The sequence below is a fragment of the Spinacia oleracea genome, chromosome 4, assembly GCF_020520425.1.
Source record: "Spinacia oleracea cultivar Varoflay chromosome 4, BTI_SOV_V1, whole genome shotgun sequence".
NCBI classification, from domain to species: Eukaryota; Viridiplantae; Streptophyta; class Magnoliopsida; order Caryophyllales; family Amaranthaceae; genus Spinacia; species Spinacia oleracea.
The window spans coordinates 14,011,663-14,079,058 of NC_079490.1; the positions used below are offsets into that span (position 1 = coordinate 14,011,663).

Consider the following 67,396-nt stretch of genomic DNA (forward strand, 5'->3'; position numbering starts at 1 on the left):
ATGGTTTTTCCGTATGATTTATGAATTGTCATATGTATCATAACCTAACAATGGGATCATCTGGATGGCTTAGAACCATTGCATGTATGTGTATGCACTGGCTGTAGTTGCACACTCACACAGCAGTTACTCAAAACTCAGCAGATCGAACCAAAGGCTAATTCAATTTCTTATGAAATTAAATCAGAAATATGAACATCCTAAAAGTACTATACACATGATGAATCCATTGCCTACCATCTCAAAAGCCTATGGCCTACTACTTCAAGAAGAACAACAGAAAGAAGTGAATAATCATAGAGTTCAGATACACTCAGAATCTAGTGCATTCAGTGCTAGAAGATTTGACAACAGACCTTATAGGAGTCAGTTTAATTCTGGTTCAAGTTCTCAATATGCAGGAACTGGAAATCAATTCAGAAATTCTAGTGATCACAACACCAGAAACAATCTATTTTGTGAGCACTTCAAAATGAGATATCATACTATTGATAAGTGCTGGAAACTTCATGGTTATCCAAAGGATTTTAAAGGAAAAGGAAAGAGAGTTGCAGCAGCAGCCAAGTTGGATGGCTATGTTTCTCAAGACACTCAAGAAGGTTCAGAATCTGGTATAGTCCATGCCTCTTTCACTGAAGAACAATACAGTCAATTAATGAAGTGTCTGCATAGCCAACAAACTGCTAGTCAAGTTGAGCATTCAAGTACTCACTCACTTAGATTGGCAACCAGTTATCAACCTCAAGGTACATTCTGTCTCCTATCTAATATCAGATTAAAGTGGATATTAGATAGTGGTGCTAGTGACCACATGTGTTCAGACTTGTCTCTTTTTACATCATTTGAACCTATGCATGATGGACAACATACAATCACTATAGCTAATGGAACTGAATTGCAAGTAAAGAACAAGGGTTCAGTACACTTAGGTGGAGGAATCATTCTCAGAAATGTTTTGCATGTTCCAGGGTTCCAGTTTAATCTTATATCTATTTCTAAACTGTGTTATGATGTTAATTGCTCAGTTTCATTTACAAATGGTGAATGCTATATTTAGGACCTTTCCAAGAACAAGCATATTCTGCTTGGTAAGTTGGAGAAGGGTCTGTACAGCTTGAGTGAAGATTTGTTGACACTAGAGAATAAAATAGTTTCAAAACCTTTTGCTTTGTCTACTACCAAGTCTGCTGCAGTGCAGGAAGCCAAGTTATAGCACCTTAGATTAGGACATATGTCTTTTGGTAAAATAAAGGGACTGACAGGAGTTGATGTACATGGTTGCTTAGCTGAAACCTTTTGCCAGATATGTCATATGGCAAAACAAACTAGATTGCCTTTTCCAAGTAGTTATATCAAGACCACTAAGCCTTTTGAATTGTTGCATATTGATGTATGGGGGCCTTATTCTTTTCTTGATTCATCTAAGTGTAATCAGTTTCTCACTATTGTTGATGACTATACTAGAATGACTTGGACACACCTCATGAGAAATAAAACAGATTCAGATCAGATCATGTCTCAGTTTTTGTTATATGTTGAGAATCATTTTGGGACTACAGTCAAATATGTGAGATCAGATAATGCACCTGGTCTAACTGAGGGTGGCATGAAAGATTTATTCCTCAGAAAAGGCATTTTGGGACAAACAAGTTGTAGTCACACACCTTAACAAAATGGTGTTGTTGAAAGAAAACATAAGCACTTACTTGAAACAGCTAGAGCATTGTCTTTTCAATCTAAATTACCTAACAAATACTGGAGTAGTTGTGTCCTTGCTGCAACCTATTTAATCAACAGAATGCCACTGAAAAGCATCAATTTCTCCACTCCCTATGAACAGTTGTTCAAGACCAAACCTAATCTGTCTCATTTGAGGGTATTTGGTTGCTTGTGCTACATTACAACTTCTAAAGTTCACAAATCCAAATTTGATCCAAAAGCTGACCCTTGTGTTTTCATTGGCTATCCTTCCACTCAAAAGGCCTATAAAGTTTTAAATCTCTCAACTAATAAAATTCTTACTTCCAGAGATGTTACATTCTATGAACATCATTTTCCTTTTCATTATTCTTCCACTCCTAAATCAACCTATGATAATAAATTCTTTCTTCCTATTGTCACATCCTTTTCAGAACATACTGATCTTAATTCAGATAACCTCTATTTGATACTCCTAACACATATTCAAATACTTGTTCTACAACTCCTATCACTTCTCCAGCACCAATATCATCTCATCTATCTTCTCCTTGTTAGGTTATGATACATATGATATTACATAAATCATGCGGAAACAACCATTAACCCAGGAATACATATTATTTACACATAATCATATAGCATAATTTAGATGCATACTCTTTGTTGCGTGCCCTCCCTAGCTGCGCCCGAACCGAGCAAGAACAAGTCTTTAGGACTCCAAGTGTCGTCCCTCCGTAGATAGTCCACAGCACGTCCGGATCCGCCTTAAGATTGACCAACTAGAATCGCCCTTAAGGTACTAGAATTTTCGGCACTTTTGAGCAAGATGTGTGGCTGAATTTTTCTCTCAAAAACTCACTTTGAATACTTTTAAACTCATTATAAATTGTGAACCCAGGCCACATATTTATAGGGTTATGGAAAGGGAATTGGAATCCTATTCAGATACAAATTAATTAAACCTAGAATCCTACAAGAACTCTAATTTAATTAATTTATCAAATAGAATTAGGAATTTAATCATTAACCGAACTCTGCACGTTTTAGGAAACGTGCACGAACACAAACACTTACGCACACACACACGGCAGCCACGATGGGCCGCCCATGCGTACGTGCGAGCAGCAGCCCACGCAGCGAGGCCTGCGCGAGCCACAAGCCCACGCAAGCACCCGCGCGCGCTGTGCGCGCTGTGCGCGCTGCCACGGCCTGCTGGGCCTGGCCTTGCGCTGGGCCTGGCGTGGCTGTTTGTGTGGCGCGCTTGGCTTGCTGGGCGATGGCCTGGCTTCGTGCTGGGCCCTCGTCCGGCAGGCCTCGTCCGATGCTTTTTCGTACGATACGCTTCCGATTAAATTTCCGATTCCGGAATTCATTTCCGATACGAACAATATTTAATATTTCCGATTCCGGAATTAATTTCCGTTTCGAACAAATATTTAATATTTCCGTTTCCGGAATTATTTTCCGATTCCGATAATATTTCCGATTCTGACAATATTTCCGTTTCCGGCAATATTTCCGATTCTGGCAATATTTCCATTTCCGATAATATTTTCCGATACGTACCATGTTTCCGTTTCCGGCAACATCTACGACTTGGATAATATTTATATTTCCGATACGATCCATATTTCCGTTTCCGGCAATATTATCGTTTCCGGAGCATTCATTTCTTGCCTGTGACGATCTCAGCTCCCACTGAAACCAAGATCCGTCGATTCCGAATATCCATAGATAGAGTATTTAATGCCATTAAATACTTGATCCGTTTACGTACTATTTGTGTGACCCTACGGGTTCAGTCAAGAGTAAGCTGTGGATTAATATCATTAATTCCACTTGAACTGAAGCGGCCTCTAGCTAGGCATTCAGCTCACTTGATCTCACTGAATTATTAACTTGTTAATTAATACTGAACCGCATTTATTAGACTTATCATAGAATGCATACTTGGACCAAGGGCATTATTTCCTTCAGTCTCCCACTTGTCCTTAGGGACAAGTGTGCATTTCCTAATTCCTTTGTCGCTTGATGCTTGCTCTTGAACATAAGGTAAGAGTTGTCATCCTTATTATGTCCAGAGGTGTTCCTCGGTTTCAGAGTTCAACTGATCAAATAAACAGATAATCATAGCCTATGATTCATCCGAGCACGGCCATGCATTTCACAGTTTCTAGCTCTCCGAGTGGCCTTGTACAACTTTTAAGCATCTCATCCCGATTTATGGGAGGACAATCCCAATCTTGCGATCTTGAGATTAGACTTCGTTTGATAGGTGATTACCTGAGCGTTGCCTTTATAGCCTCCTTTTACGGTGCGACGGTTGGTCAACGTCAAAGCAACCAGTTCTCAAACAAGTAATCTCAAATCACTCAGGTATTGAGGATTTAGTGTCTAATAATTTAATGAAATTTACTTATGACAGACTTTCATCTCTTACAGTAAAGTTTCATAGGTCTTGTCCGATACTAGTCTTCCCAAAGTAAGTATCTATGCAAATGATTATGACATTGCCATGTCCACATAGTTCAAGAAACATAACTACTAGTCATCTTGCATTCTAATCGTCTAACGTTTTCTATGCGTCCAATTTTATAGAAAACTCCGATTAGGGACCATTTTCAACCTTTGACATTCAAGTTCACTTGATAGACATTTCTTAGTCACAGGACTGGTCCTGACAGTCTATCTTGAATATATCGTCAAGTTGAAGGGACTCATCATTTAATAAACCACAAATTAAATGGAAAAATGAATTCTTTTCATTTATTTTGAATGATTAACCAATAATGTTTTACAAAGATTTAAACTCTAAAACTTCAAAACATTAAACAGAGACATCAAAGCCATTCTCCAATATGCTTGATTCCCATAGCTGCAGTGTGCGAGTTGTGCTTCGCTAGCGGCAGAGGTTTAGTTAATGGATCTGATATGTTGTCATCAGTTCCAATTTTGCTTATCTCGACTTCTTTTCTTTCAACGAACTCTCGTAGAAGGTGAAATCTACGAAGTACATGCTTGACTCTCTGGTGGTGTCTAGGCTCTTTTGCCTGTGCAATAGCTCCGTTATTATCACAATACAGGGCTATTGGTCCTTTAATGGAGGGGACTACACCAAGTTCACCTATGAACTTCCTTAGCCATATAGCTTCCTTTGCTGCTTCATGTGCAGCAATGTACTCCGCTTCAGTTGTAGAATCCGCAATGGTGCTTTGCTTAGCACTTTTCCAGCTTACTGCTCCTCCGTTGAGGCAGAAGACAAACCCAGACTGTGATCTGAAATCATCTTTGTCGGTTTGGAAACTTGCGTCCGTATAGCCTTTAACAATTAATTCATCATCTCCACCATAGACCAGGAAGTCATCTTTGTGCCTTTTCAGGTACTTCAGAATGTTCTTGGCAGCAGTCCAATGCGCCTCTCCTGGGTCTGACTGGTATCTGCTCTTAGCACTGAGTGCGTACGCAACATCCGGGCGTGTACATATCATAGCATACATTATTGAACCAATTAATGATGCATATGGAATCCCATTCATTCGTCTACGCTCATCAAGTGTTTTTGGGCACTGAGTCTTGCTTAGAGTCATTCCATGAGACATGGGTAGGTAGCCTCGCTTGGAGTCCGCCATCTTGAACCTATCAAGCACCTTATTGATATAAGTGCTTTGACTAAGTCCAATCATCTTTTTAGATCTATCTCTGTAAATCTTGATGCCCAATATGTATTGTGCTTCTCCTAGATCCTTCATCGAAAAACATTTCCCAAGCCAAATCTTGACAGAGTTCAACATAGGAATGTCATTTCCGATAAGCAATATGTCGTCGACATATAATACTAGGAAAGCAATTTTGCTCCCACTGACCTTCTTGTATACACAAGATTCGTCTGCGTTCTTGATAAAACCAAAGTCACTGACTGCTTCATCAAAACGTATATTCCAGCTCCTGGATGCCTGCTTCAATCCGTAGATTGATTTCTTTAGCTTGCATACCTTCTTAGCATTCTTTGGATCCTCAAAACCTTCAGGCTGTGTCATAAACACAGTTTCTGTTAAAATGCCGTTTAAGAAAGCAGTTTTGACATCCATCTGCCATATTTCGTAATCGTAATATGCAGCGATTGCTAACATTATCCGAATAGACTTTAGCATTGCAACTGGTGAAAAGGTTTCATCGTAATCCACACCGTGGACTTGCCTGTAACCTTTTGCAACCAATCTAGCTTTGAAAACTTCAAGTTTCCCATCCTTGTCCTTTTTTAGTTTGAAAACCCATTTGCTTCCAATGGCTTGATAGCCATCTGGCAAATCGACCAAATCCCATACTTGGTTTTCAGACATGGAGTCTAATTCAGATTGCATGGCTTCTTGCCATTGCTTGGAGCTAGGGCTCGTCATAGCTTGTTTGTAAGTCGCAGGTTCATCACTTTCAAGTAATAGAACGTCATAGCTCTCGTTCGTCAAAATACCTAAGTACCTTTCCGGTTGAGATCTATATCTTTGCGATCTACGCGGGGTAACATTTCTAGATTGACCATGATTCTCACCAGATTCTTCTAAAGATCTCTGAGTTTCATCCTGAATGTCATCTTGAGCATTCTCTAGAGTTTGTTGTTCGACTCGAATTTCTTCGAGGTCTACTTTTCTCCCACTTGTCATTTTGGAAATGTGATCTTTCTCCAAAAAGACACCATCTCGAGCAACAAACACTTTGTTCTCAGATGTATTGTAGAAGTAATACCCCTTTGTTTCCTTTGGATAGCCCACAAGGATACATTTGTCAGATTTTGGATGAAGTTTGTCTGAAATTAATCGTTTGACGTATACTTCACATCCCCAAATCTTAAGAAAAGACACATTTGGAGGCTTTCCAAACCATAATTCGTATGGAGTCTTTTCGACATCTTTAGACGGAGCTCTATTTATAGTGAGTGCAGCTGTATTTAGTGCATGTCCCCAAAATTCTAATGGAAGTTCGGCCTGACCCATCATTGACCTGACCATGTCTAGCAAGGTTCTGTTCCTCCGTTCCGACACACCATTCCATTGTGGTGTTCCAGGAGGAGTCAATTCTGATAGAATTCCACATTCTTTCAGATGGTCATCAAATTCATAGCTCAGATATTCACCGCCTCTATCAGACCGCAGTGCCTTAATCTTCTTGCCTAATTGATTCTCTACTTCACTCTGAAATTCCTTGAATTTGTCAAAGGATTCAGACTTATGCTTCATTAGGTAGACATAACCATACCTACTGAAGTCATCAGTGAAAGTGATAAAGTAGCTGAAACCACCTCTAGCATTTGTACTCATTGGTCCACATACATCTGTATGGATTAAACCCAATAGTTCATTTGCTCTTTCTCCAACTTTAGAGAAAGGTTGCTTTGTCATTTTGCCAAGTAAACATGATTCGCATTTACCATAATCCTCTAAGTCAAATGGCTCTAGAATTCCTTCCTTTTGAAGTCTTTCTAAGCGTTTCAAGTTTACATGGCCTAATCGACAATGCCACAGATAGGTGAGATCTGAATCATCCTTTTTGGCCTTTTTGGTATTTATGTTATATACTTGTTTGTCGTGATCTAATAAATAAAGTCCATTGACTAATCTAGCAGATCCATAAAACATCTCTTTAAAATAAAACGAACAACTATTGTCTTTTATTAAAAAGGAAAATCCCTTAGCATCTAATCAAGAAACTGAAATGATGTTTTTAGTAAGACTAGGAACATGGAAACATTCTTCCAGTTCCAAAACTAGCCCGGAGGGCAACGACAAATAGTAAGTTCCTACAGCTAATGCAGCAATCCGTGCTCCATTTCCCACTCGTAGGTCGACTTCACCCTTGCTTAACTTTCTACTTCTTCTTAGTCCCTGTGGATTAGAACATAAGTGTGAGCCACAACCTGTATCTAATACCCAAGAAGTTGAATTAGCAAGTATACAGTCTATAACGAAAATACCTGAAGATGGAACGACTGTTCCGTTCTTCTGATCTTCCTTTAGCTTCAAGCAATCTCTCTTCCAATGCCCCTTCTTCTTGCAGTAGAAGCATTCGGATTCAGAAGTGGGTTGACTGACCTTCCTCTTTGCAGATTTGGCGCCAGTTTGCTTAGTTGGGCTGGCCTTGTTGCCACCTTTCTTAGCATTCCTCTTCTTTCCAGATTTCTTGAACTTGCCCCCACGCACCATAAGCACATCCTGCTTATCACTTTTGAGCGTCTTTTCAGCGGTCTTCAGCATACCGTGAAGCTCAGTGAGCGTTTTGTCCAGACTATTCATACTGTAGTTCAGTTTGAACTGATCATACCCGCTATGAAGAAAATGGAGGATGGTGTCTATAGCCATTTCCTGAGAAAATTGCTGATCCAGCCGACTCATATTCTCAATGAGTCCAATCATTTTGAGAACATGTGGACTTACGGGCTCGCCTTTCTTAAGCTTGGTCTCAAGAATTTGCCTATGAGTCTCGAATCTTTCGACTCGAGCCAGATCTTGGAACATGTTCTTCAACTCACTGATGATTGTGAAAGCATCTGAGTTGATGAACGTTTTCTGCAGATCCGCACTCATGGTGGCGAGCATTAGACATTTCACATCCTTGTTGGCATCAATCCAACGATTGAGGGCTGCCTGAGTGACCCCGTCGCCTGCAGCTTCGGGCATCGCCTCATCTAGGACATACTCCTTTTCTTCCTGCATAAGAACTATTTGCAAGTTCCTTTGCCAGTCAAGGAAGTTTTTCCCGTTCAACTTCTCCTTTTCGAGAATTGATCGAATGTTGAATGAATTGTTGTTTGCCATATTAAAAACTACAATTGAAAAGAATAAACAAATAAATAACCATTCACAGTTTCTCTTAATAAACTTAAATTCTAGCATACATGCATAATTCAATGTTTATTAAGCATTTTATTCAAGTTATGTGTTCCGGCAGGTGTGAATAAAATGATTCCAAGATCCTAAAATCATTGAAGAACTAAGCACAGTTTGTCGACTTAATCCTAAAACATTTTAGGTAAGCAAAAGCCTTTTGCTAATAGTCTAGAAACTATTCTTGGTTGATAGGTACGTCTAAGGACTTATTAGGTAAACCTATCGATTTTGCTACGACATAAAAGGACTCCTTACTTATATCATTGAGTTTTACCAAAACTAACATGTACTCACAATTGTTTGTGTACCTTGCCCCTTTAGGACCAATAAGTAACACCTCGCTGAGCGAAAACTATTACTAGATTGATGTAAAGGATATCCAAGCAAGTGTATATTTTGGCATGGCACCTTTTAACTCAATTTTTAAGTTTGGAACTTAAGGCTCTTACTATGTTGGTTAGATTTTAAGTGAACTAAAATCCTTAATCATGCAACATAATCAAGCTTTTGATCTCATGCATTTTAAGACATATTTAAAAGCAATAAATAACTTAAAACATGCATAAGATATTTGTGATCTAGTATGGCCCGACTTCATCTTGAAGCTTTAACTTCAAAGTCCGTCTTGAAAATCTCCGTGGGAGGCACCATTTTCTTCAAATAGGATAAGCTATAACTAATTACAACTATTTGATGGTACGCAGACCATATTTGAATTGAAAAATAACTTTGGTACTTCAGACCAATTACATTCAAATTAATGGTACGCAGACCATATTTTCTATCCTATTTGGGCCATACTAGTCACTTCATAACCTGCAAAACAGTACATATACAATATATACCATTCACCCATTCATTATCATGAATGGCCCACATAGCTGGTTAGTAAAACACATTATGCATCACGTAAACATTTGCAGCAATTAATCAAGGGCACCAATAATCTACCAATTATTCAGTCCTTATTAATTCTAATCAAGTTGTTTTAACCTTAAGGATTTGTAGACCTAATCAAGAGTTTATGACTAAAAAGCGCTCCCACTTAAACCAATAAATTCATATGCTTTACTAATTTTAAACATAAAAATGTATTTCTAGTCTAACTGGAAACATACAAATTTAATTAAAATTTAAAGCTCATATAAATTTATAATTGAATCCAAAAAGTTTAATTTAATTTCAGTCGTTATTTAAATTAATTCATGATTTTAATTTTAGTAAAATAATTAGAATAAATAACATTTATTATAATTACAATATTCAAAATTAAAATCCAAGAAAATAATTTAAATTATTAATTTTAAAATTAATTAAAATTACGTAAACTGAAAATTTTCAAATTAAACATTCAAAACGATCTAATCGCAACGCAAACACCCTACGCATTGCACGCCCATGGGCCGCACGCACACAGCCATCGCTGGCCATGTGCGCGCAGCCCATGCGCTCGTCGCATAGCTGCTGCATCACCATCGCAAGCCTCCGCACGCTGTGGTGCTCGCTGCGCGCGCGCCAGCGCTCGTCGCACGCGAGCCATCGCTCGCAGTGCGCGCTCGCCAGCGCTTGCTGTGCGCGCAAGCCATCGCTCGCTGGGCGCGCGACATCGCTCGCTGGGCGCGCGACATCGCTCGCTGTGCGCGCGAGCCATCGCTCGCTGTGCGCGCGAGAAACGCTGGGCGCAGCGCTCGTGGCACGCGAGCTTGCGCTCGCTGCGCGCGAGGCTGCGCGCTCTTGCGCGAGGCAGCGCGCGTTGTGGCGCAGCTCGCTTGCTGCCCACACGCGACTGCCTTGGCTTGCCTTTCGCCCATGCCCATTCGTCCATTGCTCGTGGCCCACGACACAAGGCAGGGCTGCTGCCTTGTGCTCGTGCACTACGCCCTTGCTCATTGCATTCGTGCCGCACGGGCGACGAGCTCCCTTGCTCGTCGTCGCATGCCCGCATTATACAACACCCCTTAAGGGTAACACGAAGCGTCCATTGCTTTGTGCGTGCAAGTTATATGAACGAATCGCATAAAAAATTTAAAATTTATAAAATTAATGACAAATTAATAAATATTATTAATTTCATAATTTTAGGGCGAAAAATCGAAAATTTATTATTCAATTGATTTCCGATTGTTATGGATTCAAGTCTAGGTCATAAAAATTTAAAATTTATCATAAATTTACAATTTTTATGGTGGTTTTTAATCATAGGTTTCTAATTAAATTATAATTAATTATGAAAATCAAATTAATTCTAAATTATTCTAATTTTCAACAAATTAATCATAATTACAAATTAGATTGCATAATTAACAAGACTAGGCATTCAAACTTGTTAAACATATGCAGTAGGTCAATCAAAAATTCAAGATTTATCAACAAGAATCGCAAATATTTAATTTAACATCTTAAATTTACGAAATTTTGCATTCGAAAAACTAAAACCTCCGAAAAGTCATAGTTAGGCTTCGAATTTGAGAATTCTGGGTTCGGCGAAATTGACACAAAAATCACTCGATTTGGATGAGTAACGAAGAAACTGCCGAAAAACTGCGTACGTATAATTAAATAAACGCAATTTGCAATTAATTAACAATTACGAAAATTAATCACCCCTTTTAATTCTTGCAAATTTGTAATATTTAACCATGTTCATGCAATTTAGATTATGAAAATAATAAGGGGCTCGTGATACCATTGTTAGGTTATGATACATATGATATTACATAAATCATGCGGAAACAACCATTAACCCAGGATTACATATTATTTACACATAATCATATAGCATAATTTAGATGCATACTCTTTGTTGCGTGCCCTCCCTAGCTGCGCCCGAACCGAGCAAGAACAAGTCTTTAGAACTCCAAGTGTCGTCCCTCCGTAGATTGTCCACAGCACGTCCGGATCCGCCTTAAGATTGACCAACTAGAATCGCCCTTAAGGTACTAGAATTTTCGGCACTTTTGAGCAAGATGTGTGGCTGAATTTTTCTCTCAAAAACTCACTTTGAATACTTTTAAACTCGTTATAAATTGTGAACCCAGGCCACATATTTATAGGGTTATGGAAAGGGAATTGGAATCCTATTCAGATACAAATTAATTAAACCTAGAATCCTACAAGAACTCTAATTTAATTAATTTATCAAATAGAATTAGGAATTTAATCATTAACCGAACTCTGCACGTTTTAGGAAACGTGCACGAACACAAACACTTACGCACACACACACGGCAGCCACGATGGGCCGCCCATGCGTGCGTGCGAGCAGCAGCCCACGCAGCGAGGCCTGCGCGAGCCACAAGCCCACGCAAGCACCCGCGCGCGCTGTGCGCGCTGTGCGCGCTGCCACGGCCTGCTGGGCCTGGCCTTGCGCTGGGCCTGGCGTGGCTGTTTGTGTGGCGCGCTTGGCTTGCTGGGCGATGGCCTGGCTTCGTGCTGGGCCCTCGTCCGGCAGGCCTCGTCCGATGCTTTTTCGTACGATACGCTTCCGATTAAATTTCCGATTCCGGAATTCATTTCCGATACGAACAATATTTAATATTTCCGATTCCGGAATTAATTTCCGTTTCGAACAAATATTTAATATTTCCGTTTCCGGAATTATTTTCCGATTCCGATAATATTTCCGATTCTGACAATATTTCCGTTTCCGGCAATATTTCCGATTCTGGCAATATTTCCATTTCCGATAATATTTTCCGATACGTACCATGTTTCCGTTTCCGGCAACATCTACGACTTGGATAATATTTATATTTCCGATACGATCCATATTTCCGTTTCCGGCAATATTATCGTTTCCGGAGCATTCATTTCTTGCCTGTGACGATCTCAGCTCCCACTGAAACCAAGATCCGTCGATTCCGAATATCCATAGATAGAGTATTTAATGTCATTAAATACTTGATCCGTTTACGTACTATTTGTGTGACCCTACGGGTTCAGTCAAGAGTAAGCTGTGGATTAATATCATTAATTCCACTTGAACTGAAGCGACCTCTAGCTAGGCATTCAGCTCACTTGATCTCACTGAATTATTAACTTGTTAATTAATACTGAACCGCATTTATTAGACTTATCATAGAATGCATACTTGGACCAAGGGCATTATTTCCTTCACTCCTATGTCTTCACCCACAGTATCTAACACTTCTTCTTCACCCCTCCTTAATCAACCTGAACCTACTGGTCAACCTCGCAGAAGATCAACAAGAACTTCTAAACCTCCAGCTCATTTACAAGATTTTGTTTGCTTTAAACCTGTCAAACACTGGTGCAATCTTATTGCTTATGACAGTCTCCCTGATAAGCAAAAAGTTCTAATTGATGCTTCTTTGCATCATGTTGAGCCAACCTCTTACAAGGAAGCTGCTTCAGATACTAACTGGATAGATGCAATGGAAAAGGAAATCACTACTTTAAGTAAAAATCATTTTGTTCTACTTCCCAAAGGCAAGAAGGCCATTGGATGTAAGTGGGTGTACAGAATTAAAAAGCATGCAGATGGCACTATAGAAAGATATAAGGCCAGATTGGTTGCTAAGGGCTTCACTTAGAAATATGGTATTGATTACCATGAAACATTCTCTCTAGTTGTGAAGATGTCTACTGTAAGATGTCTGATTTCACTTGCAGCTAGCAGAAACTGAAAATTGTTCCAATTAGATATAAATAATGTCTTTCTTCATGGCAAGTTGGATGAAGAGGTTTACATGAAGGTTCCTGAGGGAGTCACTGCTCCTCCTGGTCATGTTTGCAAACTTTCCAAGTTACTCTATGGCTTGAAACAAGCCTCCAAACAATGGTTTGCTCGTCTTCTTGATGAACTCAAGTCTCAAGGTTACAAGCAATCAAAAAATGATTACTCTCTTTTCATCAAACATCAGTCATCACACATTACAATTGTTGCTGTGTATGTGGATGATATCATCATCATAGGATCTGATGAGGCAGAAATTTCTTCTCTCAAAGCTCATCTTCACAACACCTTCAGCATTAAGGATCTAGGTTTACTAAACTACTTCCTTGGCATTGAAGTTACTCACACACCAGATGGTTACATTCTCACTCAAAGAAAGTATACTAAAGAATTGCTATCTGAGTGTGAACTTGACATTTCTAAACCTGCATTCGCTCCCTTTCCTCTGCATCTTAAACTCTCTACATAAGGTGAACCTTATCCCAATGCTGAATTATACAGATGTTATGTTGGGAAGCTCAATTTTCTAACCCATACCAGACCAGACCTTGCATTTGCTGTACAATCTCTAAGTCAGTTTATGTACTCTCCTAAACTTTCTCACATTGATGCCCTCACTCACACTTTAAGATATGTTAACCATACAGCAGGCCAGGGTATTCTCCTCAAAGCTGCAAATCATCTCACCCTTCAAGCTTTTTCTGATTCTGATTGGGCAGCTTGTTCTTCTACCAGAAGATCAGTCACATGTTACATACTCCTTCTAGGTAACTCTCCTATCAGCTGGAAGTCTAAAAAGCAATCTACTGTGTCTAGGAGTTCTTCTGAAGCAGAATATAGAGCCATGTCACAGGATGCCAGTGAGGTTTCTTGGATGGTTAGACTATTGGATGAATTAGGTATACATGATCTACAACCTGTTCAACTCCATTGTGACAATCAATCTGCTCTTCATATAGCCAAAAATTCCATCTTTCATGAAAGGACAAAACACATTGAGGTGGATTTTCATTTCACCAGGGATAAGGTCCTTGAGGGTCTTCTACAACGGAGATATCTTCCTACTACACACCAACTTGCTGACATTTTCACCAAGATCCTTCCTGGTTGTCAACACAGAACTTTGTCTTCCAAACTTGGCATGGTCAATATCTTATCCATACCAAGTTTGAGGGGGGGGGGGGTGTTGGTGTGCATTATCCTCAGTCCACAACACACTTCATCACATAAAGGGAAGCAAGTCATTGAAGCTGCACGAGCCTTCTAGAAGCACATGACATCAGGCAGATGACATCAGCTCTAACAACCATCCCTAGAATTTAGGGAGTTAGTTAGAAGTCAGTTTGTTAGCTGACATGTAATAGATACTACTGATCTTTGTAAGAGAAAGTTGTAGATGTTGAGCTGTACTTTTACTTCTCTCTGATTGGTTGAGACACCTCACCAATCAGCATGTATTTATAGTTCCAATTGTTGTTGTAATCATTCTAATTCATTCATTCAATAAGAAACACTTTCTCTCTTTTCTCTCTAGTTTCAATTCTCTCTTATTCTTACTGTTATTCCAACAATGAGTTCATGCTAGATCATGAACTTTAACACAATATGTTCTTTGTATTTGAACTATATGTTCTTTGTAAAACAGGTGCACATTAAGCATTGTGCACCAAAATCATATTTTGACGTGTTATTTGAATTTAAACTATATGCTCATTAAAAACAAGGGGCACAATATACTACTACATCAAAATCCATTAATGCTAGCATTATGCACTTGGAGTTGGATAACTAAATCATACGAGTATTTTGATTGTGAACAATGCGTTAACCGCAAATTTTTTGCTATACCCGGGTATAGCCAAAGCTGGCTGTACCCCCATCCAAAACGATGTCGTTTTGTGTTGTTTAAAATGAACATTAATATACTGGTACAAAAATGAACATTTACTATTTCGAAAATGAACATTTATTTATTTATTTGGAATGAACATTTACTATTTTGGAAATGAACATTTATTTATTTATTTGGAAATAAACTACAAAAATGAACATTTACTATTTCGGAAATGAACATTTATTTGTTTATTTGGAATGAACATTTACTATTTTGAAAATGAACATTTATTTACTTATTTCGAAATAAACAATATAGGCGCTTGTAAAAACACAAAAAACCAATGAAGTGAACAATTTCATTATGAACATTAACCATATATTTATTGTGAACAAACAAATAAACAAGAAAGAACAAATAATTCAACAAAAAAGAACAAACAATATAAAAAAGAACATAAAATTCCATTAAAAAGAACAACCAATACAACAATTATGAAGAATTTTAAGATGAATTTTAAAGCCAACATGAAATAACAAACAATACAACAAGAAAGAACAAATACTGGTACAAAAATGAACATTTACTATTTCGGAAATGAACATATATTTATTTATTTGGAATGAACATTTACTATTTTGGAAATGAACATTTATTTATTTATTTGGAAATAAACTACAAAAATGAACATTTATTTATTTATTTGGAATGAACATTTACTATTTTGGAAATGAACATTTATTTATTTATTTGGAAATAAACAATATAGGCGCTTGTAAAAACATAAAAGACCAATGAAGTGAACAATTTCATTATGAACATTAACCATATATTTATTGTGAACAAACAAATAAACAAGAAAGAACAAATAATTCAACAAAAAAGAACAAACAATATAAATAAGAACATAAAATTCCAGAAAAAAGAACAAACAATACAACAATTGTGAACAATTTTATGATGAATTTTAAAGCCAACATGAAAGAACAAACAATACAACAAGAATGAACAAACAATAAAGCAGATAATTATTATGAACAAACAAATAAACAAGAAAGAAAAAACAATTCACCAAAAAAGAACATACAATATAAAAAAAAAACATAAAATTCCAGAAAAAAGAACAAACAATACAACAATTATGAACAATTTCATGATGAATTTTAAAGCCAACATGAAAGAACAAACAATACAACAATAAGTTTGATGAATGAATTTAAAAAACAACAAGAAAGAACAAATAGTACAACAAGAAAGAACAAACAATAAAAAAAGAAAGAATAAAAGATTAATGAAGAGTTTAATTATGAACATTTACCATATGATTATTATAAACAAACAAATAAACAAGAAAGAACAAACAATATAAAAAAGAACCTAAAATTCCAGAAGAAAGAATAAAAAATACAACAATTATGAAAATTTGATGATGAATTTAAAAAACAACATGAAAGAACAAACAGTACAACAAGAAAGAACAAACAGTACAATAAAAAAGAACAAACAGTCGTCAAGAATGAACAAACAATATGAGCGCGTCGTTTTTGGGGAGTACAACCAGAGCTGGCTGTAATAATTAATGGCTGCATAGCTATGCATCTATCTCTAGATGCATATGAGCCAAGACACACTACATTATACATACCCACTTTTCTCTCTCCTCTAACCTTTTCCCATTTTCTCTCTCATCAAACCCCATTTTATTTTTCTCTCACCATTTTCTCTTTCATCAAAACCTCCACATTCTCTCTCATCAAACTACATATTTATCTCTCTTTACACCTCCAATTTGACTCCGATGGATTCCACAGTGACGGTTACTCATGCGATTCCGGCGAATTTCTAGTCGGATTCGTCGAATCTATGGTCAGATCTATCGAATTTTTGGTCGGATATGTCAAATTTTGGTCAGATCTGTCAATTTTCTGGTCGAATATATCGAATTTCTGATCGATTTCGGTGAATTTTTGATCAGATCCGTCGCATATCTCTCTCCTCTCTTTACGCCAATCCATATTTGTGTGAAATTCGTGAGTTTTCTTTGTAAATTGATCTTTAATTTGCATTTATTCAAGGTTTTTGCTGCGAATTCGTGTTTAATAATTTGGTAGTTTCGCCACCAAATTTGATTGTGATTTTAATTTACATATTGTCGTTAATTGATTTCGTGGTTGGAGATGTTCAAATTAATATATGGAGATGTTCAAAATAATATATGTAGGTGTTCATTTTTTTTAAACAACAATTTTATGCTGCGATTTTAGATCTATCACCGTTCATGTTTGATTTATAAAGTTCGATGTTCGGAATTGTAGAATGAACTACATTTGGTAACTTCATATTGTGTTGTTGTTGTTGTTGTTGGGATTGTTGTTCGTGGTGCTTGTGGTAGTTATTGCTGAATATTAATTCTGAATTTGTTATGTTCAGTTTATAATTTATCATGTTCAACTTATAAAAGATGATGTTCACAAATAATAACACTTTTGTGTGATGTTCAGTTTTTCAACTCTCGTGTTAAACTTATAAAGAATCATGTTCAACTAAATTCAACTTATAAAACTGATATGTTCAACACTTTGGTGTGATGTTGTTCAACGAAATTTAACTTATAAAACTAATATATGTTCAATACTTTTGTGTGATGTTCACTTTCTCAAATCTCATGTTCAACTTATTAAGAATTATGTACAACTAAATTTAACCTATAAAACTATGACATCTTCAACACTTTGTATGATGTCCAGTTTCTCTAGTCTTAGGTTCAACTTATACAGAATCATGTTCAACTAAAAGGCAAGCATCGACATTAATAAAATAAAAAATAAAAAAATTAGTATACCTTCAAACAACGAGCCAAAAGCATTCTTTAAAACTAATGTTCATTATTCTTTACTAAAAGATCATGTTCAGATTTTATAAGTAGGTGTTCATTATTCTTTACTAAAATATCAAAATTGGCACCTTCTAAATATTGTCATGTTCAGTTTATAACTCATTATGTTCAACTTATAAAAGATGATGTTTAATTTATAAAAGATGATGTTCACAAATAAGAACACTTTTGGGTGATGTTCAATTTTTCAAATCTTATGTTCAACTTATACAAAATCATGTTCAACTACATTCAACTTATAAAACTAATATATGTTCAATATTTTTGTGTGATGTTCAATTTCTCAGTCTCATGTTCAACTTATAAAGAATTATGTACAGAATCATGTTCAACTAAAAAGGCAAGTAGCAACAGTAATAAGCAGTTGTTCATTATTCTTTACTAAAATATCAAAATTGGCACTTTCTAAATATTGTCATGTTCATTTTATAACTCATCATGTTCAACTTATAAAAGATGATGTTCAATTTATAAAAGATGAAAATAAGAACAATTTTGTGTGATGTTCAGTTTCTCAAGTCTCGTGTTCAACTTATAACGAATCATATTCAACTAAATTCAACTTATAAACTATCATATGTTCATGAATAAGAACACTTTGTGGGATGTTCAGTTTCTTAAGTCTTATGTTCAATTTATACAGAACAATGTTCAACTAACAACATTATGATTTTCATGCAGGAAGGAAAAGGTTAATATGAATGCGCCAACAAAAGAAAAAAAAGAAACCGATTCAGAAATGAAAGATGTGGTATTAAGAGAGGCTGCAAAAATTGAACGCAAAAACAACAAGAAAAGAATCTGCAAATAAGGAAGCAGATTGAAAGAGAAAAACGACCGGTCTAACGAAAAAGTGGAAGCCGAAAGGAAAGAAGCAGAAAATTTAGAACTAAAATAGAAGAAGCATATAAAAAAATAGATGATATGTTCATTTTTTGAACATGAATGTTCATTAAGTTACTTTAAATATCCATTTGTTTGTTCCTTATTGTGCTTGCAGCTTACTCAAATAATGAGATTTTTTTGGGGGAAAAAAGCGTTATACAATCTTTAGAAGAAAAAAAATTAAAATTAAAAATTTGAAAAAAAGAAGAAGAAAAAGACACAGAATAATACACTAAAAAAGGAAGGCTGAAACTGCTAAAACGAAGCAGTTGAAGCTCATATGCATGCAATTTTGCATGCATAGCTATGCAGCCAAAAATTTGGGGAGCTGGCTGTACCCGGGTACAGCAGTTAGCGATTGATGCATTAACGTGTAAGCCCAATTCAGAACGTGTAAGCCCAATTCAGAATATAGCTAACTGCTGTACCCGGGTACAGCCAGCTCTGGCTGTACCCAAAACAACGCGCTTATATTGTTTGTTCATTCTTGTCGACTGTTTGTTCTTTTTTATTGTACTGTTTGTTCATTCTTATTGTATTGTTTGTTCTTTCTTGTTGTACTGTTTGTTCTTTCATGTTGTACTGTTTGTTCTTTCATGTTGTTTTTTAAATTCATCATCAAATTTTCATAATTGTTGTATTTTTTGTTCTTTCTTCTGGAATTTTATGATCTTTTTTATATTGTTTGTTCTTTCTTGTTTACTTGTTTATTTGTTTGTTGATAATAATCATATGGTTAATGTTCATAATTAAACTCTTCATTAATCTTTATTCTTTCTTTTTGTATTGTTTGTTCTTTCTTGTTGTACTGTTTGTTCTTTCTTGTTGTTTTTTAAATTCATTCATCAAACTTATTGTTGTATTGTTTGTTCTTTCATGTTGGCTTTAAAATTCATCATAAAATTGTTCATAATTGTTGTATTGTTTGTTCTTTTTTCTGGGATTTTATGTTCTTTTTTATATTGTTTGTTCTTTTTTGTTGAATTATTTGTTCTTTCTTGTTTATTTGTTTGTTCACAATAAATATATGGTTAATGTTCATAATGAAATTGTTCACTTCATTGATCTCTTATGTTTTTACAAGCGCCTATATTGTTTATTTCCAAATAAATAAATAAATGTTCATTTCCAAAATAGTAAATGTTTATTCCAAATAAATAAATAAATATTCATTTCCGAAATAGTAAATGTTCATTTTTGTAGTTTATTTCCAAATAAATAAATAAATGTTCATTTCTAAAATAGTAAATGTTCATTCCAAATAAATAAATAAATGTTCATTTCCGAAATAGTAAATATTCATTTTTGTACCAGTATATTAATGTTCATTTTAAACAACACAAAACGACATCGTTTTGGATGGGGTACAGCCAGCTTTGGCTGTACCCGAGTATAGCCAAAAATTTGCGCCATTCAGATTTGGGTACCCAAATCGAATGTCCTTCTCAAATTCATAATTGACATTGGAAAATAGAAAAAAAAGAGAAAAGGCAAAAAAAAAAGTTTCTTGGAGAAGAGAAAAAACATCAAACTGAAAATTTTCAAAGCTAAAAATCGCACATCAAACCAAAAACGATTGAAGGAGAAGGAAGATGGCATTGACGAATTTCATAGTGACAGTAGCTGCAGTAGGTGCTGTAGTTCTTCTTGCCAAAGGCGACGTCAGACAATCTGCTGCTGTTTTCCGTCGCAATGTTCGTCACATTCGCAATTGGCTCGAAGAAGAATCTTCTGCTGCTTCTAAGTATATTCTCTCTCACTCTTTCATTCTTTCTCTTTGTTTTTTTTCTTCTTCAGATTATGGGTGTTTTTATTTGCTAATATTTGTTGAATAGTTATTGTCATTTCAAGATTCTGTTGTTTGATGTGTTTTGCTGCAACTGCTGTTGATGAAATTGGGTTTTGGGTTATAGTTTTGATTATGGGGACAGAAAGGAAATTGCTGTGATAATAGTAATTTTTTGATGCTTTTTGTGCAAAACCCAGATGTTAAATAGCTAGTTTTAGAGTTGCCGAGGGCCTGAGGGATTATATTGTAGCCATTTGTAGGTGGCTATGTTACTCGGACTTTTCCTGTTACCTCAAGCACCCGTATTGACATTTCGACGCTTCAATTTGGACCAAAATCATAATTTTTAATGAAACAGCGTGGTAAAGCCTAAAAGGAAAATACGAATTGTAGTGATTAGAGATTAGGATATTAGAAGCGATCCTGGGAGGAAAGGTTTGAGGCAATTCTATGCACTGCAGTTGAGGAGGCTAAATGAAGATGGTTTTTTGTACTTTAGCAAGGTTTGCTACTTAAATCGTTGCATTTTAGGTACGGAATTAATGAAATCGATCTGATTTGAGTGGGGTGTTAATCTCATGTGTTGAGATAGTATGTCAGATCATTTACAGTTATATTAAGATGTGGTGGATGCTGCTGCAAACATTGAGTGAATTATGACAATGTGTGAAACTAAGCCTTGTGGATTTCAGAGGGAAGCAAGGCTGAGAATGACCATTAAGGATGAATGATTTCAAAAAGGTCATAGGCTATTATTACAGAAAATGGGGACTCATGGAAATTGTTGCAGGAAAACCTTTGTAGAATATTTTAAACATAGAGGTGGGGAAAATGAAACCACTCTAAAGAGAACTGTTGAATCAGAGCTTTGTTAGAAGTGTAGAAATCTAAAATTGAGTCAAAACTTTCCCTTAAGATCAGAATGCTTAAGGTGGGGATTGTGAATCATGGAGGCAATCTTATTGCTGTTTGTGGCAATTATAATTCCTCCACATTGGCAGCGGATAGGAGGGGTGTTAAACTGTTAATGATTAAATAAGGTGAAACAGCAGCAAATGGAAATTTCGTTCTTGCTACTTTCCCTATCTATTTATACCTGCCATAATTCTTTATAGAAATCCCATCTTTTTTTGCAAATTTTCCAAACATGAAATTTGAGACTACACTTTAAAATCCCACTTTTATTTCTCTTTCAATGGGTGAATTTGTAATATTTTGCATTAAATGCTCTCTTACCATGACAGAGTTTGAATTATAAGGTGAACCAAGAGTAAACATTCAGATTATCATTTGGGGTGAATTGGTTAACTTGATGATAAGCCGTTCAGGAATGCAATAGTCTGATAGTTGAGTTGTCCACTTTTGTAGCTCATAAATCTTTCCGGAAGAGTTGCTCTGCGAACCTTTGTGATGTGTTTAACTTAGAACTACCTGCACTTTTATAGAAGGATATAGTAGTAGTTTGTGTCTTTCACTCTTTCCTGATGTATATCATGATGAAATGTTCAAAATGCCCCCAGTTGGAGAGATTGATTTTAGTTTTGATCTCATACCAGGTACTGCTTTCTAGATCCCCTTATAGAATAATAGAATTGGTCCTGAACTATAAGAATTAAGAATACAATCAGATGAATTTCTTTGAGCTTGGATATATTTGACTTACGGTACCGCTATCACCTGCTAGCTGCTACTATGTTGCTCAGACTTGGCTAGAAGTGTCAGACACAGGTGACTTGTCTAAGTGTCCCCTACTTCAACTTGAGTCTGTGTAGATTTTTGATGATCAAACAAAACAACTATATGTAAAAAAAAATTACTAGTGTTAAAGACATAAATAGTTGCATCCTTGCAAATAATAGTTGGTTCACCTCACCTGTCCTTGCAATCTGATACGATATACCACCAGCGGTGAGTTCCCACGCCATGATTGGCCCCTGTCCGAAGTAAAAGAATCACGAACTCTGTGACGTTCACAGCGGATTCATTGTCTCACACACTAATCCCTACAGGCTACAGGTACTCGTAGTAGGCCGACCGGCGTACCTAAACCAATCATCATATCGGTCAATACCATCCCAGCAAAGAAGCTGATGTTTTGTGGCTGTTACAATTTCAAGAATATATTAATATGTTTTTTGTATGAAACGTTGGAAAGGATCAATGAAGTGGCATACCTACTCGCATTGCTTACTGACTGGGATAAAATACATGATAATTTTCAGCAGTCCATGGTACAAAACATGTCCTGATGTGATTCATGTGATAAGAGATGTCAGATGAGCCTTTATTACCATATGATCTGACTTATGAAGAAATTCCGATTAAATATCCTACATTATATTGGAATACATTTCTGGAATAAAATGTTACTCCGTATAAGCTAATCGCTGATCTATAGTGATAGCCTCACAGGCAAAGAAATAGAAGAGAAGATTGTAAAAACTCTCTAAATTTCTTGTTGGGTTATGGACTTATAATACTTGCAAGTTCATGAATTTATGACTTGATGTGATTTATCAATATATCTGTTCTTTCATCATCCTCGGCGTGTGACTTTCTAATTTAGGAATATGATTAAATGATGTGCCTTTTTGTTTTTTAAATAAGTTTAAATTGATTCACAACCCACCATACCAGAATAAATTCTGAACAAGCGTTCAATTAGTTTCTGTGATCAATGAAAAATAAATGATGCTACTATGCTAGTACATAGGCCTGATTTGAAGATAAGCTCTTCTACTACCTCGGTACTTCCTTGACTACCACCACATAAACATCGCACAACCACCATCTGTCAGAAAACAGATACTGCAATTACCCAAAGTCACCTTCAATCGGAGGAACAAGCTTTATTGCCTCTTGTATTAGTTGTGTATGTACCTGAAATTTTACTCAAACTTCCAACTTCCAACTTCCTCTCTATCTCTGCTGACCCACCACTACAGTAGTCCACTACTAGCAGCCACGCCCACCACCAAGAACTACAGTTTTTGATAACCACTGCTGTCAGTCATGTCACTGAATGGGCTCTTTCAGTGTGGAGCTGGATTTATCTTTGATTTATTTTCTATCCTTTTAGTCACTCAGGCTTGTCTGGTAAAGCTCATCAAAGGAAGGCATTTCTAGCCATTTCCTGTACAATGGTCTTGAGAAAGCTTGGTCTTGGGAAAGATTTGTGCTTGTATTTGAGATTTTAACATATCCCCTTTGCAGTAATTCACTCGTGCGGGCTGATAAATCTGTTGCTCACTTAAGTTGGTGAAGTAGAGTTCCTTCTTCTTTTTTTTTTTTTTTAAGCAAGGTAATAAGGGTGAGAGTTAGTAATCACAAGGTTTGGTCACCAATCAAAGAAATAGAGCTAGACTTGGTTATTAAATTAAGTGTATAATGGAAATTGTAAACATGCATTAGATTTTAGGCTCTTTATATGAACTTAGGTTCTAGGCACATAAGAAGAAATCAAAATTGTAAATAGTGTTCATTTAAAGCGTTGCTTGTAAAAGGGTGGAGAAAACCGATATTGCCTATATGTCGAATAATGATAGGTTTGCCTTACTCCATTTTTCCGGTTATTTTACCAGTATATTTAGCTTGCATTTAAGCAACTCGTTGTTCATGAGATTTTACTGTATTTTTCAGGGCTGCTGGGAAGGCAAAACCCAAAGAACTGGACACAGATATTCCTAAAAAAGACAGTACAAAGGGAGACAAGTAGTCGTCTTTGGCAAATTGGTTCACCCTACGTGTTAACATGGATACATATGTATATTTGCTCGAATCTTAAAAGAAATTGTGAAAGAATTGACTGCAACTTTTGTCCTCTAAAGATGGCTCAAAGAAGTGAACAAGACTCATGAAGTTGATTTCTAATTTGCTTGGTTATATTTTGTCTTTGGTATGTAACTTCAAAATCAATGTCCTGTTTACTTTTATTATTATTGATTTTAGTTTCTTTAGCTTTTTTAACTATAAATTATTTCAATGGAGCAATATTGTTAAAGTGGGTGGAAAAACTGCAAGTAGCTCATCAAAACCGGATGAAAAAAAATTCAGCTAGGATAGTAGATGATAATTTCTTTTTTAGAAGCTTTATGAAAATGATGTTGGTTGTTTATGGGTTTGAAATTGAAGTGGCAGAAAATGGAAAAGCCATAGATCTTTTTAGGGATGGCAACACTTTTGATGTTGTCCTCATGGACTGCAAGTCTGCAAGTGCCTAATTGTGAAACTCCCCAAATAGAAATTTATTATCAAAAATAATAAAAATCACACGACACACGTGACATCATGTCAAGCAAATTTTATGTTTTAAAATATTAGTATAGATTTAAGATTGTTGAGATTTTCGGTAGATATCAAAGAATGGTACGGAGTACTGAGTAGGCTGATAACAATTCTTATTGGCTAACGTTTGATACAATGTAATAAACTTACAAATTAGGAAATAACAAGATCAATGCACGAAAAGTAGTTCAATAGTTTTTTTTGGTGCTTTAGTTCAATAGCAAATTTTATGTTTTAAAATATTAGTATAGATTTAAGATTGTTGAGATTTTCGATAGATATCAAAGAATGGTATAGAGTGGGCGGATAACAATTCTTATTGGCTAAAGTTTGATACAGAGTAATAAACTTACAAATCAGGACAATAACAAGATTAGTGCACGAAAAGTAGTTCAATAGAGTATACAATTGTAAAAGTGTTTTAAGTGGCGGTGCTCAAGCTTGTGTTTTGAGTTCAGCTCTTCATGTTGAACTCTCACTCAGCTCTGACGTTTGTTGCCTGAGTGGTTCGGGAGTTGGTGATCTGTTGCGGTCTTTGGTTTGGGTTTCGGTTCATAAATTTTCTCGTTTGTTGGTTCGCTCTGCTCATCTTTTAGCCACGTCGGCTCGTCATCGACATCTACTTCTTCATCGATTTTAGTTTGTTTGTTTTATTTTGTTGTTCTTTGTTTTCTTAGTCTCTCTTGTCAAACCAAAAAAAAAACTGTAAAAGTGGTTACAAATTTTTGTATAGCCACATGGACAATAAGTTGTGTTGGTTAATGGTTATGCGAGTACGAGACGAGTTACTCCATATTTCTTGCATTCGGGCGTCAAATGTAAAAAGCATAGTATTACCCCGGGCCCCGGCCCATGTAACTGGGAGGAAAACCCCGCCAGAATGCCAGATGTCTATTTTAATTCTTAAACCTCAACTAAAACCCAAGTCTTATCCAACCATCTTCCCCCTTCATAGCTCTCCAGCACTCTCAGAGCTCAGCTATGGCGCACATCTTATCCTCCAAATTCCTCCCCTTCAATCCCACACTCCATCCCTCTCCTCACTTTCTCTCTCCTCCGCCACTTAAACCACCTAATTCCGTCATTGTATCGGCGGTATCAACGACGGAGCGAAAGTCAAGGCGGCGGCGACAGCCCAAGGGGGACGACACCTCGGTGGCGGGGTCTTCGGCGGCAGAGAAGGGATTAAGGCTGGTATTCATGGAGGAGCTGATGAGTAAAGCTAGAAATCGAGATGCAATTGGAGTATCCGACGTCATTTATGATATGATTGTTGCTGGTCTTACTCCTGGCCCTAGGTCTTACCATGGTTTGGTTGTTGCTCATGTTCTCAATGCCGATGAAGAAGGCGCTGTAATTCGCTTTTCTCTCTCATTTTCCCTTTATATATCTATCTAAACAATGACATTTTATCAGAATGATTAGTCCTGAATTTTATTTTATTTTTGAAATGATGGTTTGTTATGTGATTTTGCAATTTTATTGATATGATTATGTTCTATGTATGTCAAAATCTATTGTTAATATTCGTTATTACTCCGTCTGTCCCACTCTAATATGCCACATTATTGTCAATTAACATAATTACAGCTTTTACAAGTTGATAATTCATACTTCTACAAGTGTCCTAAAAATGGTTAGAGTAATACGGGCAAATTCATAATTTAACTTCCTACTACATAGATATGTTGAAATATTAATCTAGAGAAATCTAGCAGTGAAATGTATTAATGTAGAACCATCTAGAAATATATAATTGTAAATTATAATGTAGAATAATCTTAGGAAATGTCTAGAATTATCCTAAGAAAAGTCTAGATAATGAGGGAGTAGAAGAATCTAGAAATCATAATACAACAACTATAAATAGGTTGTATTTGCATAAGTTTAGGGTGAGCCAATTAAGAGAGCTCCCACAAAATATGAGGGGTAGAAACAAGTGTTCTACCAAAGCAAATATTGTTGTACAATTCTTATTAATGTAATCAATGATAACAATCAAAACTTCCGCGTGCGTCCTCAAACTTCTATCACCCGCACATTAAAGTTGGATGGAGGAAGTACTTTTATTTATCTGTTTTAGCAAGTTAACCCATTGAGTTATCTGGTGTGGATTGTACTATTGTGTTCATTAATGACTTGAGGGGTTTGAATGCATGCAGATGAAATCCTTGAGAAGAGAACTGAGTGTAGGGCTTGTTCCTCTCCACGAGACATTTGTAGCATTAGTTCGTTTGTTTGGGTCAAAAGGACGTGCTACCAGAGGCTTAGAAATCCTTGCAGCAATGGAGAAGTTGAATTATGACATTCGCAAAGCTTGGTTGGTTCTTGTTGGTATAATATTATTTGGGTCATACTTTTTGGGGTCGTTTCTTGATTTTCTTTTGATTTATCCATAGTGAGTTAAGCTTTTGTTTTCAGAGGAGTTGGTTAGAAGCAACCATTTAGAAGATGCAAACAAGGTGTTTCTGAAGGGTGCTAAGGGTGGATTGAGGGCTACTGATGAGATTTATGATCTTATGATTGAGGAAGACTGTAAATCTGGAGATCACTCTAATGCCTTAACTATCGCTTATGAAATGGAGGCAGCTGGTCGGATGGCTACGACTTTTCATTTTAACTGTCTTTTGAGTGTTCAGGTGGAGAACTTGAATATCACTATGCTTTTGCTTTTTTATAATTTGATATTATCGCATGTGGAAGATGTTTCAGATTACGTCTTTTTAATGTCTATTGCCTGCCTAACTGTATTTATCCACGTCGTTCCCTTATAAATTGGACAATGTAGGCAAATTGTGGAATACCTGAAGTAGCGTTTGCAACATTTGAGAACATGGAATTCGGAGAAGGTGTGCCTTTATCTTTCCACTGACTCTTTGGTGTCTTTGTTGTTATTTGCAACATATGTATATTAACTTTTGCAATAAGGGTTTTAGTCCTTGTTTAATTTGTAGAATGTAAAAAGTAAGTTTAATACATTCTTCACCACCGCAACAAGCTAAGCTTTTGAATATGTTTCAAACCCGCACAAAATTTGATCACGTGATAGAAGTATCTAACATGATGTGTAATCAGAGTATCAGATAAAGAATTTTTTCATCATAGTCAAAGAATATAAAGTTAAATTTGAATGGAATAGACCCAGCAATAGTTTTTCCTAATGATAAAATTGTTAGTTTATTACTATGCGTTGTGGTACATGTTAAACACAGACAGCCATATTGAATAGAAAGAACAGAAAATCCAAAAGCCTTTTAGACAGCTTGGAGGATAGGGGATCATCACTCACACTTGAAATCATACTGCAATCTTTGAGGTGATAAAGACAAGATTACAATGTGCAGAAGTTATGAACAATTTCTTAGAATTAAGCCTTGAACAAGACCTTACTTCAACTGAGAAACTAGAAAAATATAGGATACTCAATATGTTCATGGTACATTTTGGCTTGGGATTTCATAAAAATATATCAGCGTTGGATTGTGTAAATCTCCTTAGATTGGAGTAGACCTGGTTATCGGGCGGGGCGGGTCAGGGTCGGTGCGGGTCAAAAGAGGGTCGGGTATTGAAAGGGTCATTTTTAGCGGGTCGATAATGGGCAGGTCAAAAGCGGGTCGCGGGTCATTAGGGGGTCATTATTGGGCGGGTCAATAAACGAGCAATGAAAAATGAAAAACAAAAGAGCCATGTGCAAGTACAAGTAAATACGAAGCTATACACGTAATTTTTTGTATCATTACTATTTTAATTTTCAAAATAATTGTAGTATAAGTTTGACCCTATAATTACCCTGTCCAATAAAGGCCCTGTCCAATAAGAGCCCTGCCCAATAAAAGCCCTATTAACTTGACCCTAACCCTATATCCATTGGACTACCTTGTCCAATAACCAGGTCTAGATTGGTGTGATTCCATTGATCAATATTTACAGGGTTTACAAAGAGACTCCTGATTGTATTAGGAATATAACCAATATGGATTATAACATATATTCTGTATCAATCAGCTATGCTGACAACATGATAACTAACTTTGCCCAACATGTACCACTACACTACGAATAGATCCCATCTTCCATAAGATGAAAGAAAGCCTGCAACTACCAATTTTTTTAAAAAACTACTGCAGAATTTGTATGAGAAATCTCTAGCACAGGACTGAACTCCGTAGATTGTAATTTCAATTGCGTCTAACTGTCTATAAAAAATGCTTTTAGATCTTACTTCTCGATTTGCTTGCCAGATTATATGAAACCTGATACAGAGACATATAATTGGGTGATCCAAGCATATACAAGAGCTGAATCCTATGATAGGTGAGTAAGTAATCCCAACTTGATATGTATCCACGTATAGGTCAATTGGCTATGATGACTTTGCTGTGTCTTCTGCAAGTCTAGATTTGTACTCTTCTCCCTTCTTTTCCTTTGGTATATTTGTATTTTTTTTCACCCATCATTTTAGCTTAGTTGTAGTAATCAAGCTTCTTAATTTATTAATTCTAGAATACTAGTTCCTGTTACTAGATGAAGAACCTAGCTGAAGTTCTTGCATTCAAGTCTTAGGGATTTCCCCTCTAGTTTCCTCTTGCATAAGAATGAGTAGCTTGGCACTTCCTAGTTTTCCGTTTAATGAATTTTTATTTTTAATTATAAAATCATTTGGTTTAAAACTTTAAATTCTTCTTCACCTTCATAAGTGGTCTTCAAAGATATGTGTTTTTATTGATTTGTTTCACTTGAGTATCTATTAGGCCATGGAATGGCCATTATATTTGTCCTCCTCTCTTGTTCGTTTAAGCTTCCATGCTAGCTTTTTACTCCACCCAGCTCCAAGAGGGTGAAGCAATACGAGCAGTCCTCAAAACCTTATATCTTAGTTCCATACCATGTGTTATGTACCAAAATTGAAATGTAAGGTTATGATTTGTACAGAGTTCACAAGCGAAAACCAAATACTCCCTCCGATCCAAATTAGTTTTTACACTTATCATGGCACAAAGTTTTAGGAGTTAAGTTGTTGTTTGGTTATCAAATATTATTTTATTGGAGATGTGATAGAAGATAGTGAGGTTTTTTTTTTTTTAATTCAATGTGAGAGAGTGTGGTCCCTAACTTTTTGGTAGTGGAAAGAGAGATGTAATAAAATAATCGCGGGGTCTCTCCTAAAATAGAAGTGTAAAAACTATCTGGGACGGATGGAAATGAAAAGTGTAAAAGCTAATCTTGGACGAAGGGAGTATGTCAAAGGTTGAATTGTCTGAATATGTAGGGTAGCCAAACTCGTTTGGGTTTAGCATGATCCTAAAGTTGAATTGTATTGTTATTCACTAGTCTCTACTTTCTCTTTTCCTTGACCTATTTGCCATTTTTGCTTGATTGATCTGAATCCCTAATATCATATTTTGGTCACCATCTTTTTGCTTTGGTGCCTTGGCGCCTTGGCAGATATGATGGTATTCTTCCATTTTGTAAAAATGAATAGTCTTCTCTTTTCCTGTTCGTTTGTGTCAACATGTCATAATACTTGGTTTGCAGGTTATTGAGTTTTTTAAGTTTGTACTTCTGATCCTATGGGAGGTGTAATTACAAATGTGTTGTTTATATTGAATTAGGGTTCAGGATGTTGCTGAGCTACTTGGCTTGATGGTTGAAGATCATAAAAGGCTACAGCCAAACATGAGAACACATGTGTAAGTATTTATATTTTGTCTTTTGCTGTTAAAAGAACTGTTGAATGTGTGTCCTTTTTTGTGTGAAGTTGAGTTATGCGGCATAAGACTAGGCATACAGCACTAACAATGGTCAGCTGGTTCAATCCCAACTTTCCATTTTTAGTGGAAAAGCATGCTACCTCTTAGTTCTAAGCCACTATTTTGCAAAGGACTGAATGTAGATTTTGATGAGGTCAAAATTTTCATTCTTTTTTTTTTAGCCCAGGGTAAAAAACAACAGCTCCCAGATCATTTATTTAATGAGAGTTTTTAAAAACCTAACTGATTGTCGCCTGTTGAGGGTTTTTTACAATGCTTCTTGGTCAGTCTTTCTATTTTCAATCTAGGAAATTTTCACCTTGTTCTCTGGAATTAGATAACTTACAGCTCTTTCCCTTTCTTATCCAAATTACATTTCAAATTTCTTGTGGCACTAAAAATGTTGATTCCTTCAGGTTGTTGGTGGAATGCTTCACCAAATACTGTGTGATACGCGAAGCTATTCGACATTTCCGTGCACTGAAAAATTTCGAAGGGGGCACAAGACTTTTACATAGCCAAGGGAACTTTGGCGATCCACTTTCTCTGTATCTCCGAGCCTTGTGTCGAGAAGGTGAAAAATTCAGCCTTCTTGCTTATGCCACTAGCAGAAGTAGCAACTTTGTCTTAAGACAGCAAATTCACTTCAGCATTGAATGCTTGTCCTAATAATACTAATCATGGAAGCATATAATTAATTAAGATATAATCATGTCTGATTATTCAATGGATATGCTCTTGATACTGCATGATGGCAGAGAGTTTTATAAATTGTTCATACCATAGTAGTTTAGGAAGTATTTTTTTATTGCAGAAGATTGAAATTCTCAGTTAGTTATGCCTTTTCCAGTTGCAACTCCTGAAAGAACCTGAGAAGATAAGTACATGATACAATGTCCAAACTCCAAAGGAAAAGATCAAATATTTTGGCATTTCTTGTTTTTTGTACTATGACTCGTTATCTTTAAAGAGAATCCTCCTTAGTGTGAAAATTCAGCTTAGTTTTCTATGATAATGAGGCATGTCATAAAGTGCCAAAAACCATGTTGGCAACTAACTCTTGAATGTTAAACTGTTCAATCTGCCTGTTTCAGTTATTAAATGTTGAGCTTTCATTAGGTCAACAGTAAAATTACTCTGAAACATTGGGCTCCTAAGGTTTGATACTTTTTTGCTGTGATTTGGGTGGAGACAGGAAGAATTGAAGAATTGCTGGATGCTTTGGAAACCATGGCCAAGGATAATCAGCCAATTCCACCTAGAGCTATGATTTTGAGTAGAAAATATAGGACATTAATCAGCTCATGGATTGAGCCTTTGCAAGAAGAGGCTGAGCTCGGATATGAGGTTGACTACATGGCTAGGTAATTACTGACTACTTCTTGAGCTGTGGCCTCAGGCTGTATATATTTAGTAATAATACTAGCAGTAGAACTATGCAAACATTGCAAATTAAGTAAGTTCTAGTGAATTGATTATTCTCCAGGTATATTTCAGAGGGAGGGCTTACTGGTGAACGCAAACGCTGGGTTCCTCGAAGAGGAAAAACTCCCCTGGATCCTGATGTAGAAGGGTTCATTTACTCAAATCCAGTGGAAACCTCCTTCAAACAAAGATGTCTTGAAGAATGGAAGATACGTCACAGGAAGCTTTTGAGACACTTGAGGAATGAAGGACCCGCCGTTCTTGGAGCAAATGCATCAGAATCTGATTATATAAGAGTGGAGGAAAGATTGAAGAAAATAATAAAAGGCCGTGAAAAAAATATTTTAAAGCCCAAAGCAGCTAGTAAGATGGTAGTATCTGAGTTAAAAGAAGAATTGGAAGCCCAAGATCTCCCTATTGATGGAACTAGGAATGTGCTTTATCAGCGAGTGCAAAAGGCTAGGAGAATTAATATCTCACGTGGTCGTCCACTATGGGTTCCTCCAGTTCTGGAGGAAGAGGAGGAGGTGATCTCTTGATGACGAACTTGATTGCAATCTGTTGCTATCCTTTCCTTTATTTTCCATTTTCCCTGTTATATATGTTCAATGCTGTTTTGGTTTTTATTCAATGAAGGTTCTTTTGGCAGGTTGATGAAGAGCTGGATGAACTAATTTCAAGGATCAAACTGGAAGAAGGCAACACAGAATTTTGGAAGCGTCGTTTTCTTGGGGAGCGAGTAATCTATGATAATATGAAGCCTATGGATGGGCAAGAGTCAGAACCAGAAGAGACAATGGATGATGCAGATATTGTGGATGATGGTACAAAAGAAGTGGAAGAGGATGAAGCCGATGACGAGGAGGAGGAAGCAGAAGTGGAAGTGGAGGTAGAACAAACTGAAGGTCAGGAAGACCTGGTAGACAGGGTGAAGGACAAGGAAGTTGAAGCTAAAAAACCTCTTCAAATGATTGGAGTCCAATTGTTAAAAGATGGTGATCAGCCAACAACCTCAAAAAAATCAAGGAGAAGAGCTAGAAGGGCTGCAGAGGTATGCTAATTATTCCATTTGCTAACAATTTATTGTTCTGCATGTTGCTTTGTCTTCTTCCCTACTATTAATCATTCTTGGTTCCAAGTTAGTGGAAGTATTCTGTGTATGTAAAACATGTTAAGTCTCATGTGGAAGGAACTCTAATTTCATCTTCTGAGTATCATGCATCAATGTACTATGTGTTTCTACAATTGGCTTTGCAGCAGTCAGCTAATTTGAATTTTACATCATGCTAAAAAGAGGTTTTGTATAATTGGGTGCTTGTTGTTTTACAAAAATCCCAAAATTGACAGCTTTTCATTGTACTGTTGTTTGCTGTATTATATATGTTAGCATGTGCATGCTTAAGGTCATTCTGTTGTACACTCTTGATTCCGAGCTTCCTTCGTCATGGATGATCCCGCATGCAGTGAGAATAGCCTGTTTTCATGTTCATGGTGTTATATCGCTTACTATGGGCTCAGATAATGGGATCAACTATCAAGTGTTCCTTTGTTTTAAGAGAGATTTTTTTGTGGACTTGAGTGTAACTCAAAGTGTAGCTGTTGGTAAAGCATGCTCTAACCAATCAGCACTAAAAGTTGAAAAATGTAGTTACTGTGCAATATAACTTGTATATTTGGCCTTGGGTTCATTAAGCCATTGACTTTCCTACTTTTCTAACAAAGTCGATGTGGAGTCTCACTTGTTTTAATTTCTTTTGGGTCGCATCATGATATTTATTTGTAATGTTTTGGTATTTGGACTTATTTCCCCTTGTCAAAATGGGGAAAACCCCCAAAAATGGGAAACTGCTCTCTTTATATTTATGTTCCTCTTGGGGGAATACAAGAAATTCTTAAGTTTATCATTTGCAGGTTTGAATATTGATATGATATATTTTATTGGGTAAAGAGTAAAAGATTTGGTCATTACACTATTTGCTAGCTAGAAATGATATAGATTTGGTCATTACGTTTTTACCTACCGCTTTCTATGCCATTTGTGCAGAATGATGATGACGATGACTGGTTCCCCCTAGATTTATATGAGGCTTTTGAAGAAATGAGGAAAAGGAATATTTTCGATGTAGAAAATATGTACACTCTTGCTGATGCCTGGGGCTGGACATGGGAGAGAGAGTTGAAGAACAGACCTCCTCGGAGGTGGTCTCAAGAATGGGAGGTTGAGTTGGCAATCAAAATCATGTCGAAGGCAAGTTTTTAAAAAAAAATTATACATCACCATTCCTCCCTTTTCACGAGAGCCTGCTTTGGCTTTTTTCTATAGAATCTCAAGTATGAGAAAAAATTCCAAAAGACTTGAGCTCTTTCAGCTGACAACATCAGCTCACAAAATTTTCTGTTTGTTTAGTTGATGGTGATTAGTTGCTGATTGATGGCAATTTGAAAAACCTGTTAATTATAGCTGACAGTTGTATTTTATCTCAGGTAATAGAATTGGGTGGTATACCAACTATTGGGGACTGTGCCATAATCCTACGTGCTGCCATTAAAGCTCCTCTACCTTCAGCTTTCTTGATAATCTTACAGACTACACACAGTCTTGGCTACAGATTTGGAAGGTAAGTTTTGGGATTTCGATTCTAACTTGGTTTTTTCTTCAACTCTTTGAGTATACATGCCTTTGAAAAGTTTCAAAAATAGATATTCTCCTTGAATAGCAGATGAGCTACCAAATCTAACCTGTAGCTTATAAAACTCCTAAGCAAACATAGTATGTTACAATGAAGTCGTGTATTCTTTGACAAAGAAGAAACATTTCAGGGTGTAATTAGCCTTCTGTTTACTAAAAATTTAGGGAATAATGAGATGTTATGCTAACTGATATTTTTTCTGCATACAGTCCTTTGTATGATGAGATCATCACTTTGTGCCTTGATCTCGGAGAACTTGACGCAGCAGTAGCCATTGTTGCTGATCTGGAAACTAGTGGAATCACAGTTCCTGATGAGACACTTGACAAGGTGATTGCAGCTAGACAAATATTTGACAGCCCTGCTGATGAAGCTTCCTAACTATTTTAGTTAGAAATCCATGTAAATATTTCCAATGTTTTTCCCATTCATTATGTATTGCTGCTTACACTGATCCAGAGCTGTAGGCATTGTAATCTAGCTAAGAAATCAGAGCCATTTTTCCGCAGTGAACCTTACTGTGGCGAATGCAAGTTTTAATGGAAAGAAATTGGTTGCAAGTTTGCATCAATGTATTTGATTCTTTATCAGGTGGTAAATGGGTTGTTCATCTTAGGTTTGGTTCTGATCAATTCAGTTTGGGTGATTGTAAAGAACTGATAATTTTGAGTATAAAAATAAAAGCGGAAAATATATAATTTGCTTGATAGATGATGAACACAAAATGGGATACAAAAGGTAGTGATTTGAGGGCACCACTCTCCAGATTTAGTGACTTGACGTCACCACTCTCTAAAGCTTAAGCTTTATCATATTTTCAACATCCTCCCTCTAAACCTAGTATTAGGATCTGTAATCCAATCAAATGTAATCCAATCAAATGAAGAACATGAGAGAGAGTTTGAGAGAGAGTTTAAGAGAGAGAAAATAGCAGAGAAACATATTATTGATATTGTTTTTTTTATGTGTTATAACAGAATGAATTAATACTATAAGTAGAAAATGCTTAGATATACAACATGATAGTGAAGTCAACGTGGGTCTTCCACTGTTGTGCTGGCAGTAGCAAAGCTGGTATCGCCAACATCTCCCCTCAAACTAGGAAGGGATTGAGACATTTCGAGTTTGGTAAATAAATCTTTTTATAAAACATTTTTCGACTTAAAACATAGGAATTACCAAGATATTACCGCCACCGTGATAACGGCTAAGGCTATTTATCAGAATTACGCAGCGGAATTGACTAACTTTCAAACATATTAAATAAATAGTTAATGGTCATTAAAACAAGTTGGAACCGTTGAGGCCCAAATCCAAAGTATTAAATCATTTAAAAATCCATTAACTGTAAATAGTATTAGTCATGACTATAAATAAAAATAGAGTTTATAAATACAGAAGATTAAACTCTCAACACGAATCCCATGATAACTTCTCCCGCAAGTTATCTCTACAAACCTGCTTTATTAAAATTCTACTCCCCAACAACGCAAATGCAATTGATAGATCATCATAGAGTCATTAAGGCAAAGGCCATGACCAGAAGACATGAAGCACGAAGTCAGCAAAAGCTGAGTACGAACAAGCTAGAATAGCATTTTATCCTAACATGCTTCACTCGACAATTTAAATAATCCACATGCAAAAGCCATGTAATAAACAAACAAACATGGAGACAAGACTCGACATTTGACCCGACTCTTGACTCACAGATTAATAAAAAGTAGCTTGGAACGGGTAAAGTAAAGTATCCTCAAAATGAAAGAAAATGGTGATGGGAGCCAACCATACACCAAAATAAGTCGGGCTACTACCGACAGTCGGGCCATACCGACAGGAATTCCAATGCACAACAGCATAAAAGAAGAATGAAACAACGTCTTGTATCATTCTAGGAGTACAAGTTTTCCGGCAAGACTCCCCCCATTGTTCATACTCAAGGTATATACGTTCCAAGAGTTTTGAAGTTCTTTCGGGTTGCACTTTACGTTAATTAATATACTATGTTCAAGGCGACTCAAGACTCTACTCAAGACACAACGTACAAACAATTCAACAATTAAACAATTCAACAATGACTCTTCATTATTTTAATTCTTTAGGACTTGTGATCAAACATAGACTCAAGTGAAATTACTCCCATTGTTCCTTCTCAAAAGTGCCCTTAGCAAGAATTGTCCTTAATTCAATTCACATAGACTCTCTAACATATTCTACCCCTTGGTAGAATACATATTGCTCACTGGCAATATTCGACTGGCTCAATATTTATGATGTACTATAGCATAATAATAATAACAACTTGCATGCGCAATACTCATACATGCAAACCAACTTGAACAACATGCTTGACATAATTCAATGATTATAAAAGTTTATAACATGATAATTCAATAGAATCTATAAAGCATAATTCAATTAATAACATGCTCGTTCACATAGATTCAATAATAATAATAACATGCTCGTTCTCAATATCAAACATGAATTCATAATAACATCGACGCTTCTATAAAGGTCGTCGACCTTCGACAACTTATCCCTTAAATTAAATCTAGACCGTCGATTGATTTCAATCTAATCTAAACCGTTCACTTGATTTTATCCCTTTTATGGGTTGTTTGCCTACCAGAAAAAAATTTATCTAACGTCTATTTAATATTAACGTCTACTATTTAATATCAAGTCCCTAAAAACGTGTAATCATCATCATCAGCTATCTTCATCAACCATCTATCATCATCTCCGATCATGATCTTCAATCATCTTTAAAAGAAAAAAAAAAATATTGTTCATATATTTGTTAATTCATCTTCATCTTCTTCCTCAACCATATAGCCATCATCTTCTACCTCAATCATCATCGCTTTATGTCAAATAGCATACCTAAGGCAAATAAATGATTCACACTATGATTTTATAATATCTAAATATGATACGGTGTGTTTTAAATATCAAAGTATATGTGTTTATCATTATACATAAATATTAATTAAATGCTTTTTGAGTTTATGTATTTTAATATCAATGTGTTAGATGTATGTTCTTCAAATTTTCCATTGATGTTGTTTGAAGCATTCAATTCTTCCATTGTTTGAAAAACTCAACTGGTTTGCGGCGGAAAATTAAAACTAACCCTGGATATTAGTTAATTTTTAGTAAATGATAATTTAATTAAAAAAAAAACGTAACTTAAAAAAACACTAGTAAATAATAACTTATTTTCATTAAAAAACGTGGTTTTAATTAAAAATATAATTAATAATTTATTTTAATAGAAAACGTAAGTTTTTCTTATTTAAAAAAAAAAAATTCAATGAAAATAATATATCAATAATTTAATAAATGACGTAAGCTTAATAAAAACCGTAATTTTAATAATAAAACAATAATATTTGTTTTAATTACATAAAACATAATATTATTTTTAGAGCTAAAAGATATTTAAGAAAACCCTAAGAATTAGGAAAGAATCCTACCATAACTGAAACTATAATTTAGAAAAATTGTCGTTTTACAATCCTTCTTTATTTTATGTTTGAAAATATCTTCTTTTATTCTTTGTATGTTGTTAAAATTTATATATATATAATTAAGGTATCTAACATTTATAGTTGCGTCATATTATTATTTCAAAAAAAATACATATTTCCTATAATTTGTCATATAAATGCAACTTAGTATTTCATTAAAAAAAATGTTGAGTTTATTTGAATATCTTAATACTTAGTTAATTTCATAATACTTAATTTATTTAAAATCAAATAATTTTGTATTATTATTTCTCCGAAATATATATATGACTATATATTTCCATTTCAAAAATTAATATACCATCCGAATTAATTTTCCATAATTCTGTTTAATCTGATCGTTAACTTAATTATAATTATCTTTTTATTAAAACAATTTAGTAAATTAAAATTTATATCTGATTTTCCCCACAAAAAAAGTTCTGACTTTTTTTTCTAGCGTTTTTTAAAAAAAATAAAAATAGAAAACAATGTAACTTTATATTTTATTCCAAAAATTTCCCTCGAGAAAGAATATACATATTCCAAAATTATGGCTAAATTTTAGGCTGGTATATGGGAACACAAATTCTTATTTACAATGGGTGTACAATAAATATTGTACACCAAAGTAAAAGTTAACTCAAAATGCTTAAAAGTTAAGCTTATATATGTAAAAGATATGTATTTTTTAGTGATAAATTTTTTAATTTTAGTAAAACTTATTTCTTTAAAATGACAAATAATGTATAAAATTAATCATTTAACCCTTTAAAATGTTTATCTATCAACTTTTTTATTACTAATATAAAAGTTAATCAAAACTAGGTTAAAGTTACAAAAATTGGGTAAAAGTTATCTTGGTGTACAATAAATTTATTGTACACCTAGTGCACACAAGACCTTTTGATATAGGAAGGTTGTTGACTATAGAAACAAAACGATAAAGTAATGTTAGTCTTTAATTTTAGTTTTAGTTTTAAGGAAATAAACAATATTTTAATTTTAGTAAAATAATTTTTTCCTGTAAAAAAAATTGTTGTAAACCTGAAATTAAAAATATTAATGAAATTTAAATTTAGAAAAAAAAAAAGTTTAAATTAATTACCAAAATTAAATAAATATTTAAATTTAGGAAGATTTTACAATAGCTACATTAAAATGGTAGCCACCATAATGTATTTAATCTGAACCATTGAAAAAAATTAACCCATCTAAACCATTAATTAGGCTGACTTTTAATTTATTATAAACTATTATAATTAATTTAAATTAATTTTCAATAAAATAAATACATTAAATATACCCTACTTTCTTTCACCCACGATCTTAGAGCAGTTTCTATCTAAAAATAAAATCCCTACTTGTCCGCTACTTTTTTTCCCCATTGTCATCCCTTTTTATGCTCTTCACAGTTGCTAATATTTGCCAATCAGTACTTTAAGTATCTAAACGACGTCATAATTACCATTTTATTCGATCAACCCTAATTCTTTCTCTTCTAATTTAAATAACTGAATTCCCACCTCTTATCTTACCTCTGATTTAAGGACTTATTTTAATTTTGAATTCCCAAAGAGATTCATATTTCAATTTACTTGAAATTTTAAATTTCCAACGAATATTCAGATTTTAATTTGCTAAGTATATGGTTTTGAGTTAGATGAAAAAAACTGGAAATAGATGTATGGAGTATTCGTTGATGTTTTTGGTAAAGGATGAGACAATGGGCGTTTATCAGGAATTTCATGATCTCCAAGAATAAGAAAATACCAAAAAAGTAAAATAAAAGTGAACGTGTGAAGATAATTGGGAGATTTTCTATTTTTCTATTTTTTTGTTATTTTTATTAATAAAAAGTCATCATAATCAATGGTTTATATGAGTCAACAATAATAAAAGGATGAGATTCAATATATTATGGTGGCTACCATTTTATGGTAGCCATTGAAAAGTCTTCCTTAAATTTAACCTCACAAAAATTTATCGGAATTACTGGAATTTTTATAGGATAATTTTACAATGGCTACAATAAAACTGTAGCCACTATAATCTTCAAATCTAAACCATTGATATTTAGTATTAAATCCAGACCATTCATTTAATTGACTAAAAAAATAAAAACATAAAAAATAGTTTTAAATTAAATTGAAATAACAAATTAGGAAGGTCAATTTATAATCAGTTACGGGAACACGGGTAAATTAAATTATACATTTTCTAGCTTCTTCAACCTACTATTAAAAAAAAAAGAGCTTCTTCAAGCTTTCATGACCCAATAATTTGTTTCATTTCTAATTTTATGATTTACTTCTTGTTTGCTCTTCTCATTTTATTTCTTAAAGTTTCAAGAAAATCAAGTGGAAAGAAGATATGATATTATTATAATTATTATTGTTATCATTAATGGATGAACTGGGTGATGATGATTTCTTCTAAAATACAATCATTAATTGATGAAAGACTTAAAGAATGATTATACTCTTTTATAAAAATTAGAAAAGATAGTAATTGTTGATTTTAATGGAGGTTTTCTGGTTTTGCGGACATTTTTATTCTTTTGGGGTAAAAGGCAGTTTTTTTAAAAAAATAAAAATACAAAGGAAGAAAGAAAACCCGTTTTTAATTTCAAAAACATATTTTTTTTGTTTTTAAAATTTTTTATTTCTTTTATCTATTTTTTTTAAGTCAAAGCAATGAATGGACACGATTGGTCTCTCAATAATAAATGGTCAAGATTGAATACTATTATGGTGGCTACCTTTTCTTTGTAGCCATTGAAAAACCTTCCATTTTTATAAAAGACAAAACTTTTGATTTTTTTTTTTGAAAAAACGCTGATTCCACAAACAAACTAACCTAATTTATCTGCATTAACCTTTTAAAAGTATTTCTTAAATTAGTAAATATCCTTCAATAAAAAAAAAGTTCCACCGGTCATGCCCAAAAAGGAAATAATTTTTTTAAAATTTATTTGAGGAAAGAATAATTATGATAAGATATTTTGAGCGAAATTATTATCTTAAGATATTATTTTGTGGCCTAGTAAATATTTTAAAATTTTCAGATTCATTTTTCTTTTTAAGTGTTTTTTTTTAGGGAATTTTAAGTGTTACATAAACCAAAAAAAAAAAGTTATCGAAATTAAAATAATCGTTGTTAAATAAAAAATACTTTGGTTCCAAGATAAGTACAAAAATTAATACAAAATACTAAATTTGATTATAATAAAAAAAATAAAAATATTTTTAATGAACGCTAATATCATAAAATTATATATTATGGGTAATGAAAAGGTTTTTATGTATAGAGTAATAATAGCCATGGAACAATTGTAATAATCATATTTTTTACGGGAACGTATTTGTTAATGTAAACGTTGCATGTTGTGCACAATCAAGAAGAACTAATTTGAAAGGTGTTTCACAATTTCCAACTCAAGGATCAAATATTGTAGACAATAACCCACTTATTAAATTAGGATAGCATTTCAAAAATAGTATAGACAATAAACCGTTTTGTTTAGGACCCTTAAAAGTAATATTAGGCATACCCAACCAATTAGGTTATTTGGAAAAGGTGTTTCGACACCAGAGTAAAATTAGAAATAAGTTGATTGCCAGTAAGATTATGTGGTCATATAATTAATGAATTTTGGAATACATATTTTCCCAATGATCTAGTCACTCGAATACAAATTTGAAAAGACCCAAAATTCGAAAACAGTGTGAACAAAATCAATAATGTGACTAGCCATTTTTTTTTTCTAACAAATATTGTTATGTATGTAGTTGATCAGACAACATACTTTTAACGGGTAATAATTTCTATATTGTAATAGTAACTCTCTTTTATAAGAGTATTAAGTAGTATGCTTTTAGGTGACTATTTTATTAGATTTGTCAATAAATTGTGTTCTAATATTTTAAAAAAATATAATTTACTTTAATATACTCCGTGTACCGATGGATGAAATTAAATAATGTTACTATTATATAATGATGGTAGTAAAAAGTAACATAGTAAATTTAAAGTTAATCGATGGTAGTAGTCAAGAGAAACGTAGTAAATTTAAAGCTAATTGGGCGATTGACTGGTTAGCTAACTTTGGAGTTCTTTCCGGACTAAAGTTTGTCATGTTTGAGGTGATTACGCAGGATCCTTGTGCTTTTTTATACTATGGTAAATAGAAAAATATAAATTATATAGTTAATTTTACTAAAAGATCGTTTATACCATTATTTAAATTTAAATTATTATGAAATTAATAAAAATTAGATAACTAAACCCGATGTGATGTAACGAAAAAAAAACATATTCGAGGTTTTTTTACTGCCTTGTTGATTTCTTCTACGCTTCACCCATAATTATATATAACACTCTCTCGGTCTCTCTGTTCCTTAAAGTTCTTCCCAATTTGGTTGTATTAAATAATTAAACAAGATGTAATTTAACGTATGAAAACATTCAAAAAATTTATGGCTTTGCTCATTTCTTCTATGCACTTTCTTCTCTTACATCATCCATTATGATAATAAATTTATACTTTGGACTCCCTATTTCTTATTTGGGAGTTTCTAATAAACAACAATAAAATAATATTAAGAGAGATCGATCATCCAACGAATTTTAGGGATTTGCTTATTTATTCCTATACAACGTCAACTATATCGTTACTTATAATATTTTAAATAAATTTCTACTAAGACTTCCAATATCTAATTTAGGAGTTACTAATAAAAATGTCAAATTTCCCTCAAAAGAAAAAAAATATGTCAAAATACCTTCTCTTAGGTGAATGAATATTGTAAGCGAGCTTAATCAAATCAAAACGTCACATGGTAATATGAACTTGAATGTTTGAGTATCACCACAATAATATTATTACTATACACATATAATATATTTTGTGGTTTATTAAATTATTTAAGATGTAAATTTTTGTTCCCAACTTTGGTTTAAGAGTTACCAAATAATTTGGGACTTTTAATTTCTTAATTAGATGTTACTAAATAATAACAGTAAAATAATCTATATTCTACTACCTCCGTTCCTGAAATTTCTTTATGCCTTTGAATACGTGTACAAATTATGAAAACTTTGACCGTAAATTCTCACTATTGTATACATCAAAACGTTATCATGTAAGATTGTCGGTAAGTATTTTCAGAATATCAACTTTTTATAATTTTTTCACATACGTAATTGGATATATTAGTGGTTCAATATTGCATTGAAGTCCTTGCAAATAGTAAGCGTAAAGAGCATTAAGGAATGAAGCTAGTATAAGGGAACTCATGAGGTCATTGTGGTAAATGAATTTTTGGTGTCCCCTTATGAATAGTCTATAATGCCCATATTAATTGTAAATATCATTAGTGTTAGAAAAGTATACCAAAAAAAATTACTTAACGAAGGTGCCATACATAAAAATATAAAAAAAAACTACAGATCCATATTAAAGAATACGTTAAATAAAGGAATACATAATTATGCAAAATCAGAGTCACCATATATATGAAATGTTTAGGGTTGTGTTAAATAATTAAACGATGTAATTCGCACAAAACACATCTAAGATTTTTTCATTGTCTTGCTTATTTCTTCTACACACTTTCATCACTTGCATTACCAGTAAATAAATTTACACTTTGAGGCTTTCTATTTCTTATATATGAATTATCAAATAATAACATCAAAAAAGTAATTAACTTGAAAATAAGAGAAATGTATTAAATGAATGAGTATTAACCAATAATTTGGGACTCCCATTTTACTATTTATGCAATATCGTATACATGTTATAAGTGAACGTACTTATGGTCGTGCTAAATAATTAAAACCAATGTTTTTGTAACAAACATAATAGATTCGGTGTTTTTGATGGTCTTGCTTATTTCTTCTACGCACGTTCAACATAGCGTCATCCATAATTATATTACTAATTTTATACTTTGGAAGTTCCTATTTATTATTTAGGAATTACTAAATAACAAAATCAAAATAATACTAAGGAAAAACATTCTGGAATTTTCGGGATTTGTTGATTTATTTTTATGCAATTTCAGCTCTATTATTACTTATAATTTTATAAATAAATTTCTACTTTGGGACTTACTATTTCTAATTTAGGAGTTACTAAAAATGTCAATATAAGTTCTCTTATGAAAATGAGTATTGTAAGCGAGTGTAATCAAATCGAAACATAATAGAGAGTATTTGTTTTGGCATCCCCACAATATATTATGCTTATACATATAACATGTTTATGGTTTATTAAAATATTGTTAATTTTAGTTATTGCCAAACTTGGTTGGAGTCACCAAATATTTCTGGACTTTCCTTTGCTGAAAAGTTATGAATAAACAATATCCGGGGTTTTATTATGGTCTGGCTTATTTCTTTTATGCAATTTATTTTTAGTGTTACCCATAATATTATAAATAATTTTACACTTTGAGATTTTCTATTTTTTATTTAGGAGTTACTAAATAATAATATAAAAATAACTAAGATTAAAATAATATGTATAAGATAAGATAGTTGGTTTGAGATTCTCAATTTATTATTTACGTGTTACCGTATACGTGTAATAAGATTTCATGGTTGCATATGTTAAATAATTAAAGTAATGATGAATGAAGAACATTGGAGGATTTTTAAGGATTTGATGATTTCTTTGTATGCACTTCAGTAGTGTTACCCTTAATTAGTTACTCTCTTTGTCCCTACTCGTTACACTCACCTTTGCACAAAATTTTAGGTAATAAGTGTTAAAGTTTATTGAAAAGGTAGATTGAGGAGTCTGTGGGGTCATTTCTAATTTGAAAAATATAAAAGTAAAATGTGAGGGACGAAAAAAGGGAAAATGTAACAAATAAGTGGGCCACAGGGAGTACATAAATAAATTTATTATTTAGGACGAACTAATTGTTATTTAGGAGTTCCTAAATAAAAATTTCAAAATGACTATTGAGCAAATGACTATTAGGTCGTCCCAAATAATAAATTTAAAGGGACTTAACATCGTGTACATAAATAAATTTATTATTTGGGACGATCTGATTGTTATTTATTATTAAAGGACTTAACATCGTGTACGTTTCGAGCGCTCGTTTGCAAAATGACTATTTGATTCTTGAGTCGGATATTATGAAGCACCTTTAAAATTATTTCTTCCTGATTGTACAAAACTTGTGACATTTACAATAACAACAAGTTTCCATAAATATACCAAATTATTAGAGTTGTGCCTTGACTATTAAATACTTTATACACAAGTAACTTTTACCCATGAGAAAATATTCAAACAAATTATTTTGTATAATCTCTATTATATAAATGAACAGCTGAGGTTACTTTGGTAAAACCACTTTTGGTGTCCCCTTTAAAAAATACTTAAATACCCTCAACAAGTCCACAACTAAAAACATTGATTACTTTAGTAATTAAACACTACTACAAAAATAGAATAAGAAACCATTAATAAGTAACCATTTAAGTCAATAAATAGGTTTCTTAGGTAAAGAAACCACGTAATATACAAATATGGTTTCTTAGAAAATGAATAAGATACCAATTGCTTTAAAAATATGGTTTCTTAGATATCCATTAATTTGAAATGAAGCAAAGAAACCATATTTTTGTTAAAATTGGTTTGTTATATTTCTCGGGTAAAGAAACAATATGGAGTAAATAAAGTGGTTTTTTTTCTTCTTCAAAGTCTAATATATTTCATTTATCTCCCACCCACTACTTCTTCTAAACCTAGTATTCTATTACTGTTAACAACCTCCTCGGCCGCTTCTATTTCCTCTTTCTTAAACTCCCCACATCTTTCATCTTATCATACTTTACATGATTCCTCTTATTTATCTATTATCCCACTCTCTTAATTTCAGTTCAAAAGAAAAACACCATCAATATATATACCATACAATAATTTCCATAAAAAAACATATACTCATTTATGAGTAATAGCATTATAAGATAATTGTTCATGCTTGGATCAACGACTACGGAAACGGTGAGTCGAGTATCTTGCAAAAAAAAAAATCATTTTATCTTTGTTAAAAAAATTTGATATGTTTGTTGTATTTTGTGTTATGAATTGTTGATTACGAGTGATTTGATATAATTTTTTCAACATCTAATTTGAAATTTTATGTTTAGTTTTTCTCTTTCGATTTATTTTTACAATTTTAATTGATTTATTTCTTGTAATAGTCAAGTAATTTCATGTGCTAGTTTTCAGTTTATAATTCCCTATTTATGACGAATGATATGTAATTTTAATTACAATGCTCTTTTGATGAATCTTGAATTTCTTTTGATCAATATTTAAAAGCGAAGGAAGTTAATTTGATGTTTATCTATTAGGAAGATTTAAGTACAACAATACAATGGTATATCATCACTCAAAAAAAAAAAAAAATACAATGGTATATCAAAAATATGAAATTAAAGTGATATCATTATAAATGGATTGAGTGTGAGTCTAACTAGAAATTGATGATTATGGATGGACAGGTTTAGAATTGGCGAAAATGCAGCAAGAGACGTAAACTCCAGAAGATGGAAATTATTCCATTATCAAGGATTTCAAGGATTTTGGAAAATGTAATTTTATAATTTAGTAATTTGGATTTGGACTACTATAAATGTGGTTGTAGTTGATTGATTAACCATTGTAATATTGGATCTTTATGTTTAGTGGAGTAAATTTTATCATATTCAATTTTGTCTTATTGTCTACCATTAGATTACTTTCTCTATATATATATTATAGTTCATCAATTTAAATAACTGAAATGCCAATCAGTTAAATTGTTTATGGTGGTGGGCGTGGGTCACGACATGGGCGTATAACCCATTGTATTTGTAGGAAGTTTGAAGGGTAATTAGTAACTATCTTACCAAAATATTAAAAAAAATACCGACAAAAATACGTTTCAAAGAGACCATATTTCTTACAAATACGATATGTTTCCTTTAATCAAAGTAACTTTATTTAAAAGAAATTTGGTTTCTTTGCCTTCTTAATTTGTAGATAAAAAACAAACAAAATAAACCATATTTTTTACATGTATGGTCTCTTTGTTAAAACTAAGTAACCTTACCAAAAATATGGTTTCTTATGCTAAGAGACCATTGAGATATAAACCATACATTTTTTGGTCTCTTTGGCCTATTAAGTATGGTTTCTTAGGCTACTTTTGTAGTAGTGAAAGAAACTGAATATTAATGCAAACTGTAATAAATTAGGAAACCAAATTATTTAACGCATGGAAACTTAAGCAAAACCAAAAAGTCAACCTAGAGCTTAATAATTTATACAGCTTTCTTACAAACAAGGAATGAATTCAAATACGGAGTACTATAGAAATAAGCCCATATTACGTAATCTGCCAATAAAAGGAAAAAAAGACCCCAATGTTGTAAGGTAATAGGAAGAAACTGAAAGTTTTAACAACAGATAGAAGAAGAACTCATGTATTACTCGTATGAGTTGTGTTCTATACAAGCAATTTACCACCCTATTTATAGTAGTAAAATTACTATTCTTTGTCAAGCCTACTACTAGATAGGTATAGTAGGGTGGTAGAAAATATTGCTATACATTTAATGCATTGTGGACAATTGGACATTCACATTTTCCATACTTGACTCTTAACACTCCCCCTTGAATGTCCATCCTTAACTACGTACTAGTTGTCTCAAAAGACATGCTTGGTAAAACTCATTGGGATAAGGACCATGGCTAAGAAAAAAGAGTACAATTTTGTGATTATATGCTTTCGTATACTGCCTCATTAAAAACCTTGTCAGGAAAAACCCAGTGGGATAAAAACCTGATCGAAGGGAAAAAGAGTGCAGTGCATATAGTACTCCCCCTCTATTTAGTATAGCTCACGAAGACGACGCATTCCAAGTTTGTGTACCAACTGTTCAAACCTCTTTGAAGGAAGAGATTTGGTAAACAAATCTGCAAGATTGTCGCACGATTGAATCTGTTGGACGCTTATCGTTCCTTCTTTCTGGAGGTCGTGTGTGAAGAACAATTTTGGAGATATATATTTTGTTCGATCACCTTTGATGTACCCTTCAGTTAATTGTGCGATGCATGCAGTATTGTCTTCGTAGATGATGGTAGGATTTTCCGTGATTGAGTTCATTCCACATCCTTCTTGGATATTGCTGATCATTGACCTGAGCCATACACATTCTCGTCCAGCTTCATAAAGAGCAATCAATTCCGCATGGTTTGATGATGTAGCGGTCAATGTTTGTTTCGTTGATTTCCAAGATATTGCAGTACCCCCATAAGTGAACAAATACCCAGTTTATGATTTGGCCTTTTGTGGATCTGATAAGTATCCGGCATCTGCATATCCAATAAGAGTAGCATCCTTTCTTGGCTGATAGAGTAGACCAAGATCCGGTTTTCCTCGTAGATAACGGAATAAATGCCTTATTCCATTCCAATGTCTCTTTGTTGGAGAATTGCTATACCTGGCTAACAAGTTCACAGAAAAGGCAATATCGGGTCTAGTATTGTTAGCTAAATACATTAAAGCGCCAATTGCACTTAGATATGGTACTTCAGGACCAAGAATTTCTTCATTTTCATCTCGAGGTCTGAATGGATCATCTTTCATATTCAAGGATCGGACGATCATAGGGGAATTCATTGGATGTGATTTGTCCATGTAAAAGCGTTTTAATACCCTTTCTGTGTAATTTGATTGATGGACAAAAATTCCCTCTTTCAAGTGCTCAATTTGTAGTCCAAGACAAAATTTGGTTTTTCCAAGATCTTTCATCTCAAATTCTTTCATCAAGTATTTTGCAGTTTGTTCAAGTTCTCTTGGAGTTCTAATGATATTTAAATCATCCACATATACTGCAATGATAGCGAATCCTGACTGGGATCGCTTAATGAAAACGCAGGGACTGATTTGGTTGTTTTTTAATCCTTCTTTCACAAGGTATTCACTAAGATGATTGTACCACATCCTTCCAGATTGTTTTAGTCCATAAAGTGACCTTTTCAGCTTTATGGAAAGTATTTCTTTAGGCTTGTGGTTTTCTGGTAATTTTAGTCCTTCAGGGACTTTCATATAAATGTCTGCATCAAGTGACCCATACAAATATGCGGTCACAACGTCCATTAATCGCATTTGCAGTCTTTCGAAACTGTCAAGCTTACCAGAAATCTTAGTGTAGTTGCATCAACTACTGGAGAATATGTCTCCTCATAATCAATCCCTGGTATTTGAGAAAAACCTTGGGCAACTAGCCTTGCCTTGTATCTTGTGACCTTATTGTTCTCATTTCTTTTTCTCCCAAATACCCATTTGTGTCCGACAGGTTTTACACCCTTTGGTGTAGTGGATATTTTCCCAAAAACTTCTCGTTTTTCAAGGGATTTCAGTTCTGCCTGAATTGCCTCTTTCCATTTTGGCCAATCATGTCTGCGACGACATTCATCCACTGTTTTTGGTTCAGGGTCATCATTATCAGATATCAAATCAATTGCAATAGAGTAAGCAGATATTTGATCAACGATAACATTTTTACGGTTATAATGTTTCTTGGTTGAAACATAGTTAATTGAAATTTCATCGTTGTCGACTTCTTTATGATTTTCTTCCTCCTCTTTGGGAGGATCATCTTTATCTTTATTTTCCTCTTCATCTGGTCTTTCATGACCTTCTTTTGGAGGATCAATATTGATTTCATTTGTTACTCCATCAGGCCTTTTTACTTTTCTTGGCTTAGAATCTTTTGAACCAAATGGCCTTCCACGTTTTCGTCGTGCCATAGACTCATTTTCAATGGCCTTATGATCAGTGGGAATTTCAATGCGTGCAGGTGCATTCTCTGCTGGTATATGTGACTTTGTCACCTTCTTTGTGTCCGTGAATGCATCAGGCAATTGATTTGCAACACTTTGTAAATGAATAATTTTCTCGACTTCTTGTTCACATGAATTTGTCCGTGGATCAAATATTGACAGTTGTGTTGCATTCCATGTGATTTCAATCTCCTTTTTTCATGGGTCCACTTTCTCTCCCCCTAAGGCTGGGCATACTGACTCATTAAAATGACAGTCAGCAAACCTTGCCTTAAATAAATCGCCAGTCATTGGCTCAAGGTATCTAATTATGGATGGGGACTCATACCCAACATAAATTCCCAGCCTTCTTTGTGGACCCATTTTTGTGCGTTGGGGTGGAGCAATGGGAACATACACGGCACAACCAAATATTTTTAGATGTGAGACATTTGGTTCTCGACCATATACCAACTGTATAGGTGAGAACTCATGATAAGCTGTCGGTCTCAATCTTATTAATGTTGCCGCGTGTAAAATAGCATGGCCCCAAGCAGATGATGGTAATTTTGATTGCATTAACAATGGTCTTGCAATCCATTGTAGCCTTTCAGTGACTCACCGAGACCATTTTGTGTATGTACATGAGCCACTGGATGTTCAACAACAATCCCAATCGACATGCAATAATCGTTAAAAGTTTGGGATGTAAATTCCCCAGCATTGTCGAGTCTTATTTTCTTTATTGTGTGGTCTGGGAATTGATTTCGTAATTTGGTGATCTGGGCAAGTAGAATTGCAAATGCAACATTTCTACTTTACAAGAGACTCACATGTGACCATCGTGTCGAAGCATCGATCAATACCATAAAATATCTGAATGGTCCACTTGCAGGATTAATTGGCCCGCAGATGTCTCCCTGAATTCTTTCTAAAAATGATGGAGATTCAGTGGCAATTTTGTTTTTGGATGGCCTTATAATCAGTTTGCCAAGCGAGCATGCAGAGCATGTCAATTCATTTGATCGGGGTATTTTAACATTCCTTATTGAATGCCCGATTGAATTTGCTACAATCTTGTGCATCATTCCTGTTCCAGGATGAACGAAACGGTCATGCCATAATCTAAGCAAATTCTTGTTATCTAACTTCTTGTTAGATATCATATTTATTTCAATTGGCCGTATATCCATACGATATAGCCCTGGAGAGTATGCTGGCAATTTCTCATAAATATGTTTCTTGCCACATTTTTCTACCGTGAGGCATAAATATTCTTTTTGATCCGCTGTCATGTTTCTAGATGATATCCATTTTGACGCACATCTTTGAAACTTAAGAGATTTCTTCGAGATTCACTCGAATATAAAGCGTCATTAATAGTCAATTTTGTTCCATTTGTGAGCACAATGCAAGCTTTTCCGGATCCTTCTATTAGCTTTGCTGTCCCGGAAATTATATTGACATTTGCTTGGTACATTGTTAGTTTTGAAAAATACTTCCTATCTTTTAAGATAGTATGTGTTGCTGCACTGTCCAGAAGACATTGGTACTTGGAATCAACTTCAGGTAGATTCATATCTTCATAAATAAATATGCAATTAGTTTAGAGAAACGATTATAATAAAATACTTTATTCATGAAAATTAGAAATTCATAACAAGGTAATCGAAAAATACATAAAAAAAACGATACATGACATAGTTTAGATGGGGTATTTATATGTTACTATTATCCCCAAATATCAGATCATTGCCACTGTCAGGGTGATCATTGAAGAAATCAGATACATCAAAGCTTGGCCCTGAGGGATTTTCCTCATCTACATAATTTGCCTCAGCAACTTTTCCTTTGCCTTTTATGGAGGCTTGGTACAGATCTACCAAATGTTTTGCAGTACGACATGTTTTCCCCCAATGGCCAGTCATGCCACATCTAAAACATGTGTCTTTCTCTTTTGAGGGGGTGTGCTTTTGATTTCCTTGTTGATTCCCTTTGTGATTATTATTTCTAGGGCCCAGATAACCCCTGCCACGACCACGACCACGGCCACGGTGGTTTCCGCGTCCTCTACCGCGGTGGTTAAATCTTCCACGTCCACCTCTATGGGCAACATTTGCCTCAGGTGGGTTTGAGCTTTCAACGACGTTCGCTTCATTGAATGCCATAGACCCAGTTGGTCTAAGATTATGGTTCTTTAACAGAAGATCATTATTCTGTTCAGTAACCAACAATAGAGAAATCATCTCAGAATATCTCTTAAAGCCCCTCTCTCGGTATTGCTGTTGCAATAGAATATTATTCGCATGAAAGGTGGATAGGGTTTTCTCTATCATTTGATCTTCTGTGACCGCTTGATCACAGTATCTCAGCAATGATACAATTTTGAATAACGTGGAATTATATTCACTAACACATTTAAAATCCTGGAACCTCAGATTAGTCCAGTCAAATTGAGCCTTTGGCAGGAGCACCCTTTTATGGTGTCCATATCTTTCTTTAAGACTATCCCACAACTCTTTGGGATTCTCCACCATCAGATATTCAGTTTTCAGGCTATCATGTAAATGATGCCTTATGAGGACTGTGGCTTTGGCCTTTTCCTGCTCGGTGGCAGTTTTGATTTCTGTGGTGCCTGGAACCATTATATCTTTTATGGTATGATCCAGTCCTTGGGCCTTTAAGTTCATCTGTGCATCAACAGTCCATTCCAGAAAATTGTGCCCAGACAAGTCTAGCACATTGAATTGTCTTTTCATCAAATATCTCATTTTAACTACAATCAAATAATCATTAAACTTAGTAATCAAGATTATAATTAATTAATCATATTCATAATAATTAACTATTAAAATTTTATGTTTTCTTCTCCCCCTTAGTTTATTATTATGAATCCCACATAAATAAATCAAATAATTCATGGTAATGACGTTAATTAAAAGCGAAAAAAAAATGATGATAACATTAATAATAATATTATACATATGGTTAAAAAATTAAAAATGCGACAAAATGCAATTAATACATCAAAATGGAGAATGAAGTACTACAAAAATTATGCATTTTGTTCTTACTTGCCGGAAATAAACAAAAAACTGGAGATCTTCATTTGTTGAAAATTATGAAAATCATTAATGCCATAAGAAGGACTACTAAGGCCATCATTAAAACAAAATATTATTTTAATTTTCTTAAATCTTCCTCGAAGGTGAAGACGTGTGGAGGGTCGGGGTTGCCGGCCGGAAACATGTTTGATCGGAAAATTGGAGGAGGAAAATTTTGTGTGGTTTTGGATAAGAAGTAAGAAGGGGATAAGATGTTGTGTGGTGAAAATGGGACGGGTAATCCCCCTTTTATAGGGGATAAATCATGATTGTATTATACAATTTGTTACAGTAAACTGGTATATTATAGTCTAAAGAGGTTAATAGTTTTATTACTTACTACCAAAAAAATATCACTGTGGATTTGAAAAGAAATAATGGATATATAGAAGTAAAATGGTAAAAAGATATCCCCCGGGATGCAAGCCGTAATGGTCCGAGAACCCTAGTCTGTTTAAGAGATCGTGGGTTCGAAAAACAAAAATAAAGATGTAGCTGAAAATAAAGGCTACATCGTTTTTACCAAAAAAAAAAATTATTTTATTTTAAGTATAGTCTAGCTATATGCATGTAGGCATGCAAAGGAATAGTATATATATATATATATATATATATATATATATATATATATATATATATATATATATATATATATATATATATATATATATATATATATATATATATATATATATATATATATATATATATATATATATATATATATATAGGGGAGGGATCATGTGAAAATACATCCTTATGTGAGTATACTAATATATATGAGAATGAATCTAATCCGTAGGATTAGATTCAATTTAATGGCTAGGATTAAATAAGAAAACCCATCCAACTTCCAATTAAAACCAATCACTTTTTCATTAAACCCACATAACTTTCTCTCTCCAGAACCTCCTCTTCACTCTTTCCCTCTCACGCGATTTTGAACTCCCTGTTATCCCCTCAATTTTCTCTCTCCTCTGAAGAAAACCGCCATCGCAGCCTCCAAAACGGCAAATCGCTCCGTCGTCGCAACTCCAATTATTGATTTAAGGTAAATTCGAGTTCAATTGTTCTACATTTCTTCTCGCCTTCTACAATTTTTCCTAATTTTAACCTAACATTTTCAATTGAAGATGATTGGAGTAGAAAAACAATACGAACGACGAAGGTAAGCGAATTTGTAACCTAATTTCTAATTCGTTGTTTTTATACATTAATTGAAGATCATTTTTGTTAAATTTTGATTTTCAGCAAAAACAAACACGACAAACTAGCAAAAAATCCAGACGATAATGAAGAGTAAGAATTCGGTGGTTTAATTGTAGCAAAATTTATTTATTGATTTCGAAATTTTGTAATTATTTTCGGAATTTCTCATAATTTATTTTTGTAATTATTTGGTTTGCAAATATTTGGATGTTTCTAGCGATTTTGAAATTTTTATATTCCTTATATTTGATGTTTGATGCAATTATAAATGTTCTGAGTTTTATGAATTTTTAGTATTTTTAATTAGAATTTAATTTGTGATTTTTTGAATTGTTTTGAGAATTGAGAATTTTAAGATATTTTCGTCATTTTAAGATATTGTTTTGATATTTTTTGAATGTTCTGAACGACATCATGAATAATTTAGAGTAATATTTTATACTCTCAATACTTTAGAACATGAAGCTTAAGAATGTAGAACATCATAAATCACTGTGTAGAACATCACAGATCACTTTGTAGAACATCATAAATCACTGTGTAGAACATCATAAATCACTGTGTAGAACATCATAGATCACTTTGTAGAACATCATAATTGCATATGTTATAATTACAAGTGCACATGTTCTGAATTTGAAAGCTAGCTAGTGAAATTAATTATATGTTGTCTTATCTGACGTTGTTTGACAGTTTTACTAGTTGATATTATCTGTTTCCATCTATTAGTTTAGGTGTTTGAGTTTCCCTGATGGTCTGTTCCTATGTTGCTATGACATTGTTCACGTGTTGTTGGTTTGGTTTGTAGTTCCATGCCTTAAGTTATTTTGACAGGTTTAAGAATCAATTTGAATATGTGATATTTTCATCTTCACTTACTTATTGTTCACTTCCCGAGATTCTTATCAAACTAAACTGATTATTACTGATTCCTATTGACTAAATTTGTATTAATGCTCGACTCGTTTTTCCTGGTGTATCAAAGTGTGTTTAGGTGTGAATTTGATCACTGTGTTTTGAATTTGACAGTTGCTCCAGAGATAAAGATAACTGTATCATAGAATTTGTGAACCTTTGTCGGGATAATATGTGCGATGGCAGTTTGATTATTTTGGTGGAAAATGTAGAACCCAGAGGGCAAGTTGCCTAATTTTCTGGTTGATGATTGATGATTCATGAGTGCAGTCCCATAATAGATCCTTGAAGTGTCTCCAACTTTGAGTAGTTTCTCCTTGGTTTTCAACCTTCCCAAGCTTGCTAACCATGATATGAAACCAACTTTCTAAGTGAAATTGAGCTGGCCAACTCTCATCTATGTGCTTATATTATATTTCAACATTAAGAATTCAGAAACAAGTCATAATCCATATAACTGGTGCCTTTGAGCTCCTTCCTTGATATCTTTTTCTGAATTCAGATTCTCTATTTGAGCGAGCTACATTACCCCTGATGTGCTTTTTGTTCAAAATTCGCTGTCTTTCAGATTCCTCTTCCCATCTCTGCAGTAGACAGACAATTCCAACAAATTATAAGTAATTGACATCTACTGATATAGATAAAAATTCAGAATGGGAAGTGTCAACACAGTCCGTTAGTTGCCCACCTGCCTCAATGTGTTCAATCTGTAGAGGTTTTTGCCCTTAATTAGGAGATTGTCATTTTCAATGTTTCATGTGTTGTTGTTACGTTGTTCCTATATTGTTGTTTTGGTTTGTAGTTCCATGCCTTAAGTTGTTTTGCCAAGTTTAATCCAAAATAAAATCTCTCAAATATAAAACAATATCTCTCTAATATCTCTAAACATCATATCTTAGAACATACAGATTAACTGCTTAGAACATGTAGCTTAACTGTTAGAACATATAGGAATAATGTACAGAACATATAGCTTCACTTGTTAGAACATATAATTCAATTGTTAGAACATATATACATTGTTTATAACAGAACTAAATTTATTTCATGTGATGCAGGGTAATCGAAACTAACAACAATAGAGAAACTGAAGCTAACCTCAATGAAGAAACCGATGTTAATGTGAACAAAGAACAAGAGGAAGTGAATAAGAAACATAACAAACTAAGGAAACATGTTGCAAACAGGAAAGAGAGTACAAAAATTTTTGTTAGAGATGTCAAGAAGCACAAGTCTATAGTTGAGGTGCGTTCGGGGTCACAAGACTGCGTAGAAGTGGATAACAATTCAAGGTCGGTGAAGAAGAAGGAGGAAAGACTTTTGATCCAAAGAATACCAGCAAATTGGTTCATGGCACTTATTCCTAAAATTCCCAGACAACACAGAGCTTCCATTAGGAAGATAGGCTTTGGTGCCTTCCTTGATTTGCATATTGGTGCCCATAAGTCAAAGTTTTCTGTTGAACTTGTAACAAGCTTAGACACCAACAGAGTTACTTTGGTCATGTATGGCAAAGAAGAAATAGATATTGATTTGGATGACATACACCTTGTCTTATGTTCTAAACTAGCATTGCATATGTTCTGAATTAACATTGCATATGTTCTAAACTAATGTTGCTTATGTTATGAATTAACATTGCTTATGTTCTAAAGGTTTACATGTGTGTTTTGGGCTTCCATTTTTGTTTCTTTACATAATTTTTTGTCAACAATTAATAACTTGTTTGAATATTTTTTTAAAACCTATTAGCTCAAATGGTAGAGCAATGTGCCATTGCACATGGATGTAGGTTCAAATCCTACATAGGTTGTTCTATATAAGTTAAATACATTTAAAGCCTTTTTGTCCGTGTTCTAAAAAGTTAAGTCTCGTGTTCTAAATACTTTTTCATATGTTCAAGAATTTAAGAGAAATGATAATTCACATTTCAATGATAATAATAATAAGGATTAATTGACCAGAATAATCCCAACTTTAGGTGGTTTGCTTTTAATAATCCCAACTATAAGTTTTTTTTTTAATAATCCGAACTTTTACACATATTGACTTTTAACGGGCCTAGCAGGTAAGTTACTTACTGTCGCAGGTAATGTATGGCGTGGCGCTGACATGGAAATAGAGAGTTAGTTTTTTTTTTCTTTAAATGCATTTATTCCCCCTTATTTATTTTCCTTAATAAATCTCCTTATAACCCTTGTTTCTCATTTCGTCATTTTCTTTGATTCTCCACCCAAAATTTTAAATGTTTTCAAACCTCATATTTTAATGTGACATTTAATAGCTGAACGAAGTAAACCTCATATGTTAGATCCACCAGGTCATTTTCGGGTTCAAGGGGGTGTATTCCTTTGGGTTTTTTTTTAAAGGATACAGAGTTCAATTTATTTAAATGGGTTACTACCAGTAACTTACTAGTAGTAACAAGGTTGATGACCTTTGATTTCAGTTATTTGAAAGGGATACAACCATAGCAGAAATGGTGGTTACCAAATGAAGCACGATGAAGATGATGTAGTATGATTTAAGTTTATTTACCAGCCAAATTAAACAAATAACACAAAGTAAAAACAAAAATGTCAAAATGAACCTCCTTTTACAATCAAAAAATTGTCAAATTACAATCTAAGGTTAAACATACGAGCATGGAAGGTGTTTGATTTTTGTTTTTATTTTATTTTACAGCAGATGAAAAACAAAAAGGGTTTAACTTTGGGTGAATGGATATTGAATGAATGACGTGTACCAAATTTTTTAGAGAGAAACTAAAAGCCCAAGTCCAAGTTTGCAAGTGTTTGCCATTTTAACAGGTTACCGTTTTTTGGGATTGTTAAAAGTCATTAGGGGTAAAAGTTTGGATTATTAAAAAAAAAAACATAGTTGGGATTAATAAAAGTGAAACGTTCAAAGTTGGGATTTTTCCAGTCAATTATTCCTAATAATAATAATAATAAATAAATTCAATGTGTAATGTATTTAACCTCTTTTATTTTAAAAGTTGAAATATATATAATGAAATTCAATATTTTAAAATACGTGTTGCTTATGTTCTAAATGTTTGTGACTTCATGTTCTAAAAACAAAAGCTAATGTTCCAAAAACTGATACTTATGTTCTAAATTAAATAGAACTGATTCAAAAGTAAATAGAAGTGATTCAAAAGTAAATAGAAGTGATTCAAAAGTAAAGAATCATCAAATACGAGTTAATACCATAAACGGAATACAAAGAATTGCCTATGTAGGATTCGAACCTACATCATTGTGCAAGCGCACAAAGCTCTACCAATTGAGCTAATAGGCATCACTTGACCAACAAACTTACCGCAGCAGAAGGCCAACATCAACAACAATACGAATCAACTAGGCAAGAAGTCATCATCACTGGTCCCAGTTGACAAAACACAACAATACGGTCTTACCTCGTCTTCCTTCCATCCCCCAAAAAGCTTATTATACGATTCTTCTGTTGGAAATCTATGATAATGTCAAATAGGAGCATAAAGATATGCAATTCTACGAGAGATAAAATAACTAAAGGCCAACCTTATGGGACTGCTTGATTTTTTTCTAGCAAAACCAGACCTTCGGGTTGCTACCTGTGCTACCAGATACGATTTGATGGTTGACACGTGACTTTTCTTCTTCCTGCTTTTCTGCATTGGGGTCAAAGTTGCTGATTTGTATCAAGTAAAGCATTTAGACAATTGATAAGCCATTGTTAATCTTGATCAATATCAATCATGTTCCCATTGAAATTCACCTCCAGCAAATTGTTCATAAACCATTTGAACAGTAACAAAAAGTCATGTTCTAAAAGCCATGGCAAATGTTCTAAAAAACCATAGCAAATGTTCTAAAAGCCATAGAAAATGTTCTAAACCTTAACCCATATGTTCTGAAAACCATAGCAAATGTTCTAAAACTCAAATCATATGTTTTAAAACTTTAACCATATGTTCAAAAAATATGGCAAATGCTCTATAAACCAAAAATATGCATCAAAAGATTTTTTTTACGAACGATTACAGACATATAAGATATTTATGCAACTAGTATGGCTGCATGAGGATTCATATTCTAATCTCGTTGTAACAACTAGTATGGGTGCATGAGGATTCATAATCTAATCCGATAGAACATTATGTTAAACTTTCAGAACATGTAAAGAAATAATTCAGAATTTAAAAAACAATGTCACATGAAAATGAGAACAACTATACAAAAAACTAGAATCAAGTATTCAGAACAAAAATACTATTACTCAGAACATTGGAACGATTATTCAGAACATGTAATGCAATCATTCAGAACATGAAGAACAATTTCTCAGAAAAATGAGAGCAAATATACAGAACACTAGAAACAACTGTACATAACATAAATCACTATTATTCAGAACATTTAAAACGATTATTCAGAACATTAAATATAAGACACATTAATAAGAAAACTCACTGGATTTCGTCAATGATGAGGTCGGACTAGGATGAAGTTCCGATGACATTGCTAAATCTGTAAATAAGAATTTGAACACAGAAATTAAAATACGAACTGAGCAGAACAATTCGATAATAAAAAAAAATTAAACAACAACAAATCCAAAAATCAAAAAAATAAATCAAAAACAAATTAGGAAATCAAAAAACTAAATAAAAAACAAAACAGGAAATCAAAACTAAATCAAAAAATCAAAAGCAAAATAGATCAATAACAAAATCAGAATTCAGTAATCAAAAACAAATTTAAAAGCACAGCTCAATAATCACGTAATCAACAAAATTTTAAAGCGCAAATCGACAATTTAATAATCATGTAATCAGCAAAATTTAAAAAGGCAGCTAAATAATCACGCAATTGGCAATTAGATAATCAACAATTCAATAATTTTGATAAAAAGAATAATTACGGATCAGATGTAAAATTAGGTCGAAAATCAGCAAATAATAACTTAAATATGAAAAACAAAATTGCGAAATTGATATAATACCTTTAAATAAGCAATTAGATGAATGTATTCGAGAATATGATTGAATTCTGAAGCAAATTTGAAGATCAAATCGACCTTGATTGAGGTCCTACAATGGCGGCATGGTGAAGAGAGAGAAGAGAGAAAACAAGGAGAAAGGAGAAAGAAGAGTTTAGAGAGAGAAAGAAATCAGCGTGAGAAGGAAAAAATCAGATGGGTATATATTCAAAGAATTTACAAAAATGCCATTAGTAATCCCTTGATTTTCAGCGGTTAGATTAGAAACGATCCAAAGGTCAAGAATTATTCTCATATAAGATTGTGTTCTCACATAGAAGGGGTGTTCTCACATGAGCCTTCCTCTCTCTCTCTCTCTCTCTCTCTCTCTCTCTCTCTCTCTATATATATATATATATATATATATATATATATATATATATATATATATAATGATAATGCATGGCTAATATTACTATGCATGCAGGTAGTACGTAAGAGTGCATATATACAACTATGCATGAATGAAAAAAAAACAACCAAGTGTCATAAATGTAGTACACAAGAATATTCTCCTTTTACCAAGTTGATCATAATACCGGTAGCAATGTGAACTCTCTTTTATGATTAAAACGGGTGTTTAGAGTTTCTGATATAGAGGATCCCAAATATGGGCAACTATAGAGCATACTCCTCAAAATATTTTGTTAAGAATATATACTACATTTTATAAAAAAATTTGAGTAACAGCTAAAAAATATACCTGAGGAAAATTGGTGCTGATAACGTGTTGTAAGGTAATAGGAAGAAACTGAAAGTTTTAACAACAGATAGAAGAAGAACTCATGTATTACTCGTATGAGTTGTGTTCTATACAAGCAATTTACCACCCTATTTATAGTAGTAAAATTACTATTTTTTGTCAAGCCTACTACTAGATAGGTATAGTAGGGTGGTAGAAAATATTGCTATACATTTAATGCATTGTGGACAATTGGACATTCATATTTGCCATACTTGACTCTTAACACCCAAAAAAATATTACAATTTCATAAATTGAATATTAGATTTACCGTAAGTCACTCCAATTACTAGAATTACTTTTTGGCAATGATTAATATATTTTTTGTTTTTGGTGAAAAACAATGATTAATATTGTAAACACCATTGTAATACAGTAAACGAGATCATCCCAAAAGTCTACCACCGTTCCTCTTGAAGTCGCGCTCGATAGTCGTTACATGTAAGTATATTATTCTCCTGAATCCTATAAATAAAATAAAAACAAAAATTGTGTCACTGAGATTATAAATTGAACAAAAATTCAAGATGATTATAAATTCGTCTTCAATATTGAACAAATCTGTACCTTTTAAAAAAGCTAGGTAGATTGAATATGTTGTACTAAAACACTTTCGTCAATTTTTATGCAGTATAATTATTATTCGTCATTGAAATCGATAACCACTATCAAATAACTTCCAAAAGATAAGGTAGGTTTTGCATTGTCCCATTAAACAAAAAGTTATTGAACTATTCGTGAATTTTTATTATGAGATGCTCATTTCACATGTATGTAGGTTCAGTTTTAAGTTCGTCATCGCATACAATAACTGTGTCGATAAACTTAAGCATAATAAGGTTTTTTTCCGTCAACTTAGAATTAAAAAGTAAATCGTAATATACACGTTTTGTCTTTAAATATTGTTTTTATATGTCATTGAAAATATAACACTTTTTAATAGAATTAATAATAATCCACACGTTTGAGGCTGATTAAATCAAGGATAAACATAACTAATGTTGTCAATAAGTCAGGAATTTGTTTTTTTGTTCCTTTTCTTTTTTGGTACAGTGAGGGTATACAGTGCACAATTTCTCACCTCAGGTTGAAAAATTCATTGAAAGTTTTCAAGAGTGGTTCATTTATATATATACTTCATAGGAATTTCTTTTTTAAAGTGATCAAACTTTGTGAACACTTTTTCTTGCCTTATTAGTTGTACTAACACATTTTTTGTGTGTGTATAATCTCGCATGCATCGCGTGCATATAAGACTAGTATTTTAATAGCATAGGCATTCTTTAAAAAAATTCAAATAATATATGTTTTTCAATTGCAATAAACTCTTTTTGGAAGATATTTATTAATTAATGTCAGTGTTTTTTAAAATAAATTACTTTGTATTAAGTTTGTTTATGATTTTGTAATTATCATGGAATCGAAGTTTTTTTATTTAAAATTTAAAAACACAATGTCTGTATTCTACTTTCAAATATTTTTTCTGGTTTTTGTAATATTCTTGGGAAAATTTTAAAATATTAATTAGGCCATAAAATCGGATATTAATATTATTATCTTCTACTCCGTACTTACTAAAACCTTAGCACAATTATCTTTTCCTCAAATAAATATAAAAAAGTTATTTTTTTGTTAGAAAGTATTTACTAATTTCGTTAATATTTTAAATTAGTGTTGTCATATTATAATTTTTAAATTTCAACATTTTTTATTTAATTACAACAATCAATAATTTCTTTTTTAAAATTATAGAAAATTTTAAATTTTAAATTTGTTAAATATTTCTTCAAATAAATCTGAAGGTAGTTATCTCTTCTTTTTTTGTGGCATGAAAGGTCAAAATTGTTATAAATATATTGTATTGTGGATGCCCATTATACCTTGACATCATTATCCTATATAATGTATGTATATGTACATATTATATAGATGGGAATAAGATCATAACCGCTTGTTTCTCTCTTCCCTCTCTCTCCCTTTCTCCCTAATTTCATAATACGTTATCAGCACCATGTTTATCTACAATTTATTCCCTTTTGATGGGTGCTAATAAAGCTCAACAAGATGCTTTGGTGTAATGGGTCAAACATTTGTTCATTCTTTCCTCTGCAACCAACCAAAAAATATAAAATTTGTATTTTCTCATCGTTAACTTCACATGCTTTTAATCATTTACAATCTCACTTCTGGTGTGTATATGTGTATTTTGAAATTACATTTGTACTCATTTATTCACCCATGATTATACTATATTTTACTTTCACATCCTCGATCATGACTATTGACATTATCTTCACTATCTTTAGTCATACAATTTCTCATTCATTTCTGGAAATGGTTTACCTAATTGAACGTGATCATAATACTTTTCTTCAGGATTTCGTTATTTGTCTCATCCACCAAAAAAGACAATATATAACTATTTAAAAACACTCTTAGATCTCTCTCAAAAATATTGTGTCTGCAGGACCACACTAGTTTCATGAAAAAAATGTAGAGTATCTTGACAACAAGATTTAGAACCAATACCCTTTTTCTAGCGGTAACATACATTGGTCAAATTTAATTGTTATTACGTCAATGATCAGGTTAAACAAGGAGTATGGTTAAATTAATAATTGATGATACTTGAATTTTAAACGGAGAAATATAGTCAGAAAAATTCAGCAGAAACATTCTTTTTATTTTTTTAGGGAAATGCAAAAATAATTTTGTAAGTATATAAATACAACTAAGTAATACTAATTCAATAAAACAAAAAAAATATATATTATGAAATACTAAGTTGTACAGATACGATAAATTATAGGGAATATGCATTTTGGTGGAAACGATAATTAAGCGTAACTATAATATAAACATCCCGAAAGTATATGTTTTAGTTATCCGCAAAAATACAAAAAAAGAAAAGAAAAGAAAGATATTTTGGGAAAATAATGGAAAAATATATTTTAGGATTATAAAATTATAATTTCTTATATTATAGTTGCAATTAATTAGGGTGATTTCATAACCATAGGATTCTTTCCTATTTCCTAGTTTATGCTTAAATTAAAATAAGTAATAAACATTACGTTTTAAATCAAAATAAATGACTACGGAGTAACTTTTTTTAAAAGAATTTCGTTGACTTCATTATTTTTCCTAAATTAAAGTTGCAACTAATTAGAGTGATTTAATAATCATAGGATTATTTCCTAATTCATAGTTTTTGGTTATTTCCTATGATAAAAAAGATATATTACGTTTTTAATTAAAACTAAATTTGTTTCAAAAAGTTACGTTTCTTATTAACTTACGTAAATTTTTAGAATATTATAATATATTTCATTAAAAAATTATGTTGTTTTTTTCAAAAAAAAAAAATTATGTTTTTATTATAATAAATGATTAATTATTTTTAGAAAATTATTTTTTTATTATAATTACGTCATCTGTCAAATAAATGATATATTTTATTTATCTAATTAATTCAAAGTTAATAATATTTAGGGTTAATTTTTTCTTTCCATCACGAATCAGTTGAGTTCTTCAAACAATGTTAATGGGAGAATTCAAAGCTTCAAACAACATCAATGGAGAATTTAAAAAATCAATAGCTAATAATCCGTAAGATTTATAAAATTTAAGGTGTACATTAATTTTAAAATGCATAAATTAATACATTTAAATTTATGTATAATGATAAAATAATTTCCACTGATATTTAGAATGCCGTTACTATAGTTTGATATTATAAAATCATTAGTGTGAATAATTAATTTGCCTTATTTGTGCTATTTTGACATTGAAATAGATGTTGAATGATGAAGAACATGAATGAATAAACATATGGACATTTTTTTTATAAGATTACCGAAGATGATGGACAATTTTTTTTATTTTTTAATATTCTCTTTGAAGATGATTGCATATAATATGTTGGTCAATATGTTTTTTTTTTTTTTTGAAGATGATCAAAGATCATGATGATGATGACGATGGTTGATGATGATGATGATGATGATGATGAATATCGAAGATGATGGTCCATAATATTGGGTTAATTATAGATTAAATAAATAATATTAAAGGGAGGGATTAAAATGCAATTTATAATAATTTAAAGGGTGTAAATATATATATATTTTTCCTCCCTATTTCTTGTAAACAAACAAGCTAGACTTAATAAAAATTATTAGATGGATGCGTAGGATTTAGTAAACATAATCTAACGGTCCAGATTTATCTAAGGTTTTGAAGTCGTCGTAGGTCGACGACCTTCATAGAATTTTTATAATAACATATTCATTCCCAATCATCAATCATGAATTCACAACAACATATAAGTTCACATGATTCGCATTCAATACACTTCATAAAGTCCTCAAGGGATGGGTGGTCACCCTCGTCTTGCACGTACCTGGAATACCTAAGTACGGGGGTCACTGTGCGAATCACGACTCACTAAAAATCAACTCCTATAAACACAAAAGGAGAACTACATTATTATCCATGTTTACTAAATTTCCAGCAACTATTTAAGATTCTAAAACTCTTAGTTTAATTAGAAAGCATTCATTAATCGTTAATTTAATAGTCAGCTCAAGTCCTAACATAAAAACATTGACTTTTTAGCTTTAAAACCATTAAAAACCAACTTTTTAAAGCTTATAAACAATCTGAAAATTTAAGTTGATTCCCATAATTTAAATTGTCATTAAATTATGTGAATCAATCGCTTAATCAATGGAAATCAAAACCTAATAATAGTTTATCATAAAAACATGTTTTGACTTCAAAAATCAACACTTTATAAACTCATTAAATCTGAAAATAATAATTTCAATCATCAAAACCAATCTCTTTAATTAAAATACAACACTAACCCAATACGATGTTCATAACCGTTCTAATCAATTTAAATAACCCAAATATTTAAAATAATCACAACAATTAGAACAATTTGAAACTGAAAATTAATGTTTTTGAAAATATAATTTGATTGACCCAATTCAACAACACACACACACACAGCAATAAATCGTGTTGTGTGTGTGTGCGCCGATCAAAACAACGCAACAATAACAACAAGCAACGCAGCACATCACGCACCGCAAGACAGCAGGGCGCGCGAGCAAGGGGCGACAAGAGGGCGAGTGCTGCGGGGAGGGGCGAGACACACACGCGACACACACAGCAGCGGGGCTGCGCTATGATGCGGGACGAGGCAAGGAGAGGGGCAGCAAGGCGCAGGCACGAAGGCACCTTGTGTGCTACGCTGCGGCTGCGAGGCTGGGCGCGCACGGGGCTGGCGCGAGGCTGGGCGAGCAACACACGCACGGCCGCGTGCCTTGGGCTGCAAGCAAAGACGGCGAAGGAGAGTGTGGGGTGTGGGTGTGCCGCAAGGAGAGAGAGAGAGAGTGCTGAATTTTCTTGTGAGGGTTTAATGTGAGGTATATTTATAGTTTTTCTCTCCCATGTGGGCTAGGTTAAGGTAGTTTGAGTTTGGCTTATTACCGGGCTCATTTAAGTTTACTCCTTACAAGCTTTGTTGGGTTTGATCATGGCAAAACGAATGGGCTTTAATTAAAGTACTCCGTAAATTCATTTTCGAAATACGACCCAACAAATCCCGATTAAATAAATTCATTGAATCTATTTAATAAAATACGGTTTTCATAATTAATTAATAATTAAATTAATTACAAATAAAATTCATTTAATTCCCATTAAATGGAATCAATTTATATAAATACTTTATAAATACAACGAAATGCTTTATAAATATAATAAAATATATTTATAATTATATAAAAATACGAGGTATTACATGAGGACCAGGTAGTATCTTTGTAAAAATGTCAGCAAGTTGAGATCTGGTAGGAAGATAAGTAAGTTGTAACAAGCCTTCTAGGACTTTGTCTCTTGTAAAGTGGCAATCGAGCTCGATATGCTTGGTGTGTTTGTGGAACACAGGGTTCCTTGCAATGTGCAAGGCTGATTGGTTGTCACATTGGAGGGTAACAGGTTTCAAATCACAAACGCCCAATTCCTCAAGAAGCCTAACGACCCATGTAACTTCTGACGCCGCGTGAGACATTGCTCTATATTCAGCTTCAGAAAGGCTTTTGGAAGTGGTACTCTGCTTCTTTGATTTCCAGCTAATGGGTGATTGTCTTAGGAGTATAACATATCCCGTTATAGACTTTCTCGAGTCTGGACAAGAGGCCCAATCAGAATCT

The 67,396-nt window shown here is 33.5% G+C and overlaps 3 protein-coding genes across 4 annotated transcripts; 2 read left to right on the forward strand and 1 right to left on the reverse strand.

Moving 5' to 3' along the window:
• The first annotated feature begins 20,358 nt into the window (after positions 1-20,358).
• On the forward strand, positions 20,359-24,638 carry LOC110792501 (uncharacterized). The gene is made up of 2 exons (XM_021997321.2): positions 20,359-20,634; positions 24,319-24,638. The coding sequence occupies exons 1-2, from the start codon at positions 20,483-20,485 to the stop codon at positions 24,392-24,394; spliced, it is 228 nt and encodes a 75-aa protein (XP_021853013.1). The 5' UTR covers positions 20,359-20,482; the 3' UTR covers positions 24,395-24,638.
• A 1,233-nt stretch (positions 24,639-25,871) lies between these two features.
• Positions 25,872-35,537, forward strand: LOC110792506 (uncharacterized). 2 transcript variants are annotated; one of them, XM_021997327.2, is made up of 13 exons: positions 25,872-26,316; positions 27,126-27,297; positions 27,385-27,602; positions 27,752-27,812; positions 29,205-29,277; positions 30,576-30,653; positions 31,130-31,287; positions 31,909-32,077; positions 32,200-32,665; positions 32,788-33,189; positions 34,183-34,386; positions 34,623-34,756; positions 35,038-35,537. In XM_021997327.2, exons 1-13 carry the CDS (start codon positions 25,945-25,947, stop codon positions 35,207-35,209), a joined length of 2,679 nt encoding a protein of 892 aa, XP_021853019.2. In that variant the 5' UTR covers positions 25,872-25,944; the 3' UTR covers positions 35,210-35,537. The 2 variants fall into 2 exon arrangements, with proteins under 2 accessions (XP_021853019.2, XP_021853020.2); XM_021997328.2 differs by lacking the exon at positions 25,872-26,316 and having other exon boundaries at positions 27,132-27,283.
• A 16,357-nt stretch (positions 35,538-51,894) lies between these two features.
• On the reverse strand, positions 51,895-52,947 carry LOC130471335 (uncharacterized). The gene has a single exon (XM_056841395.1). It carries the CDS (start codon positions 52,945-52,947, stop codon positions 51,895-51,897), a length of 1,053 nt encoding a protein of 350 aa, XP_056697373.1.
• Between the last annotated feature and the right edge of the window lie 14,449 nt (positions 52,948-67,396).

Bases quoted from the DNA above. Each gene is read 5' to 3' on its own strand.
- LOC130471335 (XM_056841395.1), bottom strand. From the start codon at position 52,947: ATGAGATATTTGATGAAAAGACAATTCAATGTGCTAGACTTGTCTGGG.
- LOC110792501 (XM_021997321.2), top strand. From the start codon at position 20,483: ATGGCATTGACGAATTTCATAGTGACAGTAGCTGCAGTAGGTGCTGTA. The intron at 20,635-24,318 runs GTATATTCTCTC...TGTATTTTTCAG, and splicing joins GAATCTTCTGCTGCTTCTAA to GGCTGCTGGGAAGGCAAAAC.
- LOC110792506 (XM_021997327.2), top strand. From the start codon at position 25,945: ATGGCGCACATCTTATCCTCCAAATTCCTCCCCTTCAATCCCACACTC. The intron at 27,298-27,384 runs GTATAATATTAT...TTTTGTTTTCAG, and splicing joins AGCTTGGTTGGTTCTTGTTG to AGGAGTTGGTTAGAAGCAAC. The intron at 29,278-30,575 runs GTGAGTAAGTAA...ATATTGAATTAG, and splicing joins AGAGCTGAATCCTATGATAG to GGTTCAGGATGTTGCTGAGC.